General features: G+C 46.8%; 7 protein-coding genes across 22 annotated transcripts in view; 4 read left to right on the top strand and 3 right to left on the bottom strand.

Annotated features, from left to right (window-relative positions):
• Window positions 1-565, bottom strand: part of LOC134877191 (kinesin-like protein KIF26A) — a 32,433-nt gene extending 31,868 nt beyond the window's left edge. The window contains exon 1 of the mRNA XM_063902610.1: window positions 506-565. Within this exon, the coding sequence (XP_063758680.1) occupies window positions 506-565 (60 nt within the window). The remainder of the gene's footprint in view (window positions 1-505) is intronic.
• Window positions 566-1,653: 1,088 nt separating this feature from the next.
• LOC134877075 (C-1-tetrahydrofolate synthase, cytoplasmic-like) lies at window positions 1,654-6,588 on the top strand. The gene is made up of 12 exons (XM_063902434.1): window positions 1,654-1,735; window positions 2,830-2,931; window positions 3,054-3,138; window positions 4,323-4,382; window positions 4,459-4,512; window positions 4,592-4,728; window positions 4,867-4,967; window positions 5,110-5,246; window positions 5,376-5,487; window positions 5,563-5,690; window positions 5,760-5,823; window positions 6,502-6,588. Exons 2-12 carry the CDS (start codon window positions 2,831-2,833, stop codon window positions 6,546-6,548), a joined length of 1,026 nt encoding a protein of 341 aa, XP_063758504.1. The 5' UTR covers window positions 1,654-1,735; window position 2,830; the 3' UTR covers window positions 6,549-6,588.
• Window positions 6,589-7,587: 999 nt separating this feature from the next.
• On the bottom strand, window positions 7,588-13,036 carry zbtb25 (zinc finger and BTB domain containing 25). 2 transcript variants are annotated; one of them, XM_063902329.1, is made up of 4 exons: window positions 12,807-13,036; window positions 11,959-12,134; window positions 9,924-10,962; window positions 7,588-9,031 (listed from the first exon to the last, which is right to left on the bottom strand). In XM_063902329.1, exons 2-3 carry the CDS (start codon window positions 12,129-12,131, stop codon window positions 9,948-9,950), a joined length of 1,188 nt encoding a protein of 395 aa, XP_063758399.1. In that variant the 5' UTR covers window positions 12,132-12,134; window positions 12,807-13,036; the 3' UTR covers window positions 7,588-9,031; window positions 9,924-9,947. The 2 variants fall into 2 exon arrangements, with proteins under 2 accessions (XP_063758399.1, XP_063758398.1); XM_063902328.1 differs by lacking the exon at window positions 12,807-13,036 and having other exon boundaries at window positions 11,959-12,447.
• A 650-nt stretch (window positions 13,037-13,686) lies between these two features.
• On the top strand, window positions 13,687-31,676 carry zbtb1 (zinc finger and BTB domain containing 1). Of its 8 annotated transcripts, XM_063902869.1 has the most exons (3): window positions 21,764-22,614; window positions 22,699-22,842; window positions 22,959-25,693. In XM_063902869.1, exons 2-3 carry the CDS (start codon window positions 22,730-22,732, stop codon window positions 24,952-24,954), a joined length of 2,109 nt encoding a protein of 702 aa, XP_063758939.1. In that variant the 5' UTR covers window positions 21,764-22,614; window positions 22,699-22,729; the 3' UTR covers window positions 24,955-25,693. The 8 variants fall into 8 exon arrangements, 5 of the variants coding, with proteins under 5 accessions (XP_063758940.1, XP_063758941.1, XP_063758942.1 ...); XR_010167551.1 differs by lacking the exons at window positions 21,764-22,614; window positions 22,699-22,842; window positions 22,959-25,693 and adding exons at window positions 13,687-13,851; window positions 30,722-31,676; XM_063902870.1 differs by lacking the exons at window positions 21,764-22,614; window positions 22,699-22,842 and adding an exon at window positions 13,687-13,851.
• A 6,397-nt stretch (window positions 31,677-38,073) lies between these two features.
• On the bottom strand, window positions 38,074-43,348 carry LOC134877189 (myosin-6-like). The gene has a single exon (XM_063902608.1). It carries the CDS (start codon window positions 43,207-43,209, stop codon window positions 38,074-38,076), a length of 5,136 nt encoding a protein of 1,711 aa, XP_063758678.1. The 5' UTR covers window positions 43,210-43,348.
• A 1,751-nt stretch (window positions 43,349-45,099) lies between these two features.
• LOC134877243 (kunitz-type protease inhibitor 1-like) lies at window positions 45,100-56,043 on the top strand. 2 transcript variants are annotated; one of them, XM_063902675.1, is made up of 10 exons: window positions 45,100-45,754; window positions 48,284-48,444; window positions 48,838-48,979; window positions 49,359-49,529; window positions 49,677-49,709; window positions 49,975-50,100; window positions 51,003-51,053; window positions 51,131-51,301; window positions 54,538-54,600; window positions 55,442-56,043. In XM_063902675.1, exons 1-10 carry the CDS (start codon window positions 45,373-45,375, stop codon window positions 55,648-55,650), a joined length of 1,509 nt encoding a protein of 502 aa, XP_063758745.1. In that variant the 5' UTR covers window positions 45,100-45,372; the 3' UTR covers window positions 55,651-56,043. The 2 variants fall into 2 exon arrangements, with proteins under 2 accessions (XP_063758745.1, XP_063758746.1); XM_063902676.1 differs by lacking the exon at window positions 54,538-54,600.
• A 1,527-nt stretch (window positions 56,044-57,570) lies between these two features.
• The window catches only part of LOC134877161 (pleckstrin homology domain-containing family G member 3-like), a 29,600-nt gene continuing 25,240 nt past the window's right edge, over window positions 57,571-61,930 (top strand). Inside the window, exons 1-4 of one of the 7 annotated variants that reach the window (XM_063902566.1) lie at window positions 57,571-57,916; window positions 58,123-58,290; window positions 60,302-60,342; window positions 61,378-61,601. In XM_063902566.1, coding sequence (XP_063758636.1) covers window positions 60,333-60,342; window positions 61,378-61,601 — 234 coding nt within the window. In that variant the 5' untranslated portion in view covers window positions 57,571-57,916; window positions 58,123-58,290; window positions 60,302-60,332. The other 6 variants (XM_063902564.1, XM_063902561.1, XM_063902565.1 and 3 more) reach the window with 6 other exon arrangements.

Below are 61,930 nucleotides of genomic sequence, written 5' to 3'. Positions count from 1 at the left end.
CATTCGCCTGTGTGTCAGGAGCTTCTACTGTACTGCAGGAACTCTCCTGATGGACGAGAGCAAATTCTAAAGACCGCTCTGCATTTCAAACGCAGCTCCAAGATGTGAATCACAATCTTACATGATCTTAATCTGAGCAAAGTGTTTCTGATGGTCCCATTAAATCCATCTCTCCGTTCACCTTGTGTACGGATGGCACACAGGTTGGTGGCAATGTGCTGGAAATCCATGGATAATAGTGAATGCTATTTGTTATTCTCAAAACACTAATTAAGGTATTCTTTCTCATGTTATACTTCCTCCCTCTGATGGACATTGAACTGTATTTTGAGTTAACACTTTTACTTCCAAATGATTACTTCTTCCCTTTCTCAGAATGAAATACAAATTCACTTCAGGAAAAGTTTTTCTGAAGCCATTTCATTAAATTTCCTTCATTATTTTTCTGCATCTTTTATTCCTGTAGCTTCCTTTAGAAGTCCTGTTTACACTGTGTGGTACTCACTGTGTATCTCCTGTAGTCCGGTCTTTGTGCCCGGGCCGTGTTCCAGTACTGCGAGTACATCTCCGCTCATAAACTGTCTTTAGAGAACACACCGGATATCTGATCAGATCTGGGATTCTGAAGAGAGCGTCCTTCATTCGAGAGGCTGCTTCAGTCTCTGTGTGTGTGTGTGTGTGTGTGTGTGTGTGTGTGTGTGTGTGTGTGTGTGTGTGTGTGTGTGTGTGTGTGTGAGAGAATGATGTCGTTGAAGCATGAACTTCAGACTGCAGGATGCTGAAGTGAAGTCCTCTGTTCTGACACTGAGTTACATCACCGCAGAGTGAGGTCACATCACATCACATACATGAGCTCTCACTGTTCTGGAAGCTTTGCTGAAACAGGTCACAGTCCATACACGTGATCAGCTGGACGTGGTCTCCTCCTACAGAGCACACAGAGACACTGAGGAGGCATAGAACCAGAGCCTAAACCCAAACCCAGTATAGAGAGGTTCAGTGAATGTGGTTCTGAAGGTGTGGAGGTGGATCAGGAGGAGGAGGAGGAGGAGGAGGAGGAGGAGGAGGAGGAAGAGGATGGGGAGGAGGAGGAAATGGAGGAAGAGGAGCAGAAAGAGGATGGGGAGGAGGAGGAAGAGGAGGAGGAGGAGAAAGAGGATGGGGAGGAGGAGGAAGAGGAGGAGGAGGATGGGGAGGAGGAGGAGGAGGAGCAGAAAGAGGATGGGAGGGGGAGGAGGAGGAGGAAGAGGATGGGGAGGAGGAGAAAGAGGATGAGGAGGAGGAGGAGGAGGAGGAGGAGGAGGAGGAGGAGGAGGAGGAGGATGGGGAGGAATAGGAAGAAGACAGGTGCTTAATAAACCAAGAGCGGGACACCTGGTCACCTGACAGTCCAGGAGACTGCCCCGGCGTTTCTCAGATAGATTAATACAATGAGGGCAAGTCGGCCATCTGTGAGGGTACCAGCGACCCCCCCAGTATACCTGCTCCTCCTGACAGCTGACTCAGGTGGAACACACCTGCAGTTACACCTCAGCCATCTGTGGTAATAGATCAACTCTGTCAGGACTTTTGTTCCTCGTGACCTTCCATAGCTCAGGAATCCCCAGAGAGACGCCCCCTCCCCCCAAACACAAACACTCACTCACACACACACACTCGCTCACTCACACACTCACTCACTCACACACTCGCTCACTCACACACTCGCTCAGCAGCAGATCTCGGGCCGTCTCAGGTGAGTCTCTCAGGTGAGTCTCTCGTTAAATATTATATCTGAGGTTATTAAAGTATGTGCACAGATGCATGATGGGAGACGTCTGTATTTTAAGAGACAGTTTTAATCATTAACGAGAGACTGAGTGTTTGCAGAGCAAAGGACACGCTGACAAACACACACACACACACACACACATACTCTCAAGCGTTAGTGTTCATACCCTAAGGGTTGCTCTTAAAGGGGGGGGGGCTTCACACTGCCGGGTAACCTTTGATAATACTTGATCATGTTTGAGTTGTAAATGAAGGTAGTGAAGTAAAAGTATACAGAGCATGCTGTAACAGTACTCAGGTAAAGTACCTGAGTACTTGAGTACATGTACTCCTTTACACCTCTGGCATCGTGCTACTGAAGCATCAACTAATTTAACCAGTGTGTGTGTGTGTGTGTGTGTGTGTGTGTGTGTGTGTGTGTGTGTGTGTGTGTGTGTGTGTGTGTGATACAGAGTAATGAGTCTGCTACTTTCTGAACATTAAAGCTTACTGCTGTATTCATGTTATTATATTATCTCACCTGTCTCTCTCACCTGTCACTCACCTGTCTCTCTCACCTGTCACTCACCTGTCTGTCTCTCACCTGTCACTCACCTGTCTGTCTCTCACCTGTCTCTCTCACCTGTCACTCTCACCTGTCTCTCATCTGTCACTCTCACCTGTCTGTCTCTCACCTGTCACTCTCATCTGTCTGTCTCTCACCTGTCTCTCACCTTTCTCACCTGTCACTCTCACATGTCTGTCTCTCACCTGTCACTCTCACCTGTCACTCTCACCTGTCTGTCTCTCATCTGTCTCTCTCACCTGTCTTATCTCTCACCTGTCTCTCTCACCTGCCTGTCTCTCATCTGTCTCTCTCACCTGTCTGTCTCTCACCTGTCTCTCTCACCTGTCTCTCTCACCTTTCTCTCTCACCTGTCACTCTCACCTGTCTCTCTCGCCTGTCTGTCTCTCCCCTGTCTGTCTCACTCACCTGTCTGTCTCTCACCTGTCTGTCTCTCATCTGTCTCTCTCACCTGTCTGTCTCTCACCTGTCTCTCTCACCTGTCTGTCTCTCAGAATGATGTCATTGGTCGGTCTCTCGCTCCGTCTTCGTGCCGCTGGTTGCCAAGGAAGCACGCGGACCGTGGCAACTGTTGTCAGCGGCCACAAGACGGCCAGGTGAGTCACAGGATCCACCTGAGACAGACAGCATCAAAGAGCCCAGGACGAATACGGAGAGTGTGTGTGTGTGTGTGTGTGTGTGTGTGTGTGTGTGTGTGTGTGTGTATGTGTGTGTGTAGGTTGGTGAGGCAGCGGCTGCAGGTGGAGGTGCAGGAGATGAGAAGGGTGTGGTCGGGGTTCCGGCCTGGGCTGCTGGTGCTGCAGGTGAGGAGCTGAGGTGTGTTAGCCCCCCTCCGTACCTCACAGCTGAAGCAGGACGCTGCTGTCCTCCCAGACTCTCAAACAGGCAGTACCTTTACTACTACAGTACTACTACAGCTTCTCTGAGTACTTCTCTGAGTACTTCACTGAGTACTTCTCTGAGTACTTCACTCAGTACTTCTCTGAATACTTCACTGAGTACTTCTCTGAGTACTTCACTGAGTACTTCTCTGAGTATTTCACTGAGTACTTCTCTGAGTACTTCACTGAGTACTTCTCTGAATACTTCACTGAGTACTTCTCTGAGTACTTCACTGAGTACTTCTCTGAGTATTTCACTGAGTACTTCTCTGAGTATTTCACTGAGTACTTCTCTGAGTACACTATTTTCAGAGTGTATATTACTACTATCAGGTAGTATCTCCTGCAGCAGCTGCAGAGTCTCTCAGGAAGACGCTGACGCAGCACAGAGCTCCAAGCTGTCCAAACACACGTCTGAGTAAAGTGAATCAGTAACACAAGACAAACACAGACAGGAGCTCAGGAGCTCAGTACACAGGAGTACACAGGAGTACACAGGAGTACACAGGAGTACACAGGAGTACTGTACTACTATTGAACGCAGTAGAATTTTTCACAGTGTTTGTGCAGCCTCTTCAGGTGTGTGTCTCCCTGAGTGTCAGGTGTGTGTCTCCCTGACTGTCAGGTGTGTGTCTCCCTGACTGTCAGGTGTGTGTCTCCCTGAGTGTCAGGTGTGTGTCTCCCTGAGTGTCAGGTGTGTGTCCCCCTGAGTGTCAGGTGTGTGTCTCCCTGACTGTCAGGTGTGTGTCCCCCTGAGTTTCAGGTGTGTGTCTCCCTGACTGTCAGGTGTGTGTCTCCCTGACTGTCAGGTGTGTGTCTCCCTGAGTTTCAGGTGTGTGTCTCCCTGAGTTTCAGGTGTGTGTCTCCCTGAGTTTCAGGTGTGTGTCTCCCTGACTGTCAGGTGTGTGTCTCCGAGTGTCAGGTGTGTGTCTCCCTGAGTTTCAGGTGTGTGTCTCCCTGAGTTTCAGGTGTGTGTCTCCCTGACTGTCAGGTGTGTGTCTCCCTGAGTGTCAGGTGTGTGTCTCCCTGAGTGTCAGGTGTGTGTCTCCCTGACTGTCAGGTGTGTGTCTCCCTGAGTGTCAGGTGTGTGTCTCCCTGAGTTTCAGGTGGGAAACAGAGACGACTCCAACCTGTACATCAGCAGCAAGCTGAGAGCCGCAGCCGAGGTGAGCCCCCCCCAGTCCAGAAGTCATGTCAGCTGTTTCCTGTCATCTGAATATTACCTGAGCGTCTTGTCTGCAGATCGGAATCGATGCCAAACACCTGAGACTGCCGGACAGCGCCACGCAGGAACAGGTCACCTGAGTCCTCCAGATATTCAGATTCTCTGAGCACACCATCTGGACTGTCCCCTGATGAACCTGTCTTCCTGCAGGTCCTGCAGAGCATCCTGTCCGTCAACCAGGACCCGTCTGTCCACGGCCTCATCGTGCAGCTTCCTCTAGACTCTGTGAACCCCATGGACCCTGAACGCATCACCAACACAGTGTCTCCAGAGAAAGATGTGGACGGGTCAGTGTCCACAGGAAGTCTTCCTCTTACTATCACTTCCTCTTCACTGAGTGTGTATGTGTGTGTATGTGTGTGTGTGTGTGTGTGTGTGTGTGTGTGTGTGTGTGTGTGTGTGTGTGTGTGTGTGTGTGTGTGAAGGCTGAGTTGTATTAATGCAGGGAAGTTGTCTCGAGGCGATCTGAACGACTGCTTCATCCCTTGCACCCCTAACGGCTGCATGGAGCTCATCAGACAGACAGGTCTCACACACACACACACACACACACACACACACACACACACACACACACACACACACACACACACACACACACACACACACACACACACACACACACACACACACACATTGTGCTCACCTGACTTCCTGTTTCCTGTCAGTTGTGTCTGTGGCGGGGAAACATGCCGTTGTGATTGGTCGCAGTAAAATCGTCGGCGCTCCGATGCACGACCTGCTGCTGTGGAGCGACGCCACCGTCACCACCTGCCACTCAAAGACCCCCGACCTACCTGAGCAGGTGAGCCTTCAGCAGTACTCGGTTGATGAGCATATTGTATGTTTAAGTACTGCATCATCAGAGTATTGTGTGTTCTGGAACCGAGGGATGATAGCAGTACAACACATACCTGAGTACATGTACCTGCAGGTGGGTCGCGCTGACATCCTGGTGGTGGGGGCGGGCCGAGCGGAGATGGTGAGAGGTGATTGGCTGAAGGAGGGGGCAGTGGTCATCGACTGTGGAATCAACCACATCCCAGGTACACGTCATACTACATCAGATACTGCATCAGATACTGCATCAGATACTGCATCAGTGTGTGTGTGTGTGACAGATGTAACGAAGGTGAGCGGTAAGCGGGTGGTGGGGGACGTCCACTTTGCCTCGGCCAATCAGAGAGCGGGATTCATCACCCCTGTTCCAGGAGGGGTGGGGCCGATGACGGTGGCCATGCTGATGGAGGTGAGCCTTCAGTGTCGCAGCGTCAGCTGTTTGCTTCTGAGCAGCGGTAATGAAGTGTGTGTGTTTCAGAACACGGTGCAGAGCGCTCGCCGCTTCCTCCTGAAGAGCCAGGCGGTGGAGGTGAACCATGCAGGTAACACTCCGTCCTGTCAGTCTCAGCTCAGGGTAACAGCTGTCAGTCTCAGCTCAGGGTAACAGCTGTCAGTCCGAGCTCAGGGTAACACCTGTCAGTCTCAGCTAAGGGTAACACCTGTCAGTCTCAGCTCAGGTTAACACCTGTCAGTCCGAGGTCAGGGTAACACCTGTCAGTATGACCTCAGGGTTACACCTGTCAGTCCGAGCTCAGGGTAACACCTGTCAGTCTCACCTCAGGGTAACACCTGTCAGTCTCACCTCAGGGTAACACCTGTCAGTCTCAGCTCAGGGTAACACCTGTCAGTCCGAGCTCAGGGTAACACCTGTCAGTCTCACCTCAGGGTAACACCTGTCAGTCTCACCTCAGGGTAACACCTGTCAGTCTCACCTCAGGGTAACACCTGTCAGTCTCAGCTCAGGGTAACAGCTGTCAGTCCGAGCTCAGGGTAACACCTGTCAGTCTCAGCTATGGGTAACACTTGTCAGTCTCAGCTCAGGTTAACACCTGTCAGTCTCAGCTATGGGTAACACTTGTCAGTCTCAGCTCAGGTTAACACCTGTCAGTCCGAGGTCAGGGTAACACCTGTCAGTACGACCTCAGGGTTACACCTGTCAGTCCGAGCTCAGGGTAACACCTGTCAGTCTCAGCTCAGGGTAACACTGTGCTCTTTCGCAGGGTTCCATCGTCATGGAAACAGAAATGGCGAAGTCAACAGGAAGTGATGTAACAACGTGTGAATGTTTAATTAAACTTTGAAATGTTTGTTCTTTGTTTGTTCTCCTTTCATTACGTTTAAAACTGTTAGATTTGTATCAGTTTAGAATTTATATTGAAAACGCTTTTTGTTTATTCAACAGAAACAGATTTATTTTAATGAGTTTATTTAAAACACTTCTGAGTGGTGGAAAAACATGTCATTTACAAAACTGTATTTAACAGTCACTGGAAAAACAGACCTGTACAAAACACAGACGATCAATAAACATAATAACGTATTAATAATCAGTAATCTTAATACTGATTATTAATAATCAGTAATCTTAATACTGATTATTACTGATTATTAATAATCAGTAATAATCAGTATTAAGATTACTGATTATTAATAATCAGTAATCTTAATACTGATTATTACTGATTATTAATAATCAGTAATCTTAATACTGATTATTAATAATCAGTAATCTTAATACTGATTATTAATAATCAGTAATCTTATTACTGATTATTAATAATCAGTATTAAGATTACTGATTATTAATAATCAGTAATCTTAATACTGATTATTAATAATCAGTAATCTTAATACTGATTATTAATAATCAGTAATAATCAGTAATAAGATTATAATGATGGGCCTATGAGCAGAGGACAGTCTGGAGGTGAAGGACCACGTGTGACCCATTGAAAAAATGTCTTCATTTTCAATGTTTTCTTAACCATCAGCCCATTATTGTAAATATGTATCAATATTTAAAGTTAACAGAGTCTCTAACGAAGGTTCTCCTCTCAGATTGCCATGAAGTTCAAATTTACAGAAACCACACAGACACATGAATCCAGCACAGGAAGGCACTGCTGCGTCCTTTCACAAGAAAATTGCTCCAAACACTGTCTCACCGCGAGGCGTCACTGTCTCACCGCGAGGCGTCACTGTCTCACCGCGAGGCGTCACCGTCTCACCGCGAGGCGTCACCGTCTCACCGCGAGGCGTCACCGTCTCACCGCGAGGCGTCACCGTCTCACCGCGAGGCGTCACCGCGAGGCGTCACCGTCTCACCGCGAGGCGTCACTGTCTCACCGCTAGGGGATCACCGTCTCACCGCGAGGCGTCACCGTCTCACCGTGAGGGGATCACCGTCTCACCGCTAGGGATCACCGTCTCACCGCGAGGCGTCACCGTCTCACCGCGAGGCGTCACCGTCTCACCGTGAGGGGATCACCGTCTCACCGCGAGGCGTCACTGTCTCACCGTGAGGGGATCACTGTCTCACCGTGAGGCGTCACCGTCTCACCGTGAGGCGTTCACCGTCTCACCGCTAGGGGATCACCGTCTCACCGCGAGGCGTCACCGTCTCACCGCGAGGCGTCACCGTCTCACCGCGAGGCGTCACCGTCTCACCGCGAGGCGTCACTGTCTCACCGCTAGGGGATCACCGTCTCACCACGAGGTGTCACTGTCTAACCGTGAGGGGATCACCGTCTCACCGCGAGGGGATCACCGTCTCACCGTGATCCGGGGTCACCGTCTCACCGTGAGGGGATCATCGTCTCACTGCGAGGCGTTCAGTGTCTCACTGTCCGTTAGCTTTACATCTAGCAGTGAGGCGTTCACTGCCCGTTAGCTTTACATCTCACAGTGACGCGTTCACTGCCCGTTAGCTTTACATCTCACAGTGAGGCGTTCACTGCCCGTTAGCTTTACATCTCACAGTGAGGCGTTCACTGCCCGTTAGCTTTACATCTCACAGTGAGGCGTTCACTGTCCGTTAGCTTTACATCTCACAGTGAGGCGTTCAGTGTCTCACTGCCCGTTAGCTTTACATCTCACAGTGAGGCGTTCACTGCCCGTTAGCTTACATCTCACAGTGAGCTTTACATCTCACAGTGAGGCGTTCACTGTCCGTTAGCTTTACATCTCACAGTGAGGCGTTCACTGCCTGTTAGCTTTACATCTCACAGTGAGGCGTTCACTGTCCGTTAGCTTTACATCTCACAGTGACGCGTTCACTGCCCGTTAGCTTTACATCTCACAGTGAGGCGTTCACTGCCCGTTAGCTTTACATCTCACAGTGAGGCGTTCACTGCCTGTTAGCTTTACATCTCACAGTGAGGCGTTCACTGCCCGTTAGCTTTACATCTCACAGTGAGGCGTTCACTGCCCGTTAGCTTTACATCTCACAGTGAGGCGTTCACTGCCCGTTAGCTTTACATCTCACAGTGAGGCGTTCACTGCCCGTTAGCTTTACATCTCACAGTGAGGCGTTCACTGCCCGTTAGCTTTACATCTCAGTGAGGCGTTCACTGCCCGTTAGCTTTACATCTCACAGTGAGGCGTTCACTGCCCGTTAGCTTTACATCTCACAGTGAGGCGTTCACTGCCCGTTAGCTTTACATCTCACAGTGAGGCGTTCAGTGTCCGTTTGCTTTTCATCTGACAGCGAGGCGTTCAGTGTCCTCAGGCGAGTGTGGAAGATCAGGATCTCTGCAGAAACAGAGACAGAAATAAAACTTTTTTATTCATCTGGACTTTCTTGTATTTTTAAAATGTATTTATCTCCGTTATTTTTCCTCTTAATTTCCCCTCTGGTTTTTGCAGAGTATAACATTCAAAACAAAAAGTAATAACTGATCAATTCAAAAAGCTATATTTAAATAAATACAAAGAAAGATATTTTATTTTCACTTTTATTTTCAGATTTATTTTATTTTTCTAAAAATAAGAAATAAAACTAAATAAGGAATTCTGAAAATGTTTGACTATATGCTTTAAAATATTGGGTTATATGTTCTTTGCTGCTCTCCAGCCCGGTCACAATGCTGTCTGACGACCCATGAAGCACAGCGCAGTCACAGCTGGAGGAGGTTCATCTCAGCTGGCTGGAAACTACAGATGCTCCTGAACGCACCTGAGAAGCTGTTGATCACGTGACTCACGTTGACCACGTGACTCACGATGATCACGTGACTCTCGTTGATCACGTGACTCACGTTGATCACGTGACTCACGTTGACCACGTGACTCACGTTGACCACGTGACTCACGATGATCACGTGACTCACGATGATCACGTGACTCTCGTTGATCACGTGACTCTCGTGATGATCACGTGACTCTCGATGATCACGTGACTCTCGTTGATCACGTGACTCTCGTGATGATCACGTGACTCACGATGATCACGTGACTCACGATGATCACGTGACTCTCGTTGATCACGTGACTCTCATGATGATCACGTGACTCATGATGATCACGTGACTCTCGATGATCACGTGACTCTCGATGATCACGTGACTCTCGATGATCACGTGACTCTCGATGATCACATGACTCTCGATGATCACGTGACTCTCGATGATCACATGATTCCCACCTGCACAGGTAGGACAGCCTGCAATCACTCCACAGGAGGTCCGTCCACGCTCTCCTGTGAGACCTCAGAGTCCAGCGAGTAGCAGGAGCTGCCGTTGTCCTGAGTGTCCCTGTTGGCGTCCTCAGAGTGCACCACCGCCCCCACCGAGGCCCCGCCCCCGGCCTGGCAGCAGTGGGTGGGGCCCGGGAAGATCTGGCTGCAAAGGCGGCTGCAGCGCTGCAGGCGCGCCGGGCGGCCGGTGTGGGAGTACATGTGCTCCTGCAGTGCTGCCCGGTGGGCGAAGCGACGGCTGCAGACGGCGCAGGAGATCTTACGCTTTCGGGCAGGGGGGGCTGGGTTGCTCTCGCCCCCCCGGCTCCGCCTCAGCTCTGCAGCCAGCTGGTTGGCCAGTGCCTGGCTCTGCCTCAGCGCCTCCTGCAGACACCCTGCCTCCCCACCCTCCTCCACGCCAGTGTCAGGCTCGCCTCCTTGCAGCTCCTCCACCCGGTGGGCGGGGGGGAGGGCGTGGCTGAACAGGTGCTCCCGCAGGTCCTCGGGGGAGGAGCAGCAGTCTCCACAGCGCGGACACATCAGGACTAGCTGTTTGAATAGGACGCCACCTCCCTCTTCCACACCATCCTCCCCCTCCTCCTCCACCCGTTCCTGCTTGATGCGAGCCGAGATGTCCGAGTCATCTCCAGAAGCCACGGAGCAGACGGTGCGCGTCGTAGCGTCCTGGCGCTCCAACGGGACGCCCTCCCGCCCCCCGCGCCCGTCCTCGGCGCTGCAGGAGGTCTTTGGGACTCGGGCCTCCTTGTTGGCCAGCTGAGAGGAGATCTGGATGCCGTACAGGTTGGACATGCGGACCATGTCGGCTGCGGCGGCAGCATCGGCCTCGCCAGCTTTCCGGCACAGCTGGTAGGCGTGCAAGAACTTGATGCCGTCCTGCAGCCGGCTTGGATCCACTGGCTGTGCGGGGCAGGAGCCGGTGTACATGATGTGCAGCAGGTAGCTGAAGACGTCCGGCTGGATGTCCGAGGGCTGGATCTTAATACACTCACTGAGGACACACAAGAGGACCCGTCAACTTCCTGTGACTAGAGTATAAAAGTGTCTCAGTCGAGTCTTGGTCGAGTCCTGTTATGCCCCTTTTCCACCAAACCGGATTCGGTTCAAGATCCGATCCTTTGCTGTTCTGGTTCTAGCCTGTAGCACCGCTTGTGTTTCCACCGCTCAGAGGCCGAGTGGAGCTCAAGTGGAGCTGCGGCATTGCGTCATTGTTAACGTCCGCTCTGACTGATTCATGTTCACTGTCTGTCTGTCACACCAGCAGCTGATGCATACCCCCCCCCCCCCCCCCCCCCCCCCCCCCCATCAGTGACTGTGTTCAGTCTGAACTGACGCTGTTTCTTCACAGCTGTTCTGAGAGTGTCTCTGTCTTCAGACAGGTGATGTCAGCACAGCTCCTCTGACTACCTTCACTGCTCTGACATCCTGTTGTGGCAGAAGCCGTTTCCTACTCATTTTACCGGCGTAGTTTTCCTTATGGTTTTGCTTGTGATGGCAGCCTGTGTAGCCCAAGTACTGATTCCATCCCATAGCTGCAATAATACACAGGAGAACGTCTGCCTGCTCTTCCCAATGCTCACTAACAGAACGGTGATTAAAGTCCGGTGAGTAAACAGCACCACACTGACCCGGTTAGTGCTGCCGGACTGTATAAAGTGTGTGTGTATCAGTGTGTGGTCGCGCTGTAGTCCCTGTGCTCAGAGATACTGCTGTTACAACTTGTACTCGCTGTACTCCATGAGCTGTAAGCCCAGGTTAATCCCCCCCTCTGAAGTAAGAGTGACGTATTTGTTCGTATTGGATCTTGGATCTTGCCGGGCAGCCGAGTGGGGCCAGAAAGATCCGGTTTTTTCGGCGCTTAAAGCCGGCGCTACTGCAGTGGAAACACGAAGAACCAGATCTTTATCGGCTCCAGCGTCAGCTCCAGCGTCAGCTCCAGCTCCGAGTTGGTGGAAAAGCGGCATTAGTGTCCTGGTCTGGGTTGTACCTGGACTGGTGGATGAAGATCATCTTGAAGTAATTGGAGAAGGCGGCCAGCACGGCGCGGTGAGCCTTGAAGTAAACGTTCCCGATGGCGACGGTGCAGTCACACAGGAAGCCAAACTCACGCTGCACGTTCAGCTGCTGCAGCAGGAAGAGGCTGTGAGAGGACACCTCCATCACCTGACACACACACACACACACGGCAGAATATGACATTATTAGAGAATCTGAAAATTAAGATTTGATTCTGGATTAAATTCTTAATGACAAAGGGAAGGGAGATCACATTTACTTAAACTAATCTGAATATTGAAGTACGAAAACTACTACTGTTATTATTGTTGTTATTAAGAAAAGCTCAAAATCCAGCAGTGGCTCAGTCAGTAGGGGCTTGGACTGGGAATCGTAGGGTCACCGGTTCAAGTCCCCGAACAGACTTGAAATATGGAAAGTGGACTGCTACTTGGAGAGGTCCCAGTTCACCTCCTAGGCCCTGCTGCGCTGCAGGATAGCTGCCCACTGCTCCTCGTACTAGGATGGGTTAAATGCAGAGGACACATTTCAGTGTGTGTGTGTGTGTGTGTATGTGTGTGTGTGTGTGTGTGTGTGTGTGTGTGTGTGTGTGTGTGTGTGTGTGTGTGTGTGTGTGTGTGTGTGTGTGTGTGTGTCAAATAAAGAGGGTTTCATCCTCCGATTCTATCTTCTATCTAAAAGCTCAAAATATCTGGGATAGAGGTTTCATTACTCAGAGAAATTATCAATAAACAGCTGATCAGTCACCTGACACCTGACCTCAGTGAAGGTCACACACACACACACACACACACACACAGACCGACACAAACTGCAAACCTGCCACGCGCGCGACCAAACAGCGATAGAGCTCTGCGCGTGCACGTGATGTCGAGCGCTCAGGCTGCAGCCTCCTCAAGATTCAGAAACACGCGCGTGTCCTCCCGCCCCTACGCGCACACCTTCAGACTGTGTTGTGCACGCGCGTCGTGCCCAGGGCCCTTAATCGGTGTTTTACCGGGAGATGTGCAGGTTTACCGGGAGATGTGCAGATGGTATGTTGCTGCAGATGATCTCGCGAAAAACCGCGTCCCATCTCGCGAGAGGACGAGTCAATAGCTGGTCACGTGATCAGAGTCTCACAGGGGGGTGGGGGTGTGGGGAGGGTTGTGGGGAGGGGGGCGGGGGTGAAACCAAAAGAGACAAAAACCTGAAATAAATAGTAAATATTAGAGACAAAAACAGAAAGTACAGTACAGGTAGAGGAACACCTGCACGAGATTATCAGCACTCAAACAATGAAGGTCATCGTTCAATCAACAGAGGAAATATGACGATGATCAGTTATCAAAATAAGCAGAAACAACAACCATAGGTTGATAATAAAACTAATACTAACACATGATATATGATCATTATTTATAAGGATAATACAATGTGTTTAATAGTGTGAACATACAGGGTTCTCAGACCCATTAAATATTGAAGTGGTGATTTAAAGCAGTAATCAGAAAACAGTGGAAAGAACCATTTCATTATTACGTTTAAGAAACAAAGGTATTTCAATGTTCTTAAAGTGCATATATTCAGAGGGGTATTTAAACGTCATAAAACATACAGAAATAATTAGAATACTCTTTAATATACCAATGTTATCTTTATTTCATAACGTTTATTTTGAAGGCCGGCATTCGGACCGGAAGTCTTTTATTGCGTGGTTCTCGGAGGAAGTGCTTTGATCTGCAGGAGGAGAAGAAGAAGAGGCTCGTCCTAAAGAGAGAACCTCCAGAGAGAGAGAGAGAGAGAACCTTCGGAGCTCCAGGAGTTACTGCGGGAGTTATTGATCAGCGCTGCCGAACCGAGACGCCCGGCCTCAGATCAGACGGTGAGTCGGTGAGTTCCTGGAAACAGAGGATCCCCGCGGCCTGCTGTTTGCGGGGCGGTGCGGGGCGGTGCGGAGGTGGGGGGTGGGTGGGGGCTACTGTGTGCGGGGGAGATCACGCATCGACTACTTACTACATCTGGTTTTCAAAATAAAAGATAGGACAAGCTAGAAGTAGTCAAAGTCTTATTTAAGTGTTGATAATATTTCTCAGCATAAATCCAACTTTGAAAGATAAAATAAACACAATGCAAATTACAGCTGTTAACATCTAGGTTCTTATTAACATTTAGGTATTAACATTTAGGTTGTTATTAACATTTAGGTATTAACATTTAGGTTGTAATTAACATTTAGGTTGTTATTAACATTTAGGTTCTTATTAACATTTAGGTTGTAATTAACATTTAGGTTGTAATTAACATTTAGGTTGTTATTAACATTTAGGTATTAACATTTAGGTTGTTATTAACATTTAGGTTGTTATTAACATTTAGGTTGTTATTAACATTTAGGTTGTTATTAACATTTAGGTTGGTATTAACATTTAGGTTCTTATTAACATTTAGGTTGTTATTAACATTTAGGTTGTTATTAACATTTAGGTTGTTATTAACATTTAGGTTGTTATTAACATTTAGGTTGTAATTAACATTTAGGTTCTTATTAACATTTAGGTTGTTATTAACATTTAGGTTGTTATTAACATTTAGGTTGTTATTAACATTTAGGTTGTTATTAACATTTAGGTTCTTATTAACATTTAGGTTGTTATTAACATTTAGGTTGGTATTAACATTTAGGTTGTTATTAACATTTAGGTTGTTATTAACATTTAGGTTGTTATTAACATTTAGGTTGTAATTAACATTTAGGTTCTTATTAACATTTAGGTTCTTATTAACATTTAGGTTCTTATTAACATTTATTAACATTTAGGTATTAACATTTAGGTTGTTATTAACATTTAGGTTGTTATTAACATTTAGGTTGTTATTAACATTTAGGTTGTTATTAACATTTAGGTTGGTATTAACATTTAGGTTGTTATTAACATTTAGGTTGTTATTAACATTTAGGTTCTTATTAACATTTAGGTTCTTATTAACATTTAGGTTCTTATTAACATTTAGGTTCTTATTAACATTTATTAACATTTAGGTTCTTATTAACATTTAGGTTCTTATTAACATTTAGGTTGTTATTAACATTTAGGTTCTTATTAACATTTATTAACATTTAGGTTCTTATTAACATTTAGGTTCTTATTAACATTTAGGTTCTTATTAACATTTAGGTTCTTATTAACATTTATTAACATTTAGGTTCTTATTAACATTTAGGTTCTTATTAACATTTAGGTTGTTATTAACATTTAGGTTCTTATTAACATTTAGGTTCTTATTAACATTTAGGTTCTTATTAACATTTAGGTTCTTATTAACATTTATTAACATTTAGGTATTAACATTTAGGTTGTTATTAACATTTAGGTTGTTATTAACATTTAGGTTGTTATTAACATTTAGGTTGTTATTAACATTTAGGTTGTTATTAACATTTAGGTTGTTATTAACATTTAGGTTGTTATTAACATTTAGGTTGGTATTAACATTTAGGTTGGTATTAACATTTAGGTTCTTATTAACATTTATTAACATTTAGGTTGTTATTAACATTTAGGTTGTTATTAACATTTAGGTATTAACATTTAGGTTGTTATTAACAAGTGTTTGAGGAATATAAAATGTGAGAATAGTTCAGTTACTACAAGCTCTCAGAGATGAATACATCATGATATTGCTATAATCCATTAATAAGACTAAAGACGGTAGCTGTGAGACTGGCTCAGTCTGATCTCTCAGGTCACTCTGTTGGACTTGTTGAGTCTTTTATTTTGGAGGACTGGCCCCAATATTTTCCGGTGTAGTTGCTGTTAGCTTGAAGTGGATAACCGCCGGATCTCCATTTTAGCTGCGGAGTGATCTAGCTGCTGGATCTACAGTAACAACACATGGTATCCAGAGGGGGAGAAGTACTCGGATCTAGTATTTGAGTAAAAGTAGAAGTACTCAGATCTTATACGTGAGTAAAAGTAGAAGTACTCAGATCCTGTACGTGAGTAAAAGTAGAAGTACTCAGATCCTGTACTTGAGTAAAGTACAAGTACTCAGGTCTTGTACTTGAGTAAAGTAGAAGTACTCAGATCTTATACGTGAGTAAAAGTAGAAGTACTCAGATCTTATACGTGAGTAAAAGTAGAAGTACTCAGATCCTGTACTTGAGTAAAGTACAAGTACTCAGGTCTTGTACTTGAGTAAAGTAGAAGTACTCAGATCTTGTACTTGAGTAAAGTAGAAGTACTCAGATCCTGTACTTGAGTAAAGTAGAAGTACTCAGATCTTATACGTGAGTAAAAGTAGAAGTACTCAGATCTTATACGTGAGTAAAAGCAGAAGTACTCAGATCCTGTACTTGAGTAAAGTACAAGTACTCAGGTCTTGTACTTGAGTAAAGTAGAAGTACTCAGATCTTGTACTTGAGTAAAGTAGAAGTACTCAGATCCTGTACTTGAGTAAAGTAGAAGTACTCAGATCTTATACGTGAGTAAAAGCAGAAGTACTCAGATCCTGTACTTGAGTAAAGTACAAGTACTCAGGTCTTGTACTTGAGTAAAGTAGAAGTACTCAGATCCTGTACTTGAGTAAAAGTAGAAGTACTCGGATCTTGTACTTTAGTAAAGTAGAAGTACTCAAATCTTGTACTTGAGTAAAAGTAGAAGTACTCAGACCTTGTACTTTGGTAGAAGTACTCAGATCTTGTACTTTGGTAAAAGTAGAAGTACTCAGACCTTGTACTTTGGTAAAAGTAGAAGTACTCAAATCTTGTACTTTGGTAAAAGTAGAAGTACTCAGACCTTGTACTTTGGTAAAAGTAGAAGTACTCAGATCTTGTACTTGAGTAAAAGTAGAAGTACTCAGATGTTGTACTTTAGTAAAGTAGAAGTACTCAGACCTTGTACTTGAGTAAAAGTAGAAGTACTCAGGTCTTGCACTTGAGTAAAGTAGAAGTACTCAGGTCTTGTACTTGAGTAAAGTAGAAGTACTCAGGTCTTGTACTTGAGTAAAGTAGAAGTACTCAGGTCTTGTACTTGAGTAAAGTAGAAGTACTCAGATCGTGTACTTGAGTAAAGTAGAAGTACTCAGATCTTGTACTTGAGTAAAGTAGAAGTACTCAGATCTTGTACTTGAATAAAGTAGAAGTACTCAGGTCTTGTACTTGAGTAAAGTAGAAGTACTCAGATCTTGTACTTGAGTAAAGTAGAAGTACTCAGGTCTTGTACTTGAGTAAAGTAGAAGTACTCAGGTATTGTACTTTAGTAAAGTAGAAGTACTCAGATCTTGTTCTTGAGTAAAGTAGAAGTACTCAGGTCTTGTACTTGAGTAAAGTAGAAGTACTCAGATCTTGTACTTGAGTAAAGTAGAAGTACTCAGGTATTGTACTTTAGTAAAGTAGAAGTACTCAGGTCTTGTACTTGAGTAAAGTAGAAGTACTCATGTCTTGTACTTGAGTAAAGTAGAAGTACTCAGGTATTGTACTTTAGTAAAGTAGAAGTACTCAGGTCTTGTACTTGAGTAAAGTAGAAGTACTCAGGTCTTGTACTTGAGTAAAGTAGAAGTACTCAGGTCTTGTACTTGAGTAAAGTAGAAGTACTCAGATCTTGTACTTGAGTAAAGTAGAAGTACTCAGGTCTGTACTTGAGTAAAGTAGAAGTACTCAGATCTTATACGTGAGTTAAAGTAGAAGTACTCAGGTCTTGTACTTGAGTAAAGTAGAAGTACTCAGATCTTATACGTGAGTAAAAGTAGAAGTACTCAGATCTTGTACTTTAGTAAAGTAGAAGTACTCAGACCTTGTACTTCAGTAAAGTAGAAGTACTCGGATTGTGTACTTGAGTAAAGTAGAAGTACTCGGATCTTGTACTTTAGTAAAGTAGAAGTACTCAGACCTTGTACTTTGGTAGAAGTACTCAGATCTTGTACTTGAGTAAAAGTAGAAGTACTCAGATCTTGTACTTTAGTAAAAGTAGAAGTACTCAGATCTTGTACTTGAGTAAAGTAGAAGTACTCAGATCTTGTACTTTGGTAAAAGTAGAAGTACTCAGACCTTGTACTTGGTAAAAGTAGAAGTACTCAGATCTTGTACTTGAGTAAAAGTAGAAGTACTCAGATGTTGTACTTTAGTAAAGTAGAAGTACTCAGACCTTGTACTTGAGTAAAAGTAGAAGTACTCAGGTCTTGCACTTGAGTAAAGTAGAAGTACTCAGGTCTTGTACTTGAGTAAAGTAGAAGTACTCAGGTCTTGTACTTGAGTAAAGTAGAAGTACTCAGGTCTTGTACTTGAGTAAAGTAGAAGTACTCAGATCTTGTACTTGAGTAAAGTAGAAGTACTCAGATCTTGTACTTGAGTAAAGTAGAAGTACTCAGGTCTTGTACTTGAGTAAAGTAGAAGTACTCAGGTCTTGTACTTGAGTAAAGTAGAAGTACTCAGGTCTTGTACTTGAGTAAAGTAGAAGTACTCAGATCGTGTACTTGAGTAAAGTAGAAGTACTCAGATCTTGTACTTGAGTAAAGTAGAAGTACTCAGATCTTGTACTTGAATAAAGTAGAAGTACTCAGGTCTTGTACTTGAGTAAAGTAGAAGTACTCAGGTCCTGTACTTGAGTAAAGTAGAAGTACTCAGATCTTATACGTGAGTTAAAGTAGAAGTACTCAGGTCTTGTACTTTAGTAAAGGAGAAGTACTCAGGTCTTGTACTTGAGTAAAGTAGAAGTACTCAGGTCTTGTACTTGAGTAAAGTAGAAGTACTCAGGTCTTGTACTTGAGTAAAGTAGAAGTACTCAGGTCTTGTACTTGAGTAAAGTAGAAGTACTCAGGTCTTGTACTTGAGTAAAGTAGAAGTACTCAGATCTTATACGTGAGTAAAAGTAGAAGTACTCAGATCTTGTACTTTAGTAAAGTAGAAGTACTCAGACCTTGTACTTCAGTAAAAGTAGAAGTACTCGGATTGTGTACTTGAGTAAAAGTAGAAGTACTCGGATCTTGTACTTTAGTAAAGTAGAAGTACTCAAATCTTGTACTTGAGTAAAAGTAGAAGTACTCAGACCTTGTACTTTGGTAGAAGTACTCAGATCTTGTACTTGAGTAAAAGTAGAAGTACTCAGATCTTGTACTTTAGTAAAAGTAGAAGTACTCAGATCTTGTACTTGAGTAAAGTAGAAGTACTCAGATCTTGTACTTTGGTAAAAGTAGAAGTACTCAGACCTTGTACTTTGGTAAAAGTAGAAGTACTCAGGTCTTGTACTTGAGTAAAGTAGAAGTACTCAGGTCTTGTACTTGAGTAAAGTAGAAGTACTCAGGTCTTGTACTTGAGTAAAGTAGAAGTACTCAGATCTTGTACTTGAGTAAAGTAGAAGTACTCAGATCTTGTACTTGAGTAAAGTAGAAGTACTCAGGTCTTGTACTTGAGTAAAGTAGAAGTACTCAGGTCTTGTACTTGAGTAAAGTAGAAGTACTCAGATCTTGTACTTGAGTAAAGTAGAAGTACTCAGATCTTGTACTTGAGTAAAGTAGAAGTACTCAGATCTTGTACTTGAGTAAAGTAGAAGTACTCAGGTCTTGTACTTGAGTAAAGTAGAAGTACTCAGGTCTTGTACTTGAGTAAAGTAGAAGTACTCAGGTCTTGTACTTGAGTAAAGTAGAAGTACTCAGATCGTGTACTTGAGTAAAGTAGAAGTACTCAGATCTTGTACTTGAGTAAAGTAGAAGTACTCAGATCTTGTACTTGAGTAAAGTAGAAGTACTCAGGTCTTGTACTTGAGTAAAGTAGAAGTACTCAGGTCTGTACTTGAGTAAAGTAGAAGTACTCAGATCTTGTACTTGAGTAAAGTAGAAGTACTCAGGTCTTGTACTTGAGTAAAGGAGAAGTACTCAGGTCTTGTACTTGAGTAAAGTAGAAGTACTCAGGTCTTGTACTTGAGTAAAGTAGAAGTACTCAGGTCTTGTACTTGAGTAAAGTAGAAGTACTCAGATCTTGTACTTGAGTAAAAGTAGAAGTACTCAGATCTTGTACTTTAGTAAAGTAGAAGTACTCAGATCTTGTACTTGAGTAAAAGTAGAAGTACTCGGATCTGTGTACTTGAGTAAAGTAGAAGTACTCAGATCTTGTACTTGAGTAAAGTAGAAGTACTCAGATCTTGTACTTGAGTAAAGTAGAAGTACTCAGACCTTGTACTTTGGTAGAAGTACTCAGATCTTGTACTTGAGTAAAAGTAGAAGTACTCAGATCTTGTACTTTAGTAAAAGTAGAAGTACTCAGATCTTGTACTTGAGTAAAGTAGAAGTACTCAGATCTTGTACTTGAGTAAAAGTAGAAGTACTCAGACCTTGTACTTTGGTAAAGTAGAAGTACTCAGGTCTTGTACTTGAGTAAAAGTAGAAGTACTCAGATGTTGTACTTTAGTAAAGTAGAAGTACTCAGACCTTGTACTTGAGTAAAGTAGAAGTACTCAGGTCTTGTACTTGAGTAAAGTAGAAGTACTCAGGTCTTGTACTTGAGTAAAGTAGAAGTACTCAGGTCTTGTACTTGAGTAAAGTAGAAGTACTCAGATCTTGTACTTGAGTAAAGTAGAAGTACTCAGATCTTGTACTTGAGTAAAGTAGAAGTACTCAGGTCTTGTACTTGAGTAAAGTAGAAGTACTCAGATCTTGTACTTGAGTAAAGTAGAAGTACTCAGGTCTTGTACTTGAGTAAAGTAGAAGTACTCAGGTCTTGTACTTGAGTAAAGTAGAAGTACTCAGGTCTTGTACTTGAGTAAAGTAGAAGTACTCAGATCGTGTACTTGAGTAAAGTAGAAGTACTCAGATCTTGTACTTGAGTAAAGTAGAAGTACTCAGATCTTGTACTTGAGTAAAGTAGAAGTACTCAGGTCTTGTACTTGAGTAAAGTAGAAGTACTCAGGTCTTGTACTTTAGTAAAGTAGAAGTACTCAGGTCTTGTACTTTAGTAAAGTAGAAGTACTCAGGTCTTGTACTTGAGTAAAGTAGAAGTACTCAGGTCTTGTACTTGAGTAAAGTAGAAGTACTCAGATCTTATACGTGAGTAAAGTAGAAGTACTCAGATCTTGTACTTTAGTAAAGTAGAAGTACTCGGATTGTGTACTTGAGTAAAAGTAGAAGTACTCGGATCTTGTACTTTAGTAAAGTAGAAGTACTCAGATCTTGTACTTGAGTAAAGTAGAAGTACTCAGATCTTGTACTTTGGTAAAGTAGAAGTACTCAGATCTTGTACTTGAGTAAAGTAGAAGTACTCAAATCTTGTACTTTGGTAGAAGTACTCAGATCTTGTACTTGAGTAAAAGTAGAAGTACTCAGATCTTGTACTTTAGTAAAGTAGAAGTACTCAGATCTTGTACTTGAGTAAAGTAGAAGTACTCAGATCTTGTACTTTGGTAAAAGTAGAAGTACTCAGACCTTGTACTTTGGTAAAGTAGAAGTACTCAGATCTTGTACTTGAGTAAAGTAGAAGTACTCAGATGTTGTACTTTAGTAAAGTAGAAGTACTCAGACCTTGTACTTGAGTAAAGTAGAAGTACTCAGGTCTTGCACTTGAGTAAAGTAGAAGTACTCAGGTCTTGTACTTGAGTAAAGTAGAAGTACTCAGTCTTGTACTTGAGTAAAGTAGAAGTACTCAGATCTTGTACTTGAGTAAAGTAGAAGTACTCAGGTCTTGTACTTGAGTAAAGTAGAAGTACTCAGGTCTTGTACTTGAGTAAAGTAGAAGTACTCAGATCTTGTACATGAGTAAAGTAGAAGTACTCAGGTCTTGTACTTGAGTAAAGTAGAAGTACTCAGGTCTTGTACTTGAGTAAAGTAGAAGTACTCAGGTCTTGTACTTGAGTAAAGTAGAAGTACCAGAGTGTAGGAATACTCTGTCACAGTAAAGTATTCTAAATGTTCCTCCAGTGAAAGTAGAAAGTACTCTCCTCTAAATGTACTTAAAGTAGCGACAGTAAAAGTAGTCATTGTCTGATTGGTCCATTTCAGAATAATATCTCTGATATGTTTTATAATGATTGATCATTAAAGTGTTCTCAGAGCTGGTAAAGGTGCAGCTAGTTTGAATGCTTTGTATACTGCAGGGTAGCTGCTGGATCTACTGCAGGGGAACTACAGTCTGATTGAAGGGTTATATTTACCTTCAGTAATCCAGATCTGTTTTTTCAGAACTCTTTCCAGGAGTCTGGTTCTCTACTCTGGTATCATAGAAGAAACGTTGTGTTTTAATTGTTATGCATTTCACTTTTAAAGCATCAGATCTCAAAATCTTTCCACTGAGTCCCAGCAGAGACAATGTTCTGTCTTTAATACTCAGTACTGTTGTCACGATACCGAGTCAGGAATTGCGATTTCGGTACTTTTCTTAAAACAGGGGAAACCGTCCTAAATGTCATTATTGTGCTTTATTTCAAACCTGGAGAAAAAAATCAGTCAAACAAAGTAGCTATAGATGAATACTTGATTCCAAAGGTACATTAACTTTTAATAACACAGGAGAAACAAAGGGAGTGCTCTCTCTCCCCCTCTCCCTGTCTCCCTCTCCTGACAGCCAGTGGTATCCGTCTCATGCAGCTCAATGATCCAGCAGGGTTTCCCACAGCACTTTACAGCGGCCGCCTAAGCAACGCACGCCTGCACCTTAACTCAGGTCTTCCAAAACTACATATTTGTGTGATATTCGCCGTGTTACTCTGTCCTGTTTTCTCTCATTCCAAACCGTGACCAACGGCAGCCTCTTCTCCGCAGAACGCATTAAAAAAGTAATGATAAAAAGAACGTGCAGGCCTACCTCACCCTGCGCGCCTTCTCTCTCTCTCTCTCCCCCCGTCAGTCCGTCCGTCCGTCCCCCCGTCAGTCAGGCGGCAACGCTGTCTCGGTTGGTCTTTCTTAAGTCTGCACAGTATATTTGGTCTTTGGTCGGTTCAAAGAGTGACTTTTGATATGTTTGAACATTGAGGATGTTGACGATGATGTGTTGCTGGTTGTGTGCAGGGTGATGGCGAGGCCGAGCCACAGCGACCACGTCCTCCAGCAGCTCAACAACCAGCGTGAGTGGGGCTTCCTGTGCGACTGCCTCATTGCCATCGGGGACATCTACTTCAGGGCGCACAAGGCCGTCCTGGCCGCCTGCAGCTCTTACTTCAGGATGATGTTCATCCGGGACCAGCAGGGGGCAGGTCGCCTGGACCTCAGCAACATGCAGATCAGTGCCGAGTGCTTCGACCTCATCCTACAGCTCATGTACCTGGGCCGCATCGTCGTGGGCAGCTATGAGTTCGAGGAGCTGAAGGCCTCCATGGCGTACCTGCAGATGTACTACATCCCCGACTCGCTGGAGGACCTCAGAGACATCAGGAGCTCCAACCCAACTCCATCATCCTCGGCCTCCTCATCCAGTTCCTCCTCTGGTGCCACCGCCGGGAAAATGATGTTCGGAGTACGTATGTACGAGCAGCGGCCGGCAGTACAGGAAGTGGAGACCTTTCCCAAAGCTAACAGCAGCGCCGCTGGGCGCCCAGCTGCTGCCAACAGGCCGGCGGAGGAAGTGGCTAACACACCTCTGAAGGTGGCGCCACCGCTGGTAGACGGAGCAGCCGATCAGCCATGTGACTTGAGGAAGAGGCCCGGCGGCAGGAGTGCGGCTCTCAAAGACCGACCTCGATTCGGCCGCACTTACACCTGCGACGACTGCGGCTTCGTCTTCAGCTGCGAGAAACTTCTAATCGAGCACATCCTGACCTGCACCAACCGGAAGGCCTTCCATCAGCCCAGAGGCAACATGGAGGGGGAGGCTGAGAGCTCCGCCTCCGAGAGCACGGATGAACACAGGGTCATCTGTAAAGGCGAGGACGGCTGGCCTGAAGCAAAGGCCGATTCCGCCCTCAGGTCAGTGGCGGCCGGCACAGACAGCGAACCCGGCTCCACCAGGGCTCTCTCTATCAAGACAGAACCGGAGGACGGCGTGTTCCCTGAGATAGAGGTGGTCCGGGTCGGTGAGCACACCACCACAAACTGTATAGCACGGCTCAGTGACGCAACACGAAGCAACTTGCAGGGCGAGAAAGCAGCGTCCGACTGCGTCCGCGACCCACAGCCCGGAGTCTCAGGCGAGCCTTATGAAGGCCACATGTCGAGCAGTGAAGACTCAGGAGTCCCTGCCAAGCTCCGAAAGCTTAAAGACGAGAAGCAGGACAGCGATGGGGCCCCCTGTGAACTCTGCGGCGCTCTGTTAACGGACGAGGACAAGTCCGCCCACTACCTGTCCAACCACATGGGTCATATATGCGCCTGCGGGAGGTGTGGTCAGGTGCTGATCAAAGGCCGCCAGCTGCAGGAGCATGCAGAGCGCTGCGGCGAGTCCCAGGGCGGCGACTCGGAGGATGAGGCGTCACTGCCGGAGGAGCCGCAGGGGATGGAGGAGGTTCTGCTGGAGGCAGCTGACCTGGCCTGCCCTCACTGCGGAATGCTGTTCCAGAGCGAAGGCCTGGCGTTGGACCACGCCCTGTCCTGCCACGAGCAGGAGCTGTTCCGGCCAGTATTGCTCGAGGAGGGCGGCGAACCCGATCACCGCCGCAAACACTTCTGCAGCATCTGCGGCAAGGGCTTTTACCAGCGCTGCCACCTGCGGGAGCACTACACCGTGCACACCAAGGAGAAGCAGTTCACCTGTCAGACCTGCGGGAAGCAGTTCCTGCGGGAGCGCCAGCTGCGCCTGCACACTGACATGCACAAAGGCATGGCGCGCTACGTGTGCCCCGTCTGCGACCAGGGCACCTTCCTCAAACACGACCACGTCCGACACATGATCTCCCACCTGTCAGCCGGGGAGACCATCTGCCAGGTGTGCTTCCAGATCTTCCCCGGCGGAGAGCAGCTAGAGAAGCACATGGACGTTCACCTGTACATCTGCGGCGTCTGCGGGGAGAAGTTCCGCCTCCGAAAGGACATGCGCAGCCACTACAACTCCAAGCACACCAAGAGACTATAGGACGCTGCAAGCTCCATTCTCAAGAAGCCATACATGTGAGAACAAATGAACGCACTCGAACACCAAAAAGAAACTGGATCTGCACTTTGAGAGAATATGCAACCTGAGCAGCTGACGGCTTCCAGTCAGGACTTCCCTCAGGTCCCTGGTCCTGATGAGAGACACTTTAGAAACTGCTGCAGGTCTCTCCACAGCTCAACCGCCTTACTGGACGTCTGTTCCGATTAATATTTAATACAGGACCTGCGATTCTGTCCAAAAACCCAAAGAGTCTCAACCATCCTCCCGCAGCTCGTCGACATCTGAAGTGCGATTTCCTCGTGGCGCCACCTGTTGGAGAAGTAATATGTATGAACCAGGGGGTGGGGGATGTAAACATGGTTCACCTGGTGCTCTGCCAGCATCCAGATTAAACACCATATGAGTCTGTTTGCAGCTCATGGAGTCCTAGTGAACCCGGACAGGTAGAGGACATCAGAACATCATATATGGTGTTCTGATTCCCTCTACCTGTCCGGGTTCTCCGTATTGTGACAGGATCCGGGTCCTGTACTCGCTCTGGGTGTTGGGTTTCTTACAGGTTTTGTATTTATACAAACATTAACCACCTAACAGTGGTGCACTAACACGGTATCAGTGTCACATTCTCACAGTGATGCATGCTGGGGGATTTCAGGCCTCATGTCCTGTGTTCAGTTTGAAGCTCTCAATAAACCAAGTCCCTTTCTGTTGGAGGAAACGTCTCTTTGTTATTTCAGTTCTGCAGGGTCACCTGGTTCTGGTTCTGGTTCTGCTTGTAAACACACCTGCCTGTCATGAAACCTGCCAAACCCCCACACACAGTTCAGGACTCATAATGCTGACCCATGTCAGGGTTCAGCACTTTGTTGCCTCTAGAGAAGACCAATCACAGCCCTGAACCAACCAATCAAACACAGAGGCCGAGGACTTCCTATCAAAGCCATGTTTAATGACAAATAGACTTTTGTGTGTGTGTGTGTGTGTGTGTGTGTGTGTGTGTGTGTGTGTGTGTGTGTGTGTGTGTGTGTGTGTGTGTGTGTGTGTGTGTGTGTGTGTGTGTGTGTGTGTGTGTGTGTGTCTACAGGACCCTCTGCAGGCTTTAGGAGGAGGTCAGTCTCAATAGAGAGACAGGGTGATTAAAGCGAGCTGCTGATGGTCAGATGTTCAGATCCATATCTGTTTAAAAGGCGTCAGAGGTAAACCTGGGGGGGGTCTGAACTCTGAGGCTCCTGAGCCTCTGAGGGGGTCTGAACTCCTGTTTATCAGCGTTCAGGCCTCGGCTGACCCCTTTCACTGAGGATCGAAACAGAATGCTGATGATGACTCACCGTTTACTGTGACACTGAAGCCCACAGAACCCGGGAGACCAAAGTACCTGAAGTAAAGATTTCATGTGTTTACCCAACGCTGGGCAAAGAGTAAAGTCTGCAGGGGTTTGTTTATCAAGCAGTGTGTAGCTGCAGGGGTGGCGAGAGAACTCAGATCCTGTACTTCAGTAAGAGTAGGGAAGATGGCAAGCAGCTGGTTGGTGTTGTTGGCGCTCTGTGCCACCACCCGGGCTCACACCCCCACACTGGAACATGGGGACGACCTCTTTAACCCGGAGAAAACCACAGAAGAAGAGCTGAGGGTCCTGGTGCAGCAGCTGATGGCCCGAAGCTGGAGCGAGGTGAGTCCTGCAGACATCTGGAGACAGGAGGCTCCTGCTGCTCCTGCTGCTCCTGCTGCTCCTTCTGTTTGGTGTCTAGAAATGCTCAGGTGTTGTTTGAACCGTAACAAAAAGTCTGGTCTGGAGTTAAGAAGCAGTGTTGGGCAGGTTACTTCCAGCATGTAATCCAGTACCTGTTCCTGACTCCTGTCTTCTTAAAGTAATACATTACATCATCACTGTCTCTGAACTGTGATGCGTTACTCTACTCTGAGTTACTCTGAGTGACTCTGAGTGACTCTGAGTGACTCTCACCAGAATAACCTCTAAAGTTTGGCTTTAAATGCTAACATGTAGTTTACTGCAGCTCAGTAATTAAAGCTCTCTATCTGGCAGTACATGCTGAACATGAGGGAAGAGCTAGAGGTTAAACTGCTGCTCCGTTTCAGTGGGCTGGATAATATGTGATACCGGTACCGTGACGTCTCTGTGTGTCATTAATAACATGTGAGTGGAGCCTCTGCACGGCCCTGTGACCTGCTGGGTAGGAACCAGTCTCTATGCAGCGTTAGCTCACCTGGTCATTGGTGTGTTAACGGGGATTTGGCTGACAAGCTTTCTGAAAGCCGGAGATTCCACAGAGGACAGAGGCTGCAGATCTTCAACACTCTGCCACGAGACTCTGAAGGTCTCAGGGTTCAAGCAGCAGACCCAGAGAGAGAGTCCTTCTGTTGCTTCAGCCTGCAGCTCTGCACTGTGAGCCTGCAGCTCTGCACTGTGAGTCTGCAGCTCTGCACTGTGAGCCTGCAGCTCTGCACTGTGAGCCTGCAGCTCTGCATGGTGAGCCTGCAGCTCTGCACTGTGAGCCTGCAGCTCTGCGTCGTGAGTCTGCAGCTCTGCACTGTGAGCCTGCAGCTCTGCATGGTGAGTCTGCAGCTCTGCATGGTGAGCCTGTAGCGCTGCATGATGAGCCTACAGCTCTGCATGGTGAGCCTGCAGCTCTGCACTGTGAGCCTGCAGCTCTGCGTCGTGAGTCTGCAGCTCTGCATGATGAGCCTACAGCTCTGCATGGTGAGCCTACAGCTCTGCATGGTGAGCCTGCAGCTCTGCACTGTGAGTCTGCAGCTCTGCGTCGTGAGTCTGCAGCTCTGCATGGTGAGCCTGCAGCTCTGCACTGTGAGCCTGCAGCTCTGCATGGTGAGCCTGCAGCTCTGCACTGTGAGTCTGCAGCTCTGCGTCGTGAGTCTGCAACTCTGCATGGTGAGCCTGTAGCTCTGCATGATGAGCCTGCAGCTCTGCATGGTGAGCCTGCAGCTCTGCACTGTGAGCCTGCAGCTCTGCATGGTGAGCCTGCAGCTCTGCACTGTGAGTCTGCAGCTCTGCGTCGTGAGTCTGCAGCTCTGCATGGTGAGCCTGTAGCTCTGCATGGTGAGCCTGCAGCTCTGCGTCGTGAGTCTGCAGCTCTGCATCGTGAGTCTGCAGCTCTGCGTCGTGAGTCTGCAGCTCTGCATGGTGAGTCTGCAGCTCTGCATCGTGAGTCTGCAGCTCTGCGTCGTGAGCCTGCAGCTCTGCACTGTGAGCCTGCAGCTCTGCATGGTGAGCCTGCAGCTCTGCACTGTGAGTCTGCAGCTCTGCGTCGTGAGTCTGCAGCTCTGCATGGTGAGCCTGTAGCTCTGCATGGTGAGCCTGCAGCTCTGCGTCGTGAGTCTGCAGCTCTGCATCGTGAGTCTGCAGCTCTGCGTCGTGAGTCTGCAGCTCTGCGTCGTGAGTCTGCAGCTCTGCATGGTGAGCCTGTAGCTCTGCGTCGTGAGCCTACAGCTCTGCATGGTGAGTCTGCAGCTCTGCATCGTGAGTCTGCAGCTCTGCGTCGTGAGTCTGCGGCTCTGCATGGTGAGCCTGTAGCTCTGCGTCGTGAGCCTACAGCTCTGCATGGTGAGTCTGCAGCTCTGCATGGTGAGCCTGTAGCTCTGCGTCGTGAGCCTACAGCTCTGCATGGTGAGCCTGCAGCTCTGCACTGTGAGCCTGCAGCTCTGCGTCGTGAGTGTGCAGCTCTGCATCGTGAGTCTGCAGCTCTGCGTCGTGAGTCTGCAGCTCTGCATCATGAGCCTGCAGCTCTGCATGGTGAGCCTGTAGCTCTGCATGGTGAACCTGCAGCTCTGCATCATGAGCCTGCAGCTCTGCATCTTGAGTCTACAGCTCTGCATGGTGAGCCTGCAGCTCTGCATGGTGAGTCTGTTCCTGAGTTACTATTCTACCTGCAGTTGTTTCTCTGGTGTCAGAATGTCTCGTGATGTTTGTGAGTTCTTAGAAACTAAACACCACATCATTTAAAATGTGTTGTAACTGTTACTGAGAGGTAACAGGTATTATGTTACCCACATTTCAGAAGTACTGCGTTATATTACTGCGTTACAGCAACAAGTAATATAACTGTTACTCCGGTACTTTTGTAAGGCGTTACACCCAACACTGTTAAGAACTGTGTGATGGCTCTGGATCATTAGCATGTTAGCATGTGTCAGGTCCTCCCCCCCCCCCCCCCCCGTAGTGTGTTTTGCTAGTGCATGTAAACGGTCTGCAAAGGCTAACATTGCTTTGTTCTTTCCAGAGAAAGTTTCCTTTGGAGACTCCTTTGTTTACTTCAGGAACATAGTGACATCACTATAGAACGCTCGTTCTGCTATTGGCTAGCGCTCCAACACATGTACGTGATAGGCTAGCATAGGCGGGACATCTATAAGCGGTTGCCCAATCAAAACTAACACTTTATTGTGTGTGTGTGTGTGTGTGTGTGTGTGTGTGTGTGTGTGTGTGTGTGTGTGTGTGTGTGTGTGTGTGTGTGTGTGTGTGTGTGTGTGTGTGTGTGTGTGTGTGTGTGTGTGTGTGTTCCTGCAGGTCACTCTCCTGTTGACACATGACTTCACGTCTCCACCGCTAAGCTAAAGGAGGCTAATGTTGGGCTGATGACATTAAGTTGTCTCATCTAGACACATTCTAGAAGCCTCTGTTTTTAAATTCACCATTTACCGGTTCAGTCATAATGCTGACTCATGTCAGGGTTCTGGACTCATAATGCTGACTCATGTCTGGGTTCAGGACTCATAATGCTGACTTATGTCAGGGTTTAGGACTCATAATGCTGACTCATGTCAGGGTTCTGGACTCATAATGCTGACTCATGTCAGGGTTCAGGACTCATAATGCTGACTCATGTCAGGGTTCAGGACTCATAATGCTGACTCATGTCAGGGTTCAGGACTCATAATGCTGACTCATGTCAGGGTTTAGGACTCATAATGCTGACTCATGTCAGGGTTCAGGTTTCATAATGCTGACTCATGTCAGGGTTTATGACTCATAATGCTGACTCATGTCAGGGTTCAGGACTCATAATCGTGACTCATGTCAGGGTTCAGGACTCATAATGCTGACTCATGTCAGGGTTCAGGACTCCTAATCGTGACTCATGTCAGGTTCAGGACTCATAATGCTGACTCATGTCAGGGTTCAGGACTCCTAATCGTGACTCATGTCAGGGTTCAGGACTCATAATGCCGACTCATGTCAGGGTTCAGGTTTCATAATGCTGACTCATGTCAGGGTTTAGGACTCATAATGCTGACTCATGTCAGGGTTCAGGTTTCATAATGCTGACTCATGTCAGGGTTTATGACTCATAATGCTGACTCATGTCAGGGTTCAGGACTCCTAATCGTGACTCATGTCAGGGTTCAGGACTCATAATCGTGACTCATGTCAGGGTTCAGGACTCATAATGCTGACTCATGTCAGGGTTCAGGACTCATAATGCTGACTCATGTCAGGGTTCAGGACTCCTAATCGTGACTTATGTCAGGGTTCAGGACTCCTAATCGTGACTCATGTCAGGGTTCAGGACTCATAATGCTGACTCATGTCAGGGTTCAGGACTCATAATGCTGACTCATGTCAGGGTTCAGGACTCATAATGCTGACTCATGTCAGGGTTCAGGACTCATAATGCTGACTCATGTCAGGGTTCAGGACTCATAATGCTGACTCATGTCAGGGTTCAGGACTCATGATGCTGACTCATGTTGTGTTTCTGAATGTCTGCAGGCGTCTTCACGGCCCCCCTGAAGGGTCTCTACTACGTCCGCTTCACCGGCAGCGTTGGAAGCTCGGGGACCCTGAACGCAGCGCTGATTAAGAATGGTGTGAACATGTTCGCTGTGTTCGATACCCGCGGCATGCACGGCAGCGCCTCCAACGGGATGGTGCTGGAGCTGCAGGCGACTGGCTGTCCGTCACACTGTGGAGCTAGCAGAGCGTCCTCGACCAGAGGAGGATCAGCACCTTCAGCGGCTTCCTGCTGCAGCCGCTGCAGGAGACTCCTGCTCCTCCTCCTGCTCCTCCTGCAGCACCCTCTGCAAGCGAATGAGGGAACTAAGTACTGTACTGAAGTACAATTTAGACGTACTTTACTTTACTTGAGTATCTCAATGTTATGCTACTGTGTACTTTTACTGCACTCCCTTTATCTAACACCTGTAGTTATTTACAGATCTGGATTACTGAAGGTAAATATAACCCCTTAAATCAGACTGTAGTTCCCCTGCAGTAAATCCAGCAGCTACCCTGCAGTATACAAAGCATTCAAACTAGCTGCACCTTTACCAGCTCTGAGAACACTTTACTGATCAATCATTATAAAACATATCAGAGATATTATTCTGAAATGGACCAATCAGACAATGACTACTTTTACTGTCGCTACTTTAAGTACATTTAGAGGAGAGTACTTTCTACTTTCACTGGAGGAACATTTAGAATACTTTCACTGTGACAGAGTATTCCTACACTCTGGTACTTCTACTTTACTCAAGTACAAGACCTGAGTACTTCTACTTTACTCAAGTACAAGACCTGAGTACTTCTAGTTTTACTCAAGTACAAGATCTGAGTACTTCTACTTTACTCAAGTACAAGATCTGAGTACTTCTACTTTTACTCAAGTACAAGACCTGAGTACTTCTACTTTACTCAAGTACAAGATCTGAGTACTTCTACTTTACTCAAGTACAAGACCTGAGTACTTCTACTTTACTCAAGTACAAGACCTGAGTACTTTTTACTTTACTCAAAATACAAAACCTTTAGTAAATTCTACCCTTTTCTCCAAAATTTCAAGCCTGAGTACTTCAAATTTTCTCAATACAAGGACCTGGTACTTCTACTTTACCAAGGGACCCAAAACTGAGTAAATTCTTCCCTTTTCTCAAATACAAGACCCGATACTTCTACTTTTCTCAAGAACAAGACCGAGTACTTTTACCCTTTCTCAAAAAAGACCTAGATTCTACTTTTACTCAAGTACAAACCGAGTACTTTTACTTTTCTCCCTTTAAAAAGACCCGGGGTACTTTAAAATTTAAATCAAGTACAAGATTCCCGAGAAATTCTACTTTACCAAGCAAACCTTTAAATACTTCTCTATTTCAATTTTAAAGATCTTGGGGTAATTCAAATTTACCAAGTACAAAAACCTGATACTTCTACTTTTACCCCAAGTAAAGACCCGAGTACTTTTTACTTTAACCTGGGGACGATCTGGTACTTCTCCCTTTTCTCAAGAAAAAAACCCGGTTTCCTTTTTCCCCTTTCCCCCCCCCAAAAAGACCTGGTACCCTTTTACTTTACTCAAATACAAAAACCTTTAGTAAATTCTACTTTTCTCAAATCAAGTCGAGTCCTTCTACTTTACCCCAAATAAAAAGTCTGAAATATTCTACTTTTTTTTATATAGAACTGAGTACTTCTACCCTTTTACTAAAATATATGAAAATTTAGTACTTTACTTTTACTAAGTATTGATCTTGATTTCTTCTACTTTTACTAAGTATTTAAAACTAGTACTTCTACTTTTTATAAGTTTAAAAGAAACTGAGTACTTCAAATTTTACTAAGTTATGATTGATTACTTCTACTTTTACTAAAATATATGAAACTGAGTCTTTTACTTTTACTAAGGGATATTAACGAGTCCCTTTTACCCTTTTTCTAATAATGATTGGAGTACTTCTACTTTTACAAAATAATGATCTGAGTACTTTTTAAATTTTTCTTAAATATATGATGTGATTTCTCCCGCAGGGGTATGGGATGAAAAAAAAAAAACATTGATTTAAAAAGGAAGTGGATGGAATTGTGTGTTGGGGGTTTTTTGTGCTTTTAAATTTTTAAAGGCTCGGAAGCGCAGTTTTTTCACATCGTCCAGATATAAAATAAACAAAAATTTTTAAAAGGGTTTTTATTTGAATATGTATAAACATCATGTCTCATTGAAGGGGGGGGTTTATGAAACTTCCCGGGAAAGGGAAACCATTAAAAACAATGAGGGGTTAAAAAGAAGACAAAAACACCCGACATCGGTTTTTTTATTCGTTAAGGTTTTTTAAACTGCATAAAACTAAAAAAAACCAGATTTGAAGAAATCCTAATAAATCCCCCAAAAGGCAGAATAAAAAGATTTTTATGCTGTGAATTTCCTTCCTTCCTCATGTATTTTCCTTCATTTTCCCTGAATTTTTTCCCAAAAAAACGGGAAATTTTTAAAACATTAATTAAAAAATAAAATAAAAAGCGAAGGGGGAAATAAAAGGAACCACTCAAAAAAAAATATACAAAAAAGGGGAAATTTTTATTTGTATATTATAAAGGTTTAAATTAAAAAAACCGAAAGCAAAACCTTTTAACAAAATTTTCCCCCCGAACATTTATTTTTCCTTTAAGTCAAAATCAAATTGAACCTCAGCTGTTTCTTTTACAGATTCATTTTTTTTTGTTAAAAGGGTTTGGGACCTCGAACGCTTTTTCCCCCTTAAAAAAAAAACAAAAAAAACTTTTAGAATTTTAAAACTGTTTTTCCTTGATGCCTTCATGAAAAAAAGCCCCGTGGGAAAAAAAAAGAATCACAGACTGGTTTGGATGTTCAGGGTACATAGTATGAAAAGTCTCAAACCTTTTAAAGACCTCTTTCCCCCCCGATGTTTAGGTTTTTTTTCATTTTGTAGTTCCCTAACTTTAAAAGGGGACCTTCCCGCCCGATGTTCAGGTGTCCCCTCGTATTTAGTGCCCCCTACTTTTAAAAAGTCCCTTTCCCGCGAAGTTCCCGGTTTTTAATCAGTAAGAAAAGTCTCTACTTTTTAAAAAGTCCCCCCGCTGAGTTAGGGTATATCAGTATGTAATCTCTACTTTTAAAAAGTCCCTCCCGCGATGTTCAGGGGTAAAATCAGTAAGAAATGTCTCTTTCTTTAAAAAGTCCTCTCCTGCTGATGTTCGGGTACATCAGTAATTTTTTTTCTTACTTTAAAGGTCCCCTCCTGCTGATGTTCAGGGTATTTCCTATGTAAGTCTCTATTTAAAAAGTCCTCTCCTGCTGTGTTCCAGGTGAAAATCAGGATGTAGTGTCTCACCCTTTAAAAAGTCCTCTCCCCGTGAAGTTTTTGGTGATAACAGTAGAGGAGTCTCTACTTTAAAGAGCCCCTCCCGCTGAAGGGTTTAGGGGGTAAAAATTTAGTATGTAAATCTCTACTTTAAAGAGTTCCCTCCTGCTGATGGTTTTAGGTGAAAATCAGTATGTAGAGTCCCCTTTTCTTTAAAAAAGGGCCCCCCCCGCTATTTCAGGGTAAATCATAGTATGGAATGTCTCTACTTTAAAAAAGTCCCCCTTTCCCGCTGTTTTTTCAGGGGTATATCCGTATGTTGAGTCCCTACTTTAAAGAGTCCTTCCTGCGATTTTCAGGGTTTTTAAAAAAATAGTAGTGTCTCTTAAAAAAAAGGTCCTCTCCTGCGATGGGTTTAGGTTTTTATATCAGATGGGAGTGGCTCTACTTTAAAAGGTCCTCTCCCCGCTGATGGGTTTAGGGTATAACATTTGTTGAGTCCTACTTTAAAGAAGGGGCCCCCTTTCCCGCGATGGGTTTAGGGGTATTCAGTTGTAGGGTCCTACTTTAAAAGGGCCTCCCCCTGCTGATGTTCATTGATACAGTATGGGAAATGTCCCCTACTTTAAGAGTCCTCCCCCTGCTGATGTTCCCGGTTTTATAAACAGTATGTAGTTTCTACTTAAAAGGGGCCCTTTCCCGCTGATGTTTTAGGGTATATCATAAAGTAGTGTTCTTCTTTTAAAAGTCCCCCTCCTGCTGATGTTCAGGTTTTTATCAGTAAGTAGTGTCTCTACTTTAAAAAGCCCTCCTTTCTGTTTTCAGGTGTATACGTATGTTGAGTCCCCTACTTTTTAAAAGTCCTCTCCCGCTTATTTAGGGTATGTACGTCCCTTTCTTTTAAAAAGTCCCCCCTGCTGTGTTCAGGTGTATGTAGAGTCTCAAATTTAAAAAAAGTCCTTTCCTGCTGATGTTCAGGTGTAAGTGAGTCTCTACTTTAAAGAGTTTTCCCCTTTCCGCTGATGTTTTAGGTGTATGTTGAGTCTCAAATTTAAAAAATTTCCCTCCTGCTTATGTTCAGGGGGTATATTTATAAAGTAGGTCTAACTTTTAAAAAAAATCCCTCCTGTGATGTTTCAGGTGTTTGTAAGTCTCTACCTTTTTAAAAAGGGGCCCCCTTACTTTTGATTTTCGGTGTATTTAGAAAGTGGGGTCCTACTTTAAAAAGGGACTCCTGCTGATGTTCAGGTGTATATCAGTATGTAGAGTCTCTACTTTAAAGAGGCCTACCTGCTGATTTTAAAGGGGTATATCTGGATGAAAAAGTCTCTACTTTAAAGAGTCCCCCTTTCTGATGTTTAGGGGAAAATCATTAAAGTAGATCCCCCAAATTTAAAGAGCCTCTCCGCTGATGTTTTAGGTGTATATCATATGTAGTGTCTCTACTTTTAAAAAGTCCTCTCCTGCGATGTTCATTTTATATCAGAAAGTAGAGTCTCCTTTTCTTTTTAAAGATCCCCCTCCTTGTGTTTTTTCGGTTTTATATCATTTTAAAAAGTGTCTCTACTTTAAAAAAAGTCCCCTCCTGCTGTGTTTAGGGGTATATCAGTATTTTAAATGTCTCTACTTTTTTAAAAGCCTCTCCTGCTGATGTTCAGGTGTATATCAGTATGTAGAGTCTTACCTTTTAAAAAGTCCTCTCCCGCTGATGTTCAGGTGTATACCGTATGTAGTGTCTCTACTTTTAAAAAGGGCCCCTCCTGCTGATGTTCAGGGGTTTTTTTGTTTGTAGGTCTCAAATTTAAAAGGTCCTTCCCCCTGCTGATGTTAGGTTTTATATCAGTTTGTGAGTCTTAAATTTTTAAAGGGGTCCTTCTTCTGATGTTCGGTTATATCTTATGTAGTGTCCCCTACTTTAAAAACCTCCTCTCCGGGGATGTTTCCCCCTTGTTTTTATCTGTTTTTTGGTCTTCCCCCCCTTTAAAAGTCCCCTCCTTTTTTTTGTTCCCAGGTGGGGGGGGGGGAAAATAAGTATGTAAATTTTTTCTTTTTTCCCCTTTAAAAAGTCCCCTCCTTCGGAAAGTTCGGTGTATATCAGTATGTAGTGTCTTCCTTTTAAAAAGTCCTCTCCTGCTGATTTTTGGTGTATATCAGTAAAGTTGTGTCCCCTACTTTAAAGAGTCCTCTCCCGCTGAAGTTCAGGTGTAATTTAGTATGTAGAGTCCCCTACTTTAAAAAGGGCCTCTCCTGCTGGTTCAGGGGGTATATCAGTATGTGGTCTCTACTTTAAAGAGTCCCTTCCTGCTGATGTTCGGGTTTTATATCAGTATTTTAGGTTCTACTTTAAAAAGTCCCTCCTGCTGTTTTTCAGGTGTTTTTTAAAGTAGGGTCTCTACTTTAAAGAGTCCTCCCTGCTGATGTTTAGGGGTTTTGTAAGGGCTCTACTTTAAAGAGTTTTTCCCCATTTTGTTTTGGGTTTTAAAAGGGGGTTATGTAGAATTTTTTCTTTTAAAGAGTCCTCTCCTGTGAAAGTTAAGGGGTATAAAACAGTATGTAGGTCCCCAAATTTAAAAGTCCTCCCTGTTATGTTCAGGTGTATATCAGGGATGTAGTTTTCTTATTTTTAAAGAGTCCTCCCTGCTGATGTTCAGGGTAAAGTAAAGGGCTCTACTTTAAAAGGTCCCCTCCTGTGAGTTCAGGTGAATCCCTATGTAGTGTCTCTCCCTTTTAAAAAGTTTTCCCCTTTCCCGCTTTTTTTAGGTGTATATAGTATGTAGAGTCTCTACTTTTAAAAAGTCCTCTCCTTTCTGTTTTTTCGGTGTAAAATCGTATGTAGGTCTTATTTAAAAAGTCCTCTCCTGCGAGGTTCAGGTGTATATTCAAATAAAAAAGAGTCTCTACTTTAAAGAAATCCCCTCCCGCTGATGTTCCAAAGGGTTTATCAGAAAGTAGAGGGCTTACTTTAAAAAGTCCTCCCTTTCTGAGTTCGGGTTGGGAAAATCGTATGTAAGTCTCTACTTTAAAGAGTCCCCCTCCCGTGATGTTCAGGGTAAATTTAGTATTTTAAGTCTTTCTTTAAAGAGTCCTCTCCTGTGATGTTCAGGTGTATATCAGTATGTAGGTTCCCCTACTTTTTAAAAAAGTCCCCCTCCTGCTGTGTTCGGTTTTATATATATGTAGAGGGCTCTAACCCCTTTTAAAGAGCCTCTCCGCTGTGTTCGGGGTTATCTGTTTTTTTTCATACTTTATGCATTTTTTTTTTTTTTAGAAATTTAAAGTTTTAATACCACACACCTGACCTGCAGGGGCCCCCACTTGTCCGGGGCCCCTTTTTTGGGAAACCCCCCCCGGGGCTTGGCTCTCACTTTTTCACCCCGGGGCTCAGCGATGTCGCCCTCCCCCTCCGCCTCATCCAGCTCGTTTCTGCCCGTTTGCGCAGTTTTGGGCCCCGTTGCCGTTGGCCGCCTCCTCGGCCCCTCAGCAGCCGGGGTTTTTAGGGCTTCACTTTCCCGCTTAAGCTTGTCCCCAGGTTTCCCGCAAAGGGGGGCCAGGTTTTTTCGGGGCTTCCGGGGCTGGGAAAATGGGGCTCCCCTTTACGCGGCCTGTATTTGGGGGACCCCCTTTAAAGGACTTCCCCTTCCCCTCCTTGCTCCGCCTCCCGTCCCTTCCCAGCTCCCTTTTATTGGGGGGGCCCCCGTTTCTGGAGTTTTCCTTTTTTTGCCCCCCCCATGGGATTGCTTCGGCTTTACCAGGCGGTGCTGCAGGTCTTTTAAAGGTCTCTCCATGTTCCCTTTTCTGCGCTCCAGGGGGGGCCGCTGGTGTCCGTCCTTCTTTTACTCCCCGGCCATTTATGGCTGCGCCCTGAAAGGCCCTTTTTTGCCTTTCCCCCCCAAGGGATTGGGGGTTCTCCCGTTTGGGCCTCCATCTCACAAATTGCATGTTTCACGAGGTCCCGCTCATGCTTCTTCTTCTGGGCCCATCAGGGTGGGGGTTCTGGGGGTGCAGGAGCTGCAGCGGGTCCGTAGGTCAGTCGTTTTCCCGTTTGGGGCCCGTTTTTCCCGGGGGGTTTTTTTTTATCTGTTTGCTCCAGGGCGGGGGCCCCCGTTTCCCCCACTCGGGGCCCGGGGTCAGGTTAATTTCCCGGGGCTTCCAGGGGAGAGCGGTGTTCTCTCTCAGGTCATCGTTCACATGCTGTGCATCATCCAGCTGCAGCTGAGAGTCCTTCAGCAATGCCTGGAGGGTTTTCAGCTGTTTCTGGGCGTCAGCTGCCTGCCTGTTGGCCTGGCTGAGCTGGATCTCCATCTCGTTCAGGTCCCCTTCCATTTTCTTCTTTACTCTCAGGGCCTCGTTGCGGCTCCTGGTTTCAGATTCCAGAGAGGACTGAAGCGAATCTAGCATCCGTTGGTAGTTCCTCTTTGCCTGCTCCGTTTCCTCATCTTTCTCTGCCAACTTGCGCTCCATGTCCGCCTTCACTTGGTTGAACTCCAGCTGGGTTCGGAGGATCTTGCTCTCTTCATGCTCCAGAGAACCTTCTGCCTCCTCGAGGGCAGACTGGAGCTCTGCCTTTTCCTGCTCCAGCTGCTTCCGGATCTTCTCCAATTCGTGAGCGCTCCTGCCACCCTCCCCCAGCTGGTCGGTGAGATCAGAGATCTCCTCTTGGAGGTTTTTGTTCTCTCTCTTCATCGTCTCAAGCTGATCCAGAGACTCCTCATAGGCGTTCTTCAGTTTGAAGAGCTCAGTGCTCAAAGACCGGGCTTCCTTCTGAGAGGCCTCCAGCTCACACTGTGACTCCTCAAACTTCTGCTTCCACTCTGCCATGACTTTGTCGAAGGCCCTTTGCTTTTTGTCTAGTGCGGCAGATGCTGCGTTGGATCTCTCGAGGTCCAGCATCAGGTCTTCAATCTCATTTTGCAGGCGGTGTTTGGTCTTCTCAAGAGATGAACACTTTGCATTCACGGCCTCGATGGCCTCCTCAGCCTCCTGCAGTCTCTGAACCAGTTTCTTCTTTGCTTCTTCCAGTTCCTCCGCCCTCTGGATTCCATCCGTTTCATATTTTGTCCTCCACGCTGAGACCTCGGTGTTGGATTTGGACAGAGCTCTCTGCAGCTCGGCCTTGGCTTCCTGCTCCTCCTCAAACTGCTCTCGGAGCAGGTCGCAGTCGTGGCGAGCCGATTGCACTGCGTGGGCGAGGGAATTTTTCGCCTTGACTTCCTGCTCCATCTGTCGGCGCAGATCTTCCACCTGCTGGTTGTACGAGTTCTTCCCTCGGGTCAGCTGTGATATCAGACACTCCTTCTCCTCTAGCTGACGTCCAAACTCCCCATTCTCCGTGAGCAGCTTGGCCCTCTGGGTGGTGAAGTCGTTGATGGCTCGCTGAGTTTCCTCATATTTACTCTTGTACTCATTCATGTTGTCCTCCATGGTACGGCACATCTTCTCGATGTTGGACTTGGCTTTCACCACACTCTCCATGTTGGAGGATAAGTCATCCAGCTCCAGCTTCAGCTCACTCTTCTCCTTCTCCAGCTTCTGCTTCACACGCTGCAGGTTGTCGATCTGTTCGCCCAACTCAGCAACGCTGTCGGCGTGTTTCTTCCTCAGGGAGGCGGCGGTGGCTTCATGTTGGAGAGTGGATTCTTCCAGCTCCCTTCGCAGCTTCTGAAATTCTGCATCTCTCTTCTTACTCATCTCCACCTGCGCTGACGTTGCTCCTCCGGCCTCTTCCAGGCGCTCGCTGATGTCCTCCAGCTCGCGGGAAAGATCAGAGCGCTGCTTCTCCACTTTGGCTCGAGCTGCTCGCTCAGCCTCCAGCTCCTCCTCCAGCTCCTCTATCCTCGCCTGGTTTTCCTTCAGCTTCTTCTGGAGCTGAACTGAAGCAACCTGCTCATTTTCTAGTTTTGAATTTGTTTGGACAATCTCAAAATCTTTTTTTTTTAGTTTTTCCTCCAGCTGCTGCTTATCGTTTTCTAAGTCCATCACACTCTCCTGAGTCAGTTTCAGGTCTCCTTCGAACTTCCTCTTTGAGCGCTCAAGATCCATCCTGACTTTTTTCTCCTGCTCCAGCGAGCCCTCCAGATCATCCACCTGCTGCTCCAGCTTCAACTTGGCTTTGGTCAAGCTGTTGGCTTTGTCCTCTTCGCTCTGCAGGTCATCCAGTGCCTGCTGGTGAGCCTCCTGCAGTGCCTTCTTCTCTTTGGTTAGCTTCATGATGTTTTCATCCTGGGAAGCCATCTCCTCCGTCAGGTTCTTCACCTTATTCTCCGTGGCATGTTTCTCTTTCTCCACCTTTGCCAAAGTCAGCTCCAGATCATCTATGTCTTTCTTCAACTCAGAGCATTCATCTTCAAGCTTCCGTTTCTTAGCTGTGAGATCTGCATTCATCTCTTCCTCGTCTTCCAGTCTCTCAGTCATCTCTTTCAGCTTGGCCTCCTGTTGAATCTTGCTCTTTATCAGCTGTTCGCAGCGCTCCTCAGCGTCTGTTAGTGTGTCCTGTTCAGACTGAAGCTGCAGATTCAGATCAGTCTTCTCTTGGAGAATGCTAACTATTTTCTCCTCTAGTTCTTTACGTCTTGCTTCTGATTTCTCCAGAGCTTCTTTCAGCTTGCCAAACTCATCCTTCATGTTGGCCATCTCCTTCTCCGACTCAGCACTCTTCAGCAGAGGTTTGATCTTGAAGAAGAGCATCATCCAGGGCCAGTTCTTCACACCCAGGAAGGAGCGGAGATTCCACTGGATGACCATCAGGGCATCCCTACGTTCAACCAGCGCAGCAAACTGAGCCCTCATGAGGATGGCCCGGGCATTAGCCTGGATCCTGGTGATGATTCGGGAGAGTTGCTCATCACGCATCTCCTCTAGTGTGCCCAGCAGACCAGCTTTAAAGAAAACTTTTGTGTGACCGAACCTGTACTGAGTATGGTCGATGTCCAAGGATCCCAGTAATTTTTCCGCACTCTTCTTGCAGTCGATAAACTGGCCTTCAGGGATGGCAGAGGCATTCAAGATCCTGTACCGCTGTTTGAAGTCGCCATAATGAACCCTGTTTGGGAAACCCTTCCTGCAGATCCTGATGCCTTCAAGGACACCATTACAGCGCAGCTGGTGCATCACTAGGCAGTTGTCCATGATCCCCGGGGTTTTACTCTCGTTAGGAATCAGACAGCGGACAAAGTGAGGATGTGTGGTCTTCAGGTTGTTCATCAGCTTGTTCAGGTTTTCCCTGTGAAGGGCTGACACAGTCTGGAATGAAGAACCTTTCTTCTTGGCTCCTTTCCCACCTGCTTTTTCACTGCTGTCCGTCCCTGAATAGGCTGAAAACAGCAGACTGAGAAGCTTCAGAGAAGATTTCTGGTAAAGACCAACCACAGTTTCATTCAGGGGGTCTTTGTTTTTGACCAACCAATTACCAATGTTGTAGTCCACTGTGCCAGCATAGTGAACCAGGGCAAAATGAGCCTCTGCTTTCCCCTTTGCAGCCCTGGGCTTCTCGAACATCCTGTTTTTGCCCAGATGATTGTCATAAAGCTTGGACTTGAAGGTCTGGTCACTGGCTTTAGGAAACATGCATTCCTCCTCCAGAATAGACAGGATCCCCAATGGCTTCTCGATGAGGTCAATACAGGCTTGTAGGTCCATCCCGAAGTCAATGAACTCCCAATCAATCCCTTCTTTCTTGTACTCTTCTTGCTCCAGAACGAACATGTGATGGTTGAAAAACTGTTGCAGCTTCTCGTTGGTGTAGTTGATGCACAGCTGCTCAAAAGTGTTGAAATCAAAGATCTCAAATCCAGCGATGTCCAGCACGCCTATAAAGTACTGACGATGCTGTTTGGTGTCCAGGGAGTGGTTGATTCTCACTACCATCCAGTTGAACATCTTTTCGTATACGGACTTAGCCACCGCCCCAATGGAGTAGTAGACTTGGTCTACACTTTGGCCTTTGGTGACGTATTCATTCCCTACTTTGACTCTGGGATGGCACAGCCCTTTGATGAGGTCGGCAGAGTTTAGCCCCATCAGGTAAGCTGATTTATCTGCCGCCTCTGTCCCGTCTGGCTCAGCCTGCTCCTCACGCTGCTTCTGTTTGAACCTCATGTTGCCGTAGTGCATGATGGCGCCCGTTAGTTTGTAGACACCCATCTTCTCTTCCGCAGTAAAGCCAAGCACATCGAAGGCGCTGTCGGTGGCCATCAGCTCCTCTGCGTCGTTGATGGAGGCAACGGCTACCTCTCCTTGGGAGATGTAGGCGTAGTCATACGGGTTGTTGGTGATCAGCAGCATATCCAGAAGCTCTGGCTTCTGGTTGGACAGGATCTGGTAGAAGATGTGGTAGTTCCTCTCAGCCTTTAGCTGAAAGGTGCAGCGGGACTTCTCCAGCAGGTACGTCTCGACGTCAGCAGATGACAGCTTGCCGCTTGTCCCAAAATGAATTCGGATGAATTTTCCAAAACGAGATGAGTTGTCGTTTCTCAGCGTTTTGGCATTGCCGAAGGCCTCCAGTGCGGGGTTAGCCTGGATGATTTGATCCTCCAGCGTGCCCTTGCTGGGGTCTCTTTTGCCAACTGCAGCGATGCTGGCAAAATACTGGATGACTCTCTTGGTGTTCACAGTCTTACCTGCTCCGGATTCTCCAGTGATGAGGACAGACTGGTTCTCCCGGTCAGTAAGCATGTACTGATAGGCGTTATCAGAGATGGAGAAGATGTGGGGGGGGGCCTCAGTTCTCTTCTTTCCTCGGTATGCCGCCACCACCTCGGAGTCGTAGACAGGCAGCCACTTGTAGGGGTTGACAGTGACGCAGAAGAGCCCAGAATAGGTGTAGATCATCCAGGCGGCGTAGCGCTCTTTGAGGTTAAACAGCACGGCTGGCTCGTGGAGAAAAGTGAACATCGCCATGTCTTCAATTTTATCGAATTTTGGCGGGTTCTGAGGGTGGACATCGGACTCCTTCACGGTGACCGTTGTCCCGTCTTCCTTCTTGATGTTCACCATGCCTCCATCTTTGCTTTGGATTTGTCCCTTCATATATTCCACCTTGTCGTCCACTACAAAGCATTCGGACTTGATGTCAAAAGCTCTAGTTTGGGCTTCCAGGCGCTCCTTGTCCGATTTCCTCAGGAAAGGAGCAGCCTTCCCGAACTCGGCCATCAGAACATCACCCATGCTGGAGGATCCGGCTGCTGGAGGAGAGAAGAAGAAGGACTGTTTGCTCTGGAGACTCTGATGCTGAACTGCAGACTCCTCACAGCAGGCGGACGTTTATACAGAGGCTACACGGACCAAATTAGGAGAAAACTGCTGAGGAGATAACCACAGGAGATGACACCACATTTATCTGGGATGTGCAGACACCACGAGGGCAGCTTCAGGACCTTTGGCTGTTAGAGTCCATTTTAGGGAACAGAGATTCACTGCTTATCTGCCCGCTGATAGAGGCTCCTGGCCTTCTGCATTTAGACTACACTTCTACCAAAGATCATCCACCACTCCTCACAAGGCACTACCTTACTAAATATTCATCTCCATCATAGAAAAGTGAACATGCGATGAAGCCAGGCTCATGTTCCTGTTTTATGTTTACTCAAAGGTTTCAACAGAGATGTCTCTGTGTTTCTCTCCATCAATCAGAAAATACTGCCATAAAAAGTCCTGTTCGACATGTTTTCACTGATAGAGTGTGTGTGAGTGTGTGAGTGCTGTAGAAAGCTTCAGAATATACAGCCATGACAGTGGAACGTCTGGTGTGTCAGAGACGTTTTCAGAGGGAAAATGTTATGATTATCCTTCAAAGAAAATCATTCAAGGTCAACATTTTGTAATTATATTCAATTAGAAAGGTTAAAAGATTAAAGCAGAAAATAACAATCATTTATTCTGGAGGAGACGTCCTACACTACATACATATACTATACCCCCCTGTTCCTGGGCTCTGATACAGGAAGTGTCTGTGATGGACTTGAGTGTCTCTGTATCTCTGCAGCTGCTGCTGATGGAAACCAGTGCACCCCCCCCCCCCCCCCCCATTAACTGATCAGCTGTGAAATGTATTTACAGGAAGCTCATTATCAGAACCTGGAACCTGCAGCAGAGAGTACAGCTGGACTGAGAGCGCTGTGCTGACCATCATCTCTGATTTACACATCATTTGGTTATTCTATTATTAGATACCAGTATGGTTTGGTGAAATACAATCCCAGTGTCTCAGACGGTGACCGCCGGTATTCCCTTTAACTGGTTTACAATCCAGATCAGCAACAGGTTAGAGACGCCTTTAAATCTATGAAATATCGAGCTTAGGGGAGACATTTGTTGAAATCAGTTTAGAGTTTCTGTTTTGATGAAAATACTCAAACATACATGTGCAAAGTATCATGGGTGTGTGAAACGTTATCACAGGAGCATGCTGGGAAATAATCTCAACATGAAGAAGTTTAATGTTTGTTATTTTTCAATTTCATTCACCGCTTTCTGTCACAAAACACACCTGCTACCTGGTTAGCGTGTGTGTGTGTGTGTGTGTGTGTGTGTGTGTGTGTGTGTGTGTGTGTGTGTGTGTGTGTGTGTGTGTGTGTGTGTGTGTGTGTGTGTGTGTGTGTGTGTGTGTGTGTGTGTGTGTGTGTAATCAGGGTGTGACAGACATACCTGAGTATTCCAACCGACATACGACATGACCAGACAGGCCCTCAGTCTGACTGTAGACCATCGGACACACACACACACACACACACACACACACACACACACACACACACACACACACACACACACACACACACACACACACACACACACACACACACACACACACACTAGTCGGGAACAGGGCCTCTTTAAAAACCATGGGAAAGGTCCTGGTGTCACCATGATGCGTTTATCGTCTTTCATCTGCCCCCCCCCCTTTATTTATAATGACCACATTTATAGAAAATAAAGAATCATAACTTTATAAAAAACATTATTTTAATAAAACTGACAGACAGGTGAATGAAGTGGCCTGTGACGTCATTGTTATGTCAGTGGGGGCGTGTCCTGCGTCTCTTCCTGTTTGTGAGCAGGTGAGACACACCTGAGGAGCAAAGCCGCGAGCAGCAGCGCACACACACACACACACACACACACACACACACACACACACACACAGACACACACACTTTGTTATAATTTGCAGTTTAACTTTAAACACAGCAACAGGACAAACACTGCGTGCGTTTCCTCTTCTGACAGTGGGGCGCGCAAGAGGAGCAAACTGATTTACCTTTAGAGAGGGAGAGAGAGTGCGAGAGAGAGAGAGTGCGAGAGAGAGAGAGACAGAGAGACAGAGAGAGAATGCCTCCCTCCCCCTCCCCCCTCCTGTTCCTCCTTCTCCTCCACACCGCAGCAGCGGAGGACTGCCGCGCCACGTTCCGCCTCGGTCAGGAGAACTTCGTGCTGGATGCGGAGGATGCGGTAAAGGAAGGCGCGGCGCTGCTGGCCACCGCACGCGTGAGCTCCGAGGAAGCCTGCAAGAGCGCGTGCTGCGCGGACGCGCGCTGCAACCTCGTGCTGCTGGAGCCCCGCCAAGGCACTGCCGGGGCGGAAAACCGCACGTGCGACCTGTTCGACTGCGTGCACAGAAACAGCTTTGTGTGCAGGTTCGTGAACAAGGTGGGATACCTGAGCTACATCCGCGAGACTGAATTCCTGCAGCACCTGCAGGGCCCGCAGACAGGTGAGGGGGGGACAGGTGAAGTACACATCAGAAACAAAAGACAACCACGGCTGAAACGCAGAGCAGTTTGAGTAAACACTCAGTTGAGACCAAAATTAAAAGGTGTGTTTCTGACAGGTGGAGACAGAAAGGCTTTATAGTATTACCTTGTTTTACAACGGTGTGTTTTCAACAGTTACTCTAAACATATTAAATAAAAGAGACAGAGACAGAGACAGGATCAGAGACAGGATCAGAGACAGGATCAGGATCAGAGACAGAGACAGGATCAGAGACAGGATCAGAGACAGAGACAGGATCAGAGACAGGATCAGAGACAGAGACAGGATCAGAGACAGGATCAGAGACAGAGACAGGATGAGAGACAGGATCAGGATCAGAGACAGGATCAGAGACAGGATCAGAGACAGAGACAGGATCAGAGACAGGATCAGAGACAGGATCAGAGACAGGATCAGGATCAGAGACAGAGACAGGATCAGAGACAGAGACAGGATCAGGATCACAGACAGAGACAGGATCAGAGACAGGATCAGGATCACAGACAGAGACAGGATCAGAGACAGGATCAGGATCAGAGACAGGATCAGGATCACAGACAGAGACAGGATCAGAGACAGAGACAGAGACAGGATCAGAGACAGGATCAGGATCAGGATCAGAGACAGAGACAGGATCAGGATCAGAGACAGGATCAGAGACAGAGACAGATCAGAGACAGGATCAGAGACAGGATCAAGATCAGGATCACAGACAGAGACAGGATCAGAGAAAGAGACAGGATCAGGATCAGAGACAGAGACAGGATCAGAGACAGGATCAGAGACAGGATTAGGATCAGAGACAGGATCAGAGACAGAGACAGGATCAGAGACAGGATCAGGATCAGAGACAGGATCAGAGACAGAGACAGGATCAGAGACAGAGACAGGATCAGAGACAGAGACAGGATCAGGATCAGAGACAGAGACAGGATCAGAGACAGAGACAGGATCAGAGACAGGATCAGAGACAGGATCAGAGACAGGATCAGGATCAGAGACAGGATCAGGATCAGAGACAGGATCAGAGACAGAGACAGGATCAGGATCAGAGACAGAGACAGGATCAGAGACAGAGACAGGATCAGGATCACAGACAGAGACAGGATCAGAGACAGGATCAGGATCACAGACAGAGACAGGATCAGAGACAGGATCAGGATCAGAGACAGGATCAGGATCACAGACAGAGACAGGATCAGAGACAGAGACAGAGACAGAGACAGGATCAGAGACAGGATCAGGATCAGGATCAGAGACAGAGACAGGATCAGGATCAGAGACAGGATCAGAGACAGAGACAGGATCAGACAGGATCAGAGACAGGATCAGAGACAGGATCAAGATCAGGATCACAGACAGAGACAGGATCAGAGAAAGAGACAGGATCAGGATCAGAGACAGAGACAGGATCAGAGACAGGATCAGAGACAGGATTAGGATCAGAGACAGGATCAGAGACAGAGACAGGATCAGAGACAGGATCAGGATCACAGACAGAGACAGGATCAGAGACAGAGACAGGATCAGAGACAGAGACAGGATCAGAGACAGAGACAGGATCAGAGACAGAGACAGGATCAGGATCAGAGACAGGATCAGAGACAGAGACAGGATCAGAGACAGAGACAGGATCAGAGACAGAGACAGAGAAAGAGACAGAGACAGGATCAGAGACAGAGACTGGATCAGGATCAGACAGAGACTGGATCAGAGACTGGATCAGGATCAGGATCAGAGACAGAGACTGGATCCGGATCAGAGACAGAGACTGGATCAGGATCAGACAGAGACTGGATCAGAGACTGGATCAGGATCAGACAGAGACTGGATCAGAGACAGAGACTGGATCAGGATCATAGACACAGACAGGATCAGAGACAGAAAAAGAGACAGAGACAGGATCAGGATCAGAGACAGAGACAGGATCAGAGAAAGAGGCAGAGACAGGATCAGAGACAGGATCAGAGACAGAGAAAGAGACCGAGACAGAGACAGGATCAGAGACAGGATCAGAGACAGGATCAGAGACAGGGACAGAGACAGAGACAGGATCAGAGACAGAGAAAGAGACAGGATCAGAGACAGGATCAGAGACAGAGACAGAGACAGGATCAGAGACAGAGACAGGATCAGAGACAGGGTCAGAGACAGGATCAGAGACAGAGACAGGATCAGAGACAGGATCAGAGACTGGATCAGGATCAGACAGAGACTGGATCAGAGACAGAGACTGGATCAGGATCAGAGACAGAGACTGGATCAGGATCAGAGACAGAGACTGGATCAGGATCAGAGACAGAGATGGAGACAGGATCAGGATCAAAGACAGAGATGGAGACAGGATCAGGATCACTGCCCCTCCACACTCATCATGTGTTGCTGGAGAGTCTGGGACTTCAGATTGCCATATCCACGCTGCAGGTGCTGAGCACGTGACGATGATGAAGCCTTTGAATTTATTGCTTCCTCTCACCTGACATCACAGGTGAGCGGGCTCCGCCCATTGCCATCGCGGACCGTGATGTCATCGTTCAGCCCGCAGCGAAGTTGACGCTGAACGGCATCCAGAGCCTGGCCCTCGATGACGCCCACATCACCAAGTACAGCTGGACCCTGCAGGGCAGGGCAACCGGCGTCCACATGCAGGTAAGCACACCGGGGGCGGGGCTTAACACAGGTGACCAATGGGAGACCAGCTGGAGAGCAACAGGTGCTCTGACTCTTATCATCCCTGGGGTGTGCCACAATGTCATACAGAAACAGCGTGCAGGTAACATGATGTCATAGTTCCCCTACAGGTGAGTGTGCAGGTAACATGATGTCATAGTTCCCATACAGGTGAGTGTGCAGGTAGATCCGGCACACTTCTCAGACAGCGCTCAGTCTGAAAAGATATCTCAACGTATTTGTTGTCAAAGAACGAGTTGTTCCAGGTCCGCCTGAATAAAGTCGTATGAGATATTCTGAATGGGGTTCAGCAGGAGGCGGGTCTTGTGACTGTGCTACCAGATGCTTTAAATAAAGTTATCTTGAATGCAGGAGACGGAGTTACCTGACCAGGTGCGACTCTCCATCCTGCAGCCGGGCTCCTACAGCTTCTTGCTCACTGTCACCGACTCCAACGACCGATCCGACAGCGCAGAAGTCCGGGTCCTGGTCCTCAGCCCGGAGCTGACCAGCCGTGAGTGCTCATGGGAAATGTAGTCTCTTCTTTTTGGTTACATTTTAAACAGTCTTTGAAAAGCAGAATCAGTTTCACCCTCAGTCAATCAGTAGCTCCACCCAGACCGGTTAGACTGGATCCATACACACACACACTCGTATATGCATATGTATAATGTGCCAGTAGTATAATGTCCCCCCCCCTGTGTACCAGTAGTATAATGTCCCCACCCCCTGTGTACCAGTAGTATAATGTCCCCCCCCCGTGTACCAGTAGTATAATGTCCCCCCCCCCTGTGTACCAGTAGTATAATGTCCCCCCCCCCCTGTGTACCAGTAGTATAATGTCCCCCTCCCTGTGTACCAGTAGTATAATGTGCCTCCCACCCCCCCCCCAGTGTACTGCCTGGCCCCCCTGAAGGTGGGGCCGTGTCGCGCAGCCTTCCCTCGCTGGCGCTACGACGCTCCGTCCGGCCGCTGTCAGCCGTTTGTGTTCGGTGGCTGCAAACCAAACAACAACAACTTCCTGTCTGAGGAGGAGTGTGTGTCTGCCTGCAGCGGAGTCACCGGTACACACTCACACACACAGACACACTCACACACACTCAGAGCACACACACACACACACACACACACACACTCACAGAGCACACACACACACACACACACTCACAGAGCACACACACACACTGATGATGAGTGTTTGTCGTCCGCAGCGTCGTCGGAGAGGAGTTCCCTGCCTGCTGCCGGTATGTGCCCACAATGCACCTGTACTGTGCAACATGTTCAGGGTACGCGGGTTGAAACTGTGTGTGTGTGTGTGTGTGTGTGTGTGTGTGTGTGTGTGTGTGTGTGTGTGTGTGTGTGTGTGTGTGTGTGTGTGTGTGTGTGTGTGTGTGTGTGTGTGTGTGTGTGTGTGTGTGTGTGTGTGTGTGTGTGTGTGTGTGTGTGTGTGTGTGTGTGTGTGTGTGTGTGTGTGTGTGTGTGTGTGTGTGCTCGCACAAACGCACGCAGAGTGCGGGGGGGCAGAGTGTGTTCCCGGTCAGCTGTCCTGCGGTAGTTGCTGTCTGCATCGCAGTCTGGAGTGTGACGGGGTGCAGCAATGCAGAAAGGGGGAGGACGAGGAGCCCTGCAGCAAACGTAACACACACACACACACACACACACTCCAAATAAATAAATGTCCTCACTGTGACTGATGGTCCTCAAAAAGATACAAGAGCAAATACAAACTTTCTCTCGCCTCCTCTCTTCCTCTTGCTCCTCTCTTCCTCTTGCTCCTCTCTTCCTCTTGCTCCTCTCTTCGTCTTGCTCCTCTCTTCCTCTTGCTCCTCTCTTCCTCTTGCTCCTCTCTTCGTCTTGCTCCTCTCTTCCCCTTGCTCCTCTCTTCCTCTTGCTCCTCTCTTCGTCTTGCTCCTATCTTCCTCTTGCTCCTCTCTTCCTCTTGCTCCTCTCTTCGTCTTGCTCCTCTCTTCCTCTTGCTCCTCTCTTCCTCTTGCTCCTCTCTTCCTCTTGCTCCTCTCTTCGTCTTTCTCCTCTCTTCCCCTTGCTCCTCTCTTCCTCTTGCTCCTCTCTTCGTCTTGCTCCTATCTTCCTCTTGCTCCTCTCTTCCTCTTGCTCCTCTCTTCGTCTTGCTCCTCTCTTCCTCTTGCTCCTCTCTTCCTCTTGCTCCTCTCTTCGTCTTTCTCCTCTCTTCCTCTTGCTCCTCTCTTCCTCTTGCTCCTCTCTTCGTCTTGCTCCTCTCTTCCTCTTGCTCCTCTCTTCGTCTTGCTCCTCTCTTCCTCTTGCTCCTCTCTTCCTCTTGCTCCTTTCTTCGTCTTTCTCCTCTCTTCCCCTTGCTCCTCTCTTCCCCTTGCTCCTCTCTTCGTCTTGCTCCTCTCTTCCTCTTGCTCCTCTCTTCCTCTTGCTCCTCTCTTCGTCTTGCTCCTCTCTTCCTCTTGCTCCTCTCTTCGTCTTGCTCCTCTCTTCCTCTTGCTCCTCTCTTCCTCTTGCTCCTCTCTTCGTCTTTCTCCTCTCTTCGTCTTGCTCCTCCTCTTCCTCAGTGAACGAGACCTTCAGCCGTCTGCTGGACATCGAGGTGAACCAGAGGAAAGGTGAACTCTTACACCTGACACTCACTAGCACCTGCAGCTAACATGCCAACCGCTAACATGAAATACAACCCCCCCAGCTCGCTGTGCGGAGCCCCCCCTCCCTGGGCTGTGCCGGGCCAGTTTCACCCGCTGGTACTACGACCCGCTGAACAGGAAGTGCTTCCGCTTCACGTACGGCGGCTGCAAGGGCAGCGCCAACAACTTCGAGGAGGAGGAGAATTGCAGCACCACCTGCAGGGGGGTCACAGGTACTGCATACTGATACTGCAGGGGGGTCACAGGTACTGCATACTGATACTGCAGGGGGGTCACAGGTACTGCATACTGATACTGCAGTGGGGTCACAGTTACTGCTTACTGATACTGCAGGGGGGTCACAGGTACTGCATACTGATACTGCAGGGGGGTCACAGTTACTGCTTACTGATACTGCAGGGGGGTCACAGGTACTGCATACTGATACTGCAGGGGGGTCACAGGTACTGCATACTGATACTGCAGGGGGGTCACAGTTACTGCTTACTGATACTGCAGGGGGGTCACAGTTAGGAAAAGAGAGCAGAGCGAGACGAGGAGAGACGAAGAGAGACGAAGCGAGACGAAGCGAGACAAAGAGAGACGAAGCGAGACGAGGAGAGACGAAGCGAGACGAGGAGAGACGAAGAGAGACGAAGCGAGACGAGGAAAGACAAAGAGAGACGAAGCGAGACGAGGAAAGACAAAGAGAGACAAAGGGAGACGAAGCGACACGAGGAGAGACGAACCGAGACGAGGAGAGACGAAGCGAGACGAGGAGAGACGAAGCGAGACGAAGCGAGACGAAGCGAGAGGAGGAGAGACGAAGCGAGACGAGGAGAGACGAAGCGAGACGAGGAGAGACGAGGAGAGACGAGGAGAGACGAAGCGAGACGAGGAGAGACGAAGCGAGACGAGGAGAGACGAAGCGAGACGAAGAGAGACGAAGAGAGACGAAGAGAGACGAAGCAGGACGAAGCGAGATGAGGAGAGATGAGGAGAGACGAAGCGAGACGAGGAGAGACGAGGAGAGACGAAGAGAGACGAAGCAGGACGAAGCGAGACGAGGAGAGACGAAGATAGACGAAGCAGGACGAAGCGAGACGAGGAGAGACGAAGCAAGACGAGGAGAGACGAAGCGAGACGAGGAGAGACGAAGCAAGACGAGGAGAGACGAAGCGAGACGAGGAGAGACTAGGAGAGACGAAGCGAGACGAGGAGAGACGAAGCGAGACGAGGAGAGACGAAGCGAGACGAGGAGAGACGAGGAGAGACGAAGCGAGACGAGGAGAGACGAAGCGAGACGAGGAGAGACGAGGAGAGACGAAGCGAGACGAGGAGAGACGAGGAGAGACGAAGCGAGACGAGGAGAGACGAAGCGAGACGAGGAGAGACGAAGCGAGACGAGGAGAGACGAAGCGAGACGAAGCGAGACGAGGAGAGACGAAGCGAGACGAAGCGAGACGAGGAGAGACGAAGCGAGACGAGGAGAGACGAAGCGAGACGAGGAGAGACGAAGCGAGACGAGGAGAGACGAAGCGAGACGAGGAGAGACGAAGCGAGACGAGGAGAGACGAAGCGAGACGAGGAGAGACGAGGAGAGACGAAGAGTAGCGTCGAGCAATCGATGGCGTTGGGCAGACAGCATTCGCTGTACTGTTTGCTTTGAGACTTCTTTTGCACCGCTCCATCCCTGCCTGTGTTGAGGGCTGGGGTGCTTCCTCATTTGTTGCCACTACATAACGATCCATCTTGTAATGTTTTGGCGCGATGATAAAAGGCTGCTCTGCACAGTCCTTATGAGGCTATATTCAATGTAATATTTCTAAATCTGAGCAATATATCCGCTTTATTAGCTTATCAACTCCATTGTACAAGTGATTAAATAAAGTTTATTTGAAGTGAAGTTTACTAAGTGAGGAAAAAAATGTGGAACATAGGCCTAAAACAAGATTCTACGGCACACCTGGACAGCGCTTTACAGTACCCTGCAGCACTCTACAGTACTCTACAGTACCCTACAGCGCTCTACAGTACCCTGCAGCACTCTACAGTACTCTACAGTACCCTACAGCGCTTTACAGTACCCTGCAGCACTCTACAGTACTCTACAGTACCCTACAGCGCTCTACAGTACCCTGCAGCACTCTACAGTACCCTGCAGCACTCTACAGTACCCTGCAGCACTCTACAGTACTCTACTCTACCCTACAGCGCTCTACAGTACTCTACAGTACCCTACAGCACTCTACAGTACTCTACCCTGCAGCACTCTACAGTACCCTGCAGTACCCTGCAGCACTCTACAGTACTCTACCCTGCAGCACTCTACAGTACCCTGCAGTACCCTACAGCACTCTACAGTACTCTACCCTGCAGCACTCTACAGTACCCTGCAGTACCCTACAGCACTCTACAGTACTCTACCCTGCAGCACTCTACAGTACCCTACAGTACCCTGCAGCACTCTACAGTACTCTACCCTGCAGTACTCTACAGTACCCTGCAGCACTCTACAGTACCCTGCAGCACTCTACAGTACCCTGCAGTTCTCTACAGTACTCTGTGTCACGGTTGACAGAACTTTGAGTAATGAGTGAATAACCCTATGGATGCACCTGCTATCTGTTCATAACACTTGTATATAGCTTCATGATATCTCAATCAAACTTTGACATTATCATAGTGACATCCCCTGAATATACTTCCAGCTTTCAAATGGATTTGGTCAGACAAATTTTTAAAAAAGCATCTTGAAACGGCCAAATATAGCCCCAAGACTCCAAAGGGTTAATGAGCATCTGCTGTGGGGAACTACAGATCCTCTAAAGCTACTGAGAGCCTCTCCTCTGCACCGTGCTCTCTGATGGTGCTGTTTCTGCTTTATGAACCAGGACAGCAGAGAGACAGATACTCTGCATTACAGAACTAGTGATGCCTTAACCTATCACAGTTCAACATGTTGTAAAGCGCTTCAGAAACCCCACACAGCTCAGAGACTCTGAGACTCTATTGGATCCTTTCAGTAAAAGTACCGTTCATATTTCTCCTTTTGATGAATCCAGAGCTGAACGTTCAGAACCAAGCTCTTTGGAAAGTTACGGTATAAGTTTTGAACTGCTTCATCAGCACCGTAACTTTCATCAAACGCATTTCTCACGATCAGCTGTTTCCGTGAGCGGCTGAATGCTGTGTAAATGTTGCTGCCGCAAGGCATTGTGGGACAGCATGCTCTCCTCTCCTCTCCTAAAGGAAGGTCCAGTGTTTCCTAAAGGAGGTTATAAAGGAAGCTTCAGAGCTCCTTTCCTATCATCTAGAGAACCTTCCTAAACTAAACTGACTATTCGACCGCAACCCCTGTCTTTGACTGTTACTTCCTGTTTGCACTCTGTTACTTCCTGTCTTTGACTGCTACTTCCTGTTTGGACTCTGTTACTTCCTGTCTTTGACTGCTACTTCCTCTCTGCAGAGCGTGACGTATTCATCAGAGGGACGTTTGACCGCTTCCGGGCGGAGGAGGAAAGTGACTCAGGTGAAACTACAAACATGGCGGACACATTGTGTTTTGTTTCTCTGTCAGTGGCTGTGTCCGAAATCACTCCCTACTCACTTTATAGTGTGTACGACATGTTGTAGTGGTGTCCGAATGTTGAGTGAGTATTGATATTCACTATATAGTGCACTCACTGTTTCCCAAAATGCACCGTGAAATGTAGTGGGCAACCGATGGTCACTACCAAGCAATATATCCCATCATGCATTGCAGTCGCGAAGCACGAATCATGGCGGAGTGAGAGGAGCAGCGTCCGCACGTGACAGTTTTTTTAAAGCTATGGCGCGAAATTAATCATCTGTCGCGCGTGTTGGGGTTGGATTTACGGAGGAGACACATTACAAACAGATTCAAGTACAAGTAAGAGAATAGAAAACAAGCAAAGGAACGGAATAAAACGCAGGCCTACAGTGCGGCGCGAGGAACTGATCAAACATCTGTATTAAATATAACTTAAAGTCAGCGGGAAAAGGACAGCATTCAGTCTTGAGTACAAACTGAAAGTTGCAGCAGATACTTTCTGTGTATTGGTCTGAGGAAAATATGCTCGGTATAATACGAATTCATTACAAGAAATAATTAATTTATCATCCATCTTGAAAAACCTGCATTTAATTGGTTTTCATTGTGCCACAGTCATGACGTCGTTAACTGCGCGGAGAAGTAGTGTCCGAAACGGCTTTTCAGTTAACCCATGAGTCCACCATAGGGAACTATATAGTGGACTGTAGAGTCCACCATACAGTGAGTAGGGAGTAGTGAATGAGTGAGTGATTTCGGACAGTGTGTCAGCTGACAGGAAGTGACCTCTCTTCTTCAGGAAACATTGCGCTGGCCGTCTGCCTGTCGGTGGCCATCTTGGCTCTGTTGGCGATCCTGACCTACTGTTTCCTGAAGTCCAGGAAGGAGCGCTCCCACAGGCCGGCTGCCGCAGGCCCCGCCCACATGGCGCTGTCGGAACAGGACACGTTCGTCTACAACAGCACCACCAAACCCATAGTACGTCACCTTAACAACCAGCCTGTGTGATGTCCCCGCCGCTGTCAGCGAGGCGACCAGCCCTCTGGGGCTGCCCCAGTGTTTGTGGACGAGCGTGAAGTTTCTCAGTCATCATTTCACTGCCCGGCTCAGCAGCCCCTGTTTCTATCTCTGTGCGTTTCTGAGATGAAGCCAGCGACTCCTGCTGCTCTCTTGTGTGTTTTTACTGTGCGTGGGTTTCTGCTACTTTCGATATCAAATAATATATATATATAATATATTTCTCAGGGGGTGTGTTTGGCTCTCAGGTGTCTTTTATTCCAATTCTATCAAATGTGTTGGGTTTACATCCATATGTGTTGGATGTAAATATGAAGTTGCTCCTGATGTTAGTATCTGTTTAATGATTTTAATCTGTGCTAATAAAGGCATGTGGGAACAACAGGAAGCCTCCTCCTTTGTTTTACGTAAATTAAATGATAATATGAAAAGATATATTATAATAATTTGGGCTTTTTCTCAGATCTTTTCCCTCAGAATTTACTTTTTTTTGGTCAATATTCACTTTTTTCTCATAATTGTTGTCCCCCCAATATAGCGTGTGTGTATATATGTATGTATCTTTGGTATCTGCTCTGGAACTGGAGTAAAGTGAGGGTACAACCCGCAGCCCACCGTCTGCTTCTGTCTCTGGCGGTGGGACTTTTGATTTTCTTCTCAGATTTGACTTTTCTCTCAGTACTTTTTTAATATCATATTATTTTATATCCTATTTAAATATTACGTTATGATCAGGGACGGTTTTTTGGCATAGGCGTGATAGGCGGTCGCCTAGGGCGCCTGATCTGGGGGGGCAGTATCACACATTTTGCTGGACGATAAATTGTCGTTTTGGGAACATTTTTCAACTCATATCCCATAATGGCATAATAATGCAAGTATACCCTTTCAAAGATCAATAAACGTCTATTTCTACAGAATATTTCAGATTGGAATAAGAGGACATTTTAAATATCCAAAGTAAATCAATTCTGTTCGCAAAAACTGCACTTGAATGACGCACAACCAAAAACAATATATAAAATAGACCCTGTTGCTGATAAGAAATAAAAAGCACTCAAATAACAACCACACACAACCGAGGCAATAAATGCAATGCATTATCACGACTCTGTAAACGAAATTGCACTCCAATAACTATTAAACATCAGGCTCAGACGTAAAGACCTTTGTAAACAAACAGTGCACCAAACAAAGACACTGCACATGGATAAAGCAGATGCATCAACAGGCCATATGCAAATCCATATATCCGTAGTGACAGTGGGATGTCTTTGATCTCCTTTTGCAGGTTGTCTTTCACGCTATTGCACAGTTGTGGAATGCCGTTTGTAACACGTGTGTTCTCCCAGGCAGTTCGTACTGGCTCTCAAATGTTTGCAGCATTTGTGGAGACGCCAGCCTTTCGACGCTACGAAAGGCTGGCGTCTCTTTAGCGATGAAGCGAACTGCACTGGCTGTGAGTGCGCGCCACTTTGCGTTTTGTTTGACGACTAACTGCCCCACTGATGGTGGACTGTCGGGAACACTGAGACTTAGGGTGACCAGGTAGGGTGGCCAGACGTCCGGCTTTTCAATGCCCTGTCCGGCGTCCGGCTTGACGCATTGAAAAGCCGGACGTCTGGCCACCCTACTGAGACTATGTAGCTTCAGTTGTAGTTTTCTTTCCCAGCTGCGAAAACTGCATCGGATGATTATGCTTTAGGCGCAGATGCATGTTTGTTGTATTGGCGCTTTTAGTTGCTACTGTTTTACAATAAATGCGACCGGCTCGTTTAGGTGAAGTGGTTTACCACGGCCATTCAGTTTGAAAGTGCTCCCACTGCTGTCGCGTTCGGCTTTGAAACCAATTCCATCTTTGTTTTTATTCCTCCAAATCTCAACTAGGGTTTCCTCTGGCTTGCTGCTCCTCACCGGGCTGCAATGTTGCATTCTGTGGTACGCGCAAGAGACAGGGCCCCGCCTCCCCACACAGACACAGTGACTGATTAGAGGGTTCACGTGAAAGACACGAGGAAAACAAACACATATGCAAATGGCTCTTATCGAGGCCGGCAAAATGATTGAGCTCATGTTAATTTATCGTACGATTAATTGATTTATTGATTATCGCGACAGGCCTAATAATATGATGGTGTAACATGAGGATACTCGGTGACAGGGACGACGCTCCTCTTTCCCTGCTGCAGATTTGAAAAGCGGCGCATGCGCAGATTTAATGAGTGATGGACGGAGCGATGCGGATCAGAGGGCTGAGGTGAGGGTTTACGGGTTTACGGGTTGAAGTGTTTAAGTCTTCCAATGCTTTGATGTTTTGATGCTTTAGGGTTTTGATGCTTTAGTGTTTGAATGTGACCGTCAGGCTGAGAGTGTACAAAATCCCGGATGTTTCCTGCACACGGAAGTGTCTGCCTCTCTTTTCTCAGAAGTTCAGTTTTATTCTGAAACTCGCTTTCACTCCAGACACACACTCTCAGCTGTGCCCTGCTAAAGCTCTGCAGAACGGCGCACAGCTCTGTCAGGAGGGTCGTGGACCCATATTCTGCCAGCTGGTCCCGCAGCTGAGACACTGGGGGGATCTGCAGAGGGTCCAGGACATTAAGACATAGTCCCTGCAATACATAACACGAGGTACGGGTTCAGAAAATTGAGTGTGTGTGTGTGTGTGTGTGTGTGTGTGTGTGTGTGTGTGTGTGTGTGTGTGTGTGTGTGTGTGTGTGTGTGTGTGTGTGTGTGTGTGTGTGTGTGTGTGTGTGTGATAAATCACACGAATGGAATCAAACCTGGATGTGTGTTTATTGCACAATAATGTGTTTCCATGGTGACCTGGACACGCCCCACGGTCACACCTTCAACACACCTGAGCTCAGTGAGTAAAAGTACTGCGGGTACTTCCTGCTCAGAACACATCGCAACACCCAGAGAACACCTTAGCAGGTGATGGGCAACTTATATGCAAAGGGTGTGCAAGTGTGTGTGTGTGTGTGTGTGTGTGTGTGTGTGTGTGTGTGTGTGTGTGTGTGTGTGTGTGTGTGTGTGTGTGTGTGTGTGTGTGTGTGTGTGTGTGAGGCGGTCAGTCCGGTTTTTCTGTCCTCAGGGTTAGTGTTTGTTTTGCCTTCATCATCTGTCAGCTGACACACACACACACACACACACACACACACACACACACACACACACACACACACACACACACACACACACACACACACACACACACATTGTTGTGAAAGAGTCCTCTCCTGCTGATGTTCAGGTGTATATCAGTATGTAGAGTCTCTACTTTAAAGAGTCCTCTCCTGCTGATGTTCAGGTGTATATCAGTATGTAGTGTCTCTACTTTAAAGAGTCCTCTCCTGCTGATGTTCAGGTGTATATCAGTATGTAGCGTCTCTACTTTAAAGAGTCCTCTCCTGCTGATGTTCAGGTGTATATCAGTATGTAGAGTCTCTACTTTAAAGAGTCCTCTCCTGCTGATGTTCAGGTGTATATCAGTATGTAGAGTCTCTACTTTAAAGAGTCCTCTCCTGCTGATGTTCAGGTGTATATCAGTATGTAGAGTCTCTACTTTAAAGAGTCCTCTCCTGCTGATGTTCAGGTGTATATCAGTATGTAGAGTCTCTACTTTAAAGAGTCCTCTCCTGCTGATGTTCAGGTGTATATCAGTATGTAGAGTCTCTACTTTAAAGAGTCCTCTCCTGCTGATGTTCAGGTGTATATCAGTATGTAGAGTCTCTACTTTAAAGAGTCCTCTCCTGCTGATGTTCAGGTGTATATCAGTATGTAGAGTCTCTACTTTAAAGAGTCCTCTCCTGCTGATGTTCAGGTGTATATCAGTATGTAGAGTCTCTACTTTAAAGAGTCCTCTCCTGCTGATGTTCAGGTGTATATCAGTATGTAGTGTCTCTACTTTAAAGAGTCCTCTCCTGCTGATGTTCAGGTGTATATCAGTATGTAGAGTCTCTACTTTAAAGAGTCCTCTCCTGCTGATGTTCAGGTGTATATCAGTATGTAGTGTCTCTACTTTAAAGAGTCCTCTCCTGCTGATGTTCAGGTGTATATCAGTATGTAGAGTCTCTACTTTAAAGAGTCCTCTCCTGCTGATGTTCAGGTGTATATCAGTATGTAGTGTCTCTACTTTAAAGAGTCCTCTCCTGCTGATGTTCAGGTGTATATCAGTATGTAGTGTCTCTACTTTAAAGAGTCCTCTCCTGCTGATGTTCAGGTGTATATCAGTATGTAGAGTCTCTACTTTAAAGAGTCCTCTCCTGCTGATGTTCAGGTGTATATCAGTATGTAGAGTCTCTACTTTAAAGAGTCCTCTCCTGCTGATGTTCAGGTGTATATCAGTATGTAGAGTCTCTACTTTAAAGAGTCCTCTCCTGCTGATGTTCAGGTGTATATCAGTATGTAGTGTCTCTACTTTAAAGAGTCCTCTCCTGCTGATGTTCAGGTGTATATCAGTATGTAGAGTCTCTACTTTAAAGAGTCCTCTCCTGCTGATGTTCAGGTGTATATCAGTATGTAGAGTCTCTTCTTTAAAGAGTCCTCTCCTGCTGATGTTCAGGTGTATATCAGTATGTAGTGTCTCTACTTTAAAGAGTCCTCTCCTGCTGATGCCCAGGTGTCTGTCTGTGTGCAGGTGAGCTGTCTGAAGACTCTCTGACGTCTCCATGGATGAAGGTTTGAACTCGTCTTTATTAAACATCTTCTCATAATGCATAATAATATATATACTGTATACTCACAGAGGATGTGAGAGTGCGGGGTGTCCAGCAGGGGACGTGTCTCTCTCTGGTAATAGGATTATTACCTCAGACATACACACACACACACACACACACACACACACACACACACATTGTCAGTCAGTCTGCTGCTGCTCTGTTGAAGGTAGGCTCTCTGCTCCCACACTGACTGTTTAGACTGTTCCTGTTGCTTATTATGGTTGTTGTTATTGTTGTTGTTGTTGTTATTGTTATTGAGCAGCAGTCTCTGGGTCACTGACATGAAATCTATAAAAGGATAGGTATTAAAGTAAACTTGTCGTCTTCACACACTTCTTAAATGAATGCATATGTAATATTGTTTATGAATCGCCCACTTTACTCTGCTGCTACACACACACACACACACACACACACACACACACACACACACACACACACACACACTCGTATTCCTGCTCTTTGTTAGTTACAGATGTAGGAATGGGTAAAGCTATATATACTGTGTGTGTGTGTGTGTGTGTGTGTGTGTGTGTGTGTGTGTGTGTGTGTGTGTGTGTGTGTGTGTGTGTGTGTGTGTGTGTGTGTGTGTGTGTGTGTGTGGCTGGTTTAACTTGTCAGCTAATCCTCATTATTACAGAGTACACACGCAGACACTCCTCTGGTAGTTGAGGCCTGCTGTAGATCGAGCTGCTGCTTGTGTTCCTGTGCGGTGACTCAGAGCAAAGTGCAGGAACAGTTTGAATGTAAACGCTGAGCAGGGATTGGTCCAAACACACACACAGACACACACACACACACACACACACACACACACACACACACACACACACACACACACACACACACACACACACACACACACACACACACAGCGTTCACTGAATAGCAGGAAAGGGATTTCCCAACTGTGTGTGTGTGTGTGTGTGTAATTGATTGATATACTCTGAAACTGTTTACTAACGGACCTGTCCCCCCCTCCCTCCCCCAGAGCCCGTCAGCAGGAATGATGGTGTTCTGGACCTGATCCCCACGCTATCCCCGGGCTCCAGAGAGGCCGCCATCGGCCTCACTCCCAACAACAGCAACAACAATAGGACGGCGGGCGGAGGGGGCATGGCGCCCAACCCTCAACCCACCTACCTGGACCGTGTGGTGACAGAGATCATCGAGACAGAGAGGACGTACGTAAGAGACCTTCGCATGATTGTGGAGGTGAGTTTACCTGCACATATTATACAGTGGTTCTGTGTTGGTCCCTGAAGGCAGCATCTCCTTGTCCAGTGGGATGCCTCCAAGTGATTTTGGATTATGTTCTGGCAGCTAAAGTTAGGCTATAAAGGAACTACAGCACGGTCACATGACTTCACGTCACCACCGCTAAGCTAAAGGAGGCTAATGTTGGGCTATAAAGGAACTACAGCACGGTCACATGACTTCACGTCACCACCGCTAAGCTAAAGGAGGCTAATGTTGGGCTATAAAGGAACTACAGCACGGTCACATGACTTCACGTCACCACCGCTAAGCTAAAGGTGGCTAAT

Source organism: Eleginops maclovinus, chromosome 15, assembly GCF_036324505.1.
Source record: "Eleginops maclovinus isolate JMC-PN-2008 ecotype Puerto Natales chromosome 15, JC_Emac_rtc_rv5, whole genome shotgun sequence".
NCBI lineage: Eukaryota > Metazoa > Chordata > Actinopteri > Perciformes > Eleginopidae > Eleginops > Eleginops maclovinus.
The sequence above is the reverse complement of the archived record's forward strand: the minus strand, read 5'-3'. Positions and strand labels throughout refer to the sequence as shown.

Excerpts from the sequence above, each read along its gene's own strand:
- LOC134877189 (XM_063902608.1), bottom strand. The coding sequence starts at position 43,209 with ATGGGTGATGTTCTGATGGCCGAGTTCGGGAAGGCTGCTCCTTTCCTG.
- zbtb1 (XM_063902869.1), top strand. The coding sequence starts at position 22,730 with ATGATAAAAAGAACGTGCAGGCCTACCTCACCCTGCGCGCCTTCTCTC. Across the intron at positions 22,843-22,958 it reads CAGGCGGCAACGCTGTCTCG|GGTGATGGCGAGGCCGAGCC; the intron begins GTTGGTCTTTCT and ends GGTTGTGTGCAG.
- zbtb25 (XM_063902328.1), bottom strand. The coding sequence starts at position 12,170 with ATGTCATATTCTGCCGTGTGTGTGTGTGTGTGTCAGGTGATGGAGGTG. Across the intron at positions 10,963-11,958 it reads ATCTTCATCCACCAGTCCAG|TGAGTGTATTAAGATCCAGC; the intron begins GTACAACCCAGA and ends GTGTGTCCTCAG.
- LOC134877075 (XM_063902434.1), top strand. The coding sequence starts at position 2,831 with ATGATGTCATTGGTCGGTCTCTCGCTCCGTCTTCGTGCCGCTGGTTGC. Across the intron at positions 4,383-4,458 it reads AGCTGAGAGCCGCAGCCGAG|ATCGGAATCGATGCCAAACA; the intron begins GTGAGCCCCCCC and ends TCTTGTCTGCAG. Across the intron at positions 4,729-4,866 it reads CCAGAGAAAGATGTGGACGG|GCTGAGTTGTATTAATGCAG; the intron begins GTCAGTGTCCAC and ends GTGTGTGTGAAG.
- LOC134877243 (XM_063902675.1), top strand. The coding sequence starts at position 45,373 with ATGCCTCCCTCCCCCTCCCCCCTCCTGTTCCTCCTTCTCCTCCACACC. Across the intron at positions 48,445-48,837 it reads CAACCGGCGTCCACATGCAG|GAGACGGAGTTACCTGACCA; the intron begins GTAAGCACACCG and ends TCTTGAATGCAG. Across the intron at positions 49,530-49,676 it reads TGCCTGCAGCGGAGTCACCG|CGTCGTCGGAGAGGAGTTCC; the intron begins GTACACACTCAC and ends TGTCGTCCGCAG.